The sequence below is a fragment of the Talpa europaea genome (assembly GCF_964194135.1).
Source record: "Talpa europaea genome assembly, chromosome: 2".
In the NCBI taxonomy this organism is placed as follows: domain Eukaryota; kingdom Metazoa; phylum Chordata; class Mammalia; order Eulipotyphla; family Talpidae; genus Talpa; species Talpa europaea.
Window position 1 is genome coordinate 142,461,930 of NC_140068.1, and position 71,896 is coordinate 142,533,825.

General features: G+C 45.7%; 2 protein-coding genes across 2 annotated transcripts; both read left to right on the forward strand.

The window, feature by feature from the left end:
• Positions 1-13,192: 13,192 nt before the first annotated feature.
• On the forward strand, positions 13,193-22,118 carry LOC311188419 (E3 ubiquitin-protein ligase TRIM38-like; the record flags this gene model as incomplete). Its single annotated transcript, XM_084259519.1, has 6 exons — positions 13,193-13,600; positions 14,470-14,565; positions 18,021-18,251; positions 19,212-19,234; positions 19,330-19,442; positions 21,598-22,118. 6 exons carry the CDS (start codon positions 13,193-13,195, stop codon positions 22,116-22,118), a joined length of 1,392 nt encoding a protein of 463 aa, XP_084115645.1.
• Positions 22,119-35,193: 13,075 nt separating this feature from the next.
• On the forward strand, positions 35,194-45,581 carry LOC311188420 (E3 ubiquitin-protein ligase TRIM38-like; the record flags this gene model as incomplete). Its single annotated transcript, XM_084259520.1, has 5 exons — positions 35,194-35,601; positions 38,672-38,902; positions 40,143-40,165; positions 40,258-40,370; positions 45,060-45,581. 5 exons carry the CDS (start codon positions 35,194-35,196, stop codon positions 45,578-45,580), a joined length of 1,296 nt encoding a protein of 431 aa, XP_084115646.1. The 3' UTR covers position 45,581.
• Positions 45,582-71,896: the final 26,315 nt, after the last annotated feature.

The window sequence follows — 71,896 nt, forward strand, 5'->3', positions numbered from 1 at the left end:
TTATTATAATTAGTTCCCCCCCCCCCATCTCCTATTTGGATCCTCTACATTACTCCTATAAGTGAAACCGTCTGATACTTTTTCTTTCTGACTTATTTCATTCAGCATGATCCCTATAGAAATGTGGAAGACCCAGTATGACTAACTAGTCTAGGTGGCTTTAGATGTCATCTTGAATTCCTTAGCTAGACAAGTGAAAGAAAGAAGTCAGTTAGAGCAATTACCAGGGGGAACAAAGATATTTTTTCCTCCAAGAGGAAGAGAGACATGGATTAGTCTTGGAAAAAAATTTTCTCAAGAGAAGTTTAGGTCTAAACATCAAAAAGCAAACTTATCTTTGTTGAAATAGACCAGGTCAATTACTTTTTTTTTTTTTTTGAATACCAGGGGCTCCCTTTTAAAATTAAACACATTTAACCATAGAATAAAAGTATTACCATCCAGCATGTAACTTTAAAGCATACATGCTTCAAATTAACCACATTTTGAATTAGTTTTTGTTTACCAAAAATTCTAGGTCAGGATCTCAAAATTTGGAATTTTCTCTATTAGAATTTATATAGACACCATTTATAATTAACAGTAACCCTCAGGAGACAAGGCACAAAGGCAAACACACAGACACAGAAATCTCTTTCATTTACAATTTTGGCCATATATATTAATTTTTAGAAATAATTATTTTACCAATATTTGTGAAGACACTGAGAATAATTATTACTTCAAATTTATTTATTTATTTATTTATTTTCTAGTTTTCTTAAAGATTTATTTATTTATTTATACTAGCACTGGGTACAATCGGAAGCACAGGAGGGTGAGAGAATTCACCAGAGCCAGAGCGGGGAACAAAACAGGCAGATGGAGGAAATACACTGCTGAGGGGAGAAGCTGGCGAGACAGGAGAGGTCTGTCACGCCATGTGAGACCCTTGCTGGTGGCCAAGGATCCAACAGGCGCTGCAGAGGCTGCGGCCCAGCGCTCAACTGCTACGCCACTGGGGAGGCCCTATTACTTCAATTTTAAATATTCATTTTTCACTAACTCCTTCAGATAAGAAAACATTTTTTAAATTTATATTTCTAAGAATGCTCCTTAGTTTCCAAAGAAAGTGGGACAGAACATTCCTTATCACTTTTCTAAGGCCACATTTTTCCTTGAGTTCTTAGAAGATATTTTGGATGGGTGGACAGCTTTACCAGAGCTATACCCACTTCCAAGACAAAGATAAACTAATTTTTCAAACAACTTAAGTTTTCTAAGTTTGACATACCCAAGTGGAAGTCAAAATCCTTACATGTTAGAATAAATGTTCCATTTTAACCATTTTAAAAAACCTTCAGGGCCTAATACTTGAACCATTTTAACGACAAGCATGGAAGATTCAAATTGTTTCCCAAAGTCCTTGTTTCTGTTTGACTTCACTTGAGACTAGGCTTATTTCTGAGAAAGACTTACTTGTGGACCATGAGGAGGATAGGAGAAAAGATAGATTAACATCTTACTTTGCAATTTGCCTGTTCTTAGACTTATCAAAAATCTGAAGTTAGGAATTTAGTTCAGAGAAACCTGCTTTTCCACTCTATAGATTTTGCTTACCAAATTAATTTATTTTAATAAGAAATATATATTTTTTAATCTCTGATTATTTACAGGCCAATAAGCAGTTTAGAAAATTTTCCAACCAACAAGTAAGCTTCCATTACAGCTTACTAGAAAGTCCAAAGTAATTCTGACAAAATCAACTGAGCCTATTCTCAGAAGGTTCACTTAAAAAGTGTGATCAGGAGCAGAGGCCAGTGAATCTAGAGGAGGAAGAAAAGGATTCTGAAAAGCAGAGAACATTCTATGCAGCTTACTCCACATCCATTTTTTTTTATTATAGTGACTGGGTGATACTGAATTAGTTTTCTGACTAGACATGCAAAAAGCATACTCAGTTCCCTCCCTTCTACTCTTTTGTAATTCTGGATAAATAACCCAGTCCTCTGCCAAAGAGCTGGACGGTGGTCTTTCAGACATGAATCTGCTGCCCCCCTCTATTTGTTGACAAATTAAACTACTTTTCTTCACCTCAAACTGTGTAGAAATATTTTACTTATTGTTTCCTTTAGTTTAAACTGCATATACATAGTGAGCACTGTGTATATAAAAACACAGACAACATAGACCAACATAGACAGTTCATCTACAACAAAGGAACTCAAATTGGATTAAAGATAGGAATTTAAGATCTGAAACTATAAAATATATTGAAGAAAAAGTAGCAAAACACTCCATAATACTGGTTTTAGAATTGTCTGTTAGGATTTTCTCCAATGGCAAGAGAAGCAAAAGCAAGTATAAAAAATGGGATTACATCAAACTAAAACACTTCTACCCAATAAAAGAAACTACCAGTAAAACAAAAAGTACCTTACTGAGAGAAAATATTTGCATACAATACACTTGACAAAGAGCTGATATCCAGAATACATAAAGAACTCGTGCAACTCAAGGGAAGGAAAACAGTGAAATAAAAAATAGGTAAAATAACTAAGTAGACACTTGTCCAAGGAAGATAAACACATGGCCAAAAGGCACATGACAAAATACTTATCATGTCTTATCATCAGGGAAATACAAATCAAAACCACAATGAGATACTGGCTCACACCCTTGAGAATGGCCCATATCAAAAAGACCAGACAAATGTTGGTAGAGAAAAAGGAACCCTTGTGCACTGTTGGTGAGAATGTAGACTGGCCCAGTCTATTAAAAACAGACCTACCATGTGACTCAGCAATTCTACTTCTAGGTATCTACCTGAATACAAAACATTAATTTGAATGGATACACACACACACACACACACACACACACTCTCCTATGTTCACCGCAGTCATATTTATAATATCTAAGTCATGGAAACAGCTTAAGTACCCAAGTACAGAGGAATGGATCAGAAAAATTGTGTATATATGTGTGTGTACACAATGGAATATTACTCAGCCACAAAAATATGAATTCTTGTCATTTGTGACAATAAGGACATAAGAAGAAAGATACATGCTGGGTAGTCTTGTAATGGAACCTCCCTGTTACAGTCTTACATATATGTGTGGAATATAGAAAAACAAAACAAAAAGTCAGTCAAAACCAAATCAGTAATAAACCCTTGGTATCTGACTGAAAAACTGAGGCACCTAGCAAGGGAAGGTGGTAGGGTGGGGGTGGTCTGAGGCTGGGACCCAAGGACACATGGTAGAAGACTATTGTTGGCACTGGTAGTGAGTGGGTGTGGTGTGAAAACATACATCTGTAAAGGTTTAAACTTATAAACTCAAAGCAGATACAATGAGGTAAACCCATTTTATCTCAAAAACCACAATAACATAACTTGAAAGAAAAAAAGGTTGCTAGTATAAGATTTCTAAGAAATCTAGAAATCTGTAAAGTTGGGATACAGAGTATATAGAGACTTTATTAGGACACAGAGAGGATAGTTACACAGAAATACTTTTACAAAAATTTTCTAGAAAGTGGAGTTGAGGTTATTTGCAGAGGGAAGAAGTTGTGGGAGGGATTCATTAGTAGAAATTTGAAGAGAATTAAAGTGGTTTGCAATGGTCACTTTGATGATGAGCAAAGTGAGTTGCCAGATGAGAGGATGCCTCACATCAGCAGTGGCACCATATTGCCCTCTTGTGGGTACTTACTGCATTTGCAGCCAGTCACTTGGGAGTGTGAAAACAGAAATGGGGAGTTGAATTCATCTGATCATGATGGATTTCCATATGGCTGCATGAAGAATCAGAAACACATAGGGTTTAGGATATGAATATGGAAGTATTACTGAATGGCAGAAAGCTTAATAAGAGTGATAAAAGGATGAATGAATTTGAAGAAAGTAGGAAAAAATCCTTGGATTAGAGTCCGTAATAATTCTAATTTCAATGATTTTTCTAGCTTCTTTTTCTTGTTAGAGCTATTTATCTCTATGAGAAAAAAGACAATCTTTCAATAATAAAGAAGCACATTTTACATATAAGGAATACAGTGTTATAGAGTAAAAACCATGATTTTGTTTTAGTGCCTAATTATGTTGTGATATTGATTGTAGTCATTGTGGTCATAACCTTTGCTATCTATCTTTCACCAAGTCATTATCTATCTATCTATCTATCTATCTATCTATCTATCTATCTATCTACCTACCTATCTATCTATCTATCATCTATCATCACCTTTTTTATCTAGTTAAAGATATCTGCCTCAAGAGAGTATAAAAGGCTTAAAGTTAAATTTCTCAAGCATTTTTTCATTTTTAATGCATAGCATAAATAGTAATGATTCCAAGAGTGTAAATTATTTTTAGTATCATTAAATGATGACATTCTTGCTTATTATACTGTCTTATTCTGAACTAAAAGCACCAAGGTTACACAGTGAATAATTCAGCTTTTCCTTATGGTTTATTATGCATTTTTATTACTTATTAAAATCTTATATACATTAATTATGGTTTGATTCTGGGAGATTCTGTTCAAAATGCTCACTGTCTATTATTCAACTTCTATCACTTTAATACCAGATGGTGTTCAAATTATTTCACTCTTCTCATTTTTTTCAATATTTCTTTCACTTCTTTTTTCCCAGATTCGTTTTACGGCCTGTGTTTGAAGATCAAAAACAAGCTTCTACCCTCCACCCCGCTCCTCACTCTTGGTTCTGATCTTATTAACAAGGCTTCCGCTAATCAGTTTCTGGGATGCAAAGTTACATATCAGCGACAGCTTCCCAGGTAATCCTGGCCTTGCCTTGAATGTATACTCATCGCCTCAGGGAATTAAGCATCCTGCTGTTACTGAACTTGAGAGGAAACTTTGCAGGATCTGTGGTTTGCATCCTAAATTGACTGACCGGGCCAAATGGCATTTGTACTAGAAATGTTACAGGACAGGGAGAGGGGCACCCCAAAATCCCCAAAACTGCTCGCTCTGAATAGGTTTTACCATCCACTGCATCAAGACAAAACATATTCTAGTGCCTAAGACCTTCAATGGAAAGGAACTTTAATACACTTAGCGTGCAATACAGAAAAGAAGGAGAATGGGGAATAGAGTTTCCAAATCAAGTACCCAAAGTTACCCATCCCCTCGTGGGTAACTTTTTTAGTTTACAGTATAAGGTTTGGCCCAAAGCAGGGCCTCTGAGGCCCAAAGGACTGCCACAAGTCTATGGCACCTTCCAGTTTGTATCCATAGAAAAGGGTCAGAAACAGCCAGAGAAGTCTGGAAGTGAGTCTCATGGCAAGTTAGGGTTAAGTATGCAGTTTTGTTATAGGGCAGGGAGAGGGGCAGCCCAAACCCTGCAAACCTGCCTACTCTAAATGGGTTCTGCCATCCGCCGCATCAACACAAAACATATGAGACTTTAATGGGAAGGAACTTTAATACAAATAGGAAACAATACAGGAAAGGCAAAGAATATAGTTTCTAAATCAAGAACCCAGAGTTACCCGTCCCCTCGTGGGTAAAACTCCATCCAAATGAGATTGGCCCAGAGAAAGGCCCCAAAGCCTGCCACAAGTCTAAAGCACCTTCCAGTGGGGACCCACAGAAAAGGGTCAGAAACAACCAGACAAGCCCGGAAGGAAAAGAGCAAAATCAACATCAAGATAAAAGCTGCCATTGTCACCTCCCCACGGGACTCTCACCCACATCTGTGTCACCCCATCCACAACCAAAAGACAAGCACAGTTTCTTCAGGTGTCTCTAGGCTCCATGCGCCTCCTCCAGGTCTCCTTCTGGCTCCATCCTGCTTCCTTCCTTCCTCAGTCTCCTCTGCAGCTTCTTCTCTACCTGCTCAGCTCCACCCTCCCTTGGGTGGGGCAGGAAACCTGGAACCTCCCCTTTGCATGGGCACCCCCAATTACAAAAAGGCCAAACTGTGGCCAGAATGGTGTTTAAGCAGCTGTTCAAGCCTAGCAGACCCACAGACAGGGGGCGGAATAATGTCACCTGGACATTTTTTGGAACTTATGCTGTAAACTAAAAAATGCTGCTGCATGTCTTATAAATTGATATACATATGATGGCGGAATGTAAAGCAAACTCAGAGTGAAGCAATCAGAGCAGATCAGACAATTAAGTACCATCCTTTATTTTTTTGCATAGAAGAACTGGGGTGTAGGTCAGAGGTGTTGGGGGGGATTCACCACTGTGGGGAGCAGACAGGGGCACCTACCTCAGAATCGGGGGCTGCTTAAACAGGGTGCGCTGCACTTTGTAGTCTCCACAACACGCAGAGGGAGGAGAACAAGCAAGGGCACCCACAGCATCTATGGGAAAGGAAAGCTCCAGGGAGTGTCTACTGGGGGCTCTTTCCTCCTGACCTTCTCCCCTGACTCTTGCAAACCTCCCCCTCCCGCCCTCCGGGAGCCCCGCCCCTGCCCTGCTGGCCCCGCCCCTGTCAGCCCCCACCCTGCAGCCCCGGAGGCGGGTCTGGAAAAGGAAGAAACCGAGTCTGACTGGGGGAGTGAGGAGAAGGGAATGAGGGTGTCCTTGTGGGGTGGGGGCGGGTCTGCCCGGGGAGCAGAGGAGGGGGAGACAGAATCAGGGTCCTGGGGGCCAGGCTGATGCTGAGCCAGAGAACACCCCTCCCCCTGCAGCTTCCTCTGCAGTGACTGTGGTGATGCTGGTGGAAGATGAAAAAGTAGCGTGATGCAAACCTGGATGTTCACCCGTCAGACTTTAAAAAAAAAATGTTAACATTTCAGTTTCCTTCAGATCATTTAGAGAAATCAAAGAGGACAAGTTAAACTTAAGGAGGAACACCCCCTCCCACCTCTTAGTAAAGCCTTACTTCTGAAATGGGGTCATTGAATTTCCGGATTAGTGGGTTTAGAGCTTTTGCTACAGAATGTATGTCCATAAAACAGGGGCGAGCCGCGCAACACCAGGATCTGCCCCAATCTGGGCACTCTGGACCACAAGTCCCCACAAGCCTTGAACTACAAATCCCAGCATGCCTTGACCTACAAGTCCCAGCATGCCTTGAACTACAAGTCCAGGCATGCCTTGAAATACAGTCCAGGCATGCCTTGAACTACAAGTCCCAGCATGCCTTGAACTACAAGTCCAGGCATGCCTTGAAATACAGTCCAGGCATGACTTGAACTACAAGTCCCAGCATGCCGCGAAGGTTGTTAGCTTGGGGGCCATGTTTGTTCTAGAACTAAGTGAGCGCTCGTCCAGCGGCGATCCGGCTTCTGTGAGTGCCAAGTACCGACCTGTGAGCATGACGGATAGTACTTGATCACGTGTTGGTCAATGAGCACACACACACACACACACACACACACACACTCACACTCTCTCTCCCCTCCCTTCTCTCTCTCTCTCTTTCTCTCTCTCCCCCCTCCCTTCTCTCTCTCCCTCTCTTTTCTCTTTTCTCTCTCCCCCTTTCCTTTCCCTCCCTTTTCTTTTTCTTTCCCTCTCCCTTTCTCTCTCTCCCCCTCTCCCTTTCTCTCTCCGCCTCTCCTTTGTCTGTCTGTCTGTCTGTCTCTCACCGCTTTGGGCGGGGGCGGACCCACCCCCTGGTCACTCTCTCCCCTGGGGGCGCCCTGGGTGGTTTCCGGGAAAGCTTTGACTGTTTCCAGCTGTTATTTCTCCTCATGTTCTTTCTGCTCCTTCCCCTGTTCCTCCTCCTGCACACACGGCCCGTGGTGCAGCTCACAGACGCCCTGGGCATTGCTTGGTTTTGTTCTCTGTCGGTTTCATTGTCCAGAGTTCCTGTCGCTGTGCCTACTGCTTCCTCATTGGTTTTCTCCAACGTAAATTCAATCATTAATTCCACTCTATGTACGTTTATGCCAAAGTTTCCTTCTCTAGGGTCTTTTAAGTTGCTTTTAGGTGTCGCTGAACTTTGGAAGTTATGAAATGCAGTTAAAATAACAATCTACAGTTTCTATTTTCTCCTTATACAACTGTATCAGTCCTGATAAATTTTGATTGATTCTTTATTATGGGTCACAATCTCTTGTTTCTTTGCATATGTGGATGCTTTTTCCCAGGAATTGAATTTTTTACAGAGATCTATTTTGTGGAACATAAAATCTACTTCTACAAAGTGTCCCAGTGTAAGTTATAGTGTATTCTGTACAACAGTTACCACTATTTAAATTCCAAAACATTTTCATCTCCTCACACACAGGCCTCATATCCTTAAGCAGTAACTCCCCTCCCCCTACTTTCATACTCCCCTCGGGACTCACCTATTATCTCTCTTTCTGAATTTGCCTGTTTTAGGCAGTTAACAAAAATGATCATACAACAGGTGACATCTGCGTCTGGCTTCTGTCCATTAATATAGTGTTCTCAGGATTCATCAATGTTGGTGCATGAATTGATATTTTGTACATTTTTACAGATGAATATAGTCATCTAGATTTGAAATTGCAAGATGTGAATCCTGAAAGGATGATCTTCCCTGTGGGAATTTCACACATTTTAGGTGTCATTTCATCACTGGATGTACATTTGGGTTTCCACTTTGGGGCTAATTGGAATAATGCCACTGTGAACACTTATGCACAAATTTTTGTGGAGTATGTTTCAGTTTTGGAATATATATAGTTAGGAGATCACTTCTCTGTCTTTTGGCTTACATCAAGTGTGGAATATATCCTTAGGAATAGAGTTGCTGAATCATGTGATAACTCTTCAACTTCTGAAGAAACTGTCTGTTTCCCAAAGAAGCTGCGCCATTTACATGCCCACCAGCCATGTATGTGTTTCCTATTTCTCTACTTGTCATTGTGGGTATTTTGAAGCTTACCTATCCTATGACTGTTAAGTGCTATCCTGTTGTGGTATTGTTTTGCATTTTTCTAATGACTGGTGATGTCAGCACCTTTCCATGTGTTTATTGTCCATTTTATATCATTTTGGGGATAATGTCTATTCAGATCCATGGCCTCTTTTAAGTTGGATTATTTGTCTCTGTTGTTGATTTGTAGGAACTCACTATGTACTAGTGATAATTCTAGGTAAGTCCCTTATCAGATACATGATTTTCAAAAATTGCCTGTTATTCTCTGAGTTGTTTTCACATTCCTGATGAAGAACCATAAGTTCAAGTATCTGTTATCCTCCCCATCTTTTTTTTTTTTTTTCGTTGTTGGTCTTTGTCCTTGAAGTTTTCTTACAACAGGTTTTAATTATTTCAGTTTTTACATTTAGATCTTTGTATATTTTGAATAAGTTTTGTACTGATTTGAGGCAGGCATTCAAATTTATTCTTTTGCTTGTGGGTATGTATTTTCTCCACAGTCATTTCATGGGAGGATTCTTTGAACATTGGATTGTCTTGACACCTGTCAAAATTTGTTAAGTATAAACGTATGGGTTTATTTCTGGACTATTACAAATCATTGATCTATATGTTTGTCTTCATGCAAGTACTTTTTCGTACTTTTGACCATTGCAGTCATGTAGATTTGAAGTTGCAAGATGTGAATCCTGCAATATTGATCTTTGTCAAGGTTGTTTTGGCTGTTCTGGATTCCTTGATTTTCAGATGAATTTTAGGATAAGCTGGCCAATTTTACAAAGCAAAAACAAAAACAAACACACCAAAGTAACAACAACAGCAAAACAGAACTACAGCTTGTATCTATAAGGAGTGCCCTGAATCTGTATGGTTCTTAGAGAAGTATTGTCAACGTCAAGTATTAATCTGCAATTTATGAACATTGAACGTCTTCTCATGTATGTGGTCAGTTTATTTGAAAGATGTTCAGTTTACGGTCCACTGGACTGTTCATTTAAATCTCTACATTTTGTGACAGAAGATTCCTGCTCAGTATTCTGTCACTTTTTTCTATTGCTACAAATGAAGGGTATTATTTCTACTGTGTCCCACTTCCTTTTGATTCAAGCTGAGCACAAAGCACATGAGCAAAGCCACAACATTCCTCCCAGTGTCCAGACTCTGATCCCCATGTAATTTTAATTTCTGAGTTTTGCAGTCCAAGTTAACTTCTTTATTGTAACTGCAAGAAATCACAGTGTAGAGGGACCCGCCATGAATATGGAACTGTGCTGAGTGGCGAAGGTGGTGACCAGTTCCAGGCCAACAATTTTTTTTTTAATTTATATATATTTTACATCATTGTTCATTTTTAAACAATGTTTGCTTCCCTCCCCCCCAAGTGTAGTCCCCATAGAATTCCCTTCCCCAATGCACCCGTGCACCATCACCACAGTCCCCTGTGCTCCTCCCTTCCTCCTTCTGATCCCTCTCCCTCCTCCTCCCCTGCAGTATGTCTCTGGTTTATAATCGTCTGTTTTTGCTTTGTTGAGTTTTGTGTTGTTATTTTTTCCCCTGATGTCTTATGTGGTTTCCCTATATTCCTCCTATAAGTGAAACTATCCTATATTTTTCTTTTTCCTTCTGACTTATTTCACTGAGCATAATTCCTTCAGCCTCCATCCATGTTGCTGCAAATGGCATGAATTTATCTTTTTTGATTGCTGAGTAATATTCCATTGTGTATCTATACCACATCTTCTTGATCCAGTCATCTATTTTTGGGCATTTGGGTTGTTTCCAGGTTTTACTTATTATAAATAGTGCTGCAATAAATATAGGGGTACAGGTATTCTTTTGAATTAATGTTTTTGTGTCCTTTGGGTAGATCCCAAGGAGTGGAATTGCTGGGTCATATGGCAGCTCTATTTTTAGTAGACTGAGGAACCTCCAGACAGCTTTCCATAGTGGTTGGGACAGTTTGCACTCCCACCAGCAATGTGGGAGGGTTCTTTTTTTACCACTTCCTCACCAACTTTTGTTGTTGCTAGTTTTTTTGATATGTGCCATCCTTACTGGTGTTAGGTAGTATCTCATTGTGGTTTTGATTTCCATATCCCTGATTGTAAGGGATGTTTAATATTTTTTTATATGCTTGTTGGTCATTTGCATTTCCTCTTTGGAGAACTGTCTTTTAAGTTCTTCTGGCCATTTCTTGACTAGATTGTTTACTTTGTTCTTGTTGAGTCGTGTGAGTTCTTTGAATATCTTTATGGTCAGTCCCTTATCAGTTGGATGGAGTGCCAAGATTTTTTCCCAGTCAGTGGGGTGTCTCATTTTAGTTTAGTGGGGTGTCTCTTTTTAGTTACAGAAGCTTTTCAGTTTGATGTAATCCCAGGTGTTTATCTTTTCCTTGACTTTCTTTGCTTTGGATGATGAGCCTTTAAAGTTGTTACCAAGATGTATGTCTTGTAGTGTTTTGCCTATATTTTCTTCTATATATTTTATGGTTTCAGGTATGATTTCCAATCTTTTATCCATTCTGAGTTGATTTTTGTGCATGGTGAGAGGTAGTGTAGGCCAACATTTTTAAAGGAAGTGCTAACGTGTGTGTGTGTGTGTGTGTGTGTGTGTGTGTGTGAGAGAGAGAGAGAGAGAGAGAGAGAGAGAGAGAGAGTGGCAGAGAGGGTGCCCTGGAATGTGAAAATGGTCAGGACTTGCTTTCCATCACTTTCCCCCGCCTCTTCTTCTTTCACAGACTCCATGTCCCACCTCATGTGATTTTCACCCACCTTCAGTGAAGGCCGAGGGCAATGAGGGTCAGAGGAGGGCGGTCATCTCCCCAGGAGCACTGCAACCCTGGCAGAGAGAAGCCTGATACACCCTTTGTGGAAATAATATGCCATGGAGTCAAATAGAGCAGTAATTCTCTAAATCTGAAGAGAGTTGTCATGATTATTGCATTAGAGAGAAATAACCCAGCCAGTAACTTAATTGATGCCAGTTTTTCATTCTGAACACTGTCACTTCAAAGAAAAGGTCACTAACATTTCCCCTGATTCCATTCTCGCCCCACCGCCTCCCTGTGGGAAGAAGGCAGGACTAGATTCTCTGAGCACCTAGCTGCAGGGCAGGGGTAGGCCTCTTTGCTCCTGTCTTTCCTCCCTGTCTGGCTCTCAGATCATCACTGTTGGACACTAGGGGTGTCTAGTACCCAGTGTCCCACATGTCCCCACCTTCCCCACTGCTTCCCACTTTCCCCATATCTGGATCCTGCAAACTCCCTGGGTTCTCCCACAGAGAACTTCCCCTGCTAGACAGTTCCTAAGACTGCTATTTCCCAGGTGTCCTCGGCTCTGCTCCCAGTACCAACTCTTACTTTCTAGCACTTTTGGATTCTTTCTCTCAGGTCACCTAGGAATGACAGAAGGGACACTGTTCTGGTTTCCTTGGTTTGTTTTTATCCTATTGCCATTTCCCACTGAATCTTTATTAAATTATTGCCTTTTTATGTTTTATGTGTGGGAGTTGGGAGAATTGGGGGAGGGAGGTGGGGGGAAGTAGAGTCAAATGTGTTTGTCTCGTTTGAATCCTTCGTAGATTACCCAATTCCTAAGTGGTATTACTACTTAATAAGGAAGTGATTTGGCACTAATTATCATTCTTTTTAAAAAAATTTATTTAATTATGCATACAAGATCTGGGGTCCAGGCCAGAAGTGTATGTGTGTGGGGGAGAGCAGATTCACCAGAGACAGAGTGGGGAACAGAGCAGGCAGACAGACTGAAATACACTGCTGAGGGGAGCAGCGGGCAAGTCAGGAGAGGTCTGCTGCGCCATTTAGGGTGGTTCCCTGGCCAGCCGGGGATCAAATTCGTGATGCACTGGCTGTGGATAGCTTCATAGGTTATGTCTTGACCCCTTGAGCTGCCAGGGAGGCCCTAATTATCATTCTTGATGTTTGATAGATGGGGAAAGAGATTCACTCTCCCTGACTTAGTTCTCCCTCTCGGCCTGCAATTTTTATGGGAAAGCTTACCTTGCTTCTATCTCTCTTCACTTCCTATGATAGAATGCTCTCTCTCTGGGGTGCCATGTAGCCAGTCCACAGGCAGATATGAAGCAAATGAAACAGAGTTAGTGGGAAGTAGAATTAGAAAATTTAAATTTTCTCACTTTATGTAAGTTAAATTTTAGTAGCCAGTTATGATAGGGATCACCATTTCTACAACCCAGCAACAGGGTTTGCCTCTTCGAAATCCAAACCATTTCTTCTCCAGAAAGATTTGAAGGCCTTTGGAGGCTGAATAACCAAGTTGCTGTGTAGTTCCATCACTGGAAAATTCTGAGAGCTTCATCTCTGCTTCCAAACTGATATTGTAGCCTTTGAAGAAAAGCCATGGCCTTAGCTACCACTATCAAGAAGATGAGGGAGGAAGCCATGTGCTCCATCTGTTTGGAGATGATGACAGAGCCCTTGAGCATCGACTGTGGGCACAGCTTCTGCTGCCAGTGCATAGAGGGCACACTTGAGAACCTACAAGTGACATCATCCCTGAGGGAGCCCCAATGTCCCCTGTGCCGGGCACCATTTCAAAGGGAAAGTCTCCGATCCAACAAGCAACTGGAAAACCTCATTCAGACCGTTAAGGAGATAGACAGTGAGAGGCTGTGTGAGGAGCATGGGGAGCAGCTCCGCCTGTTCTGTGAGGATGATATGAGGCTCCTCTGCTGGCGCTGTGAGCGCTCCCCCCAGCACAGCGGACACAGCATGGCTCTTGTGGAGGACGTATGTCCAGGCTACAAGGTGAGTGGGTGGGCTGAGGGCTTGAGCAAGTACCTGCTCTCATGTTGAACTCTCAGACATGAGATTTTCTTCACTTAAATCAGAGATTATGATCTTGAAATATGACTTTCATTGTGTCATTTTTCTGACAAATGGTTTACGATGAGTCCCCAAAATATAAATTCTTAACTGTACTAACATTTAGTGGATGATCAAAGTCTTGTCCTTATTCACTCTTGCTGTGATGACCCTGTGTAGAATACAGTGTGCCCAATCCACACCGGCCTGTTTTATCTTCGCTTGTGTGTATTATTCGAGAAAACACAATGTTCAGGGCCATGTGACAGAATCTGAAAATAGGGAAAGACACACCACCTTTTAGGGATCCTGGAGTCAACAGGGTAAAGAAATCAGCAAAACAAGAGAGTCTGGAGTGCCCTTGCTTGGGTGGTGACTAGGATCCCAGCCAGTGGGAAGAGAGTCTGCAAGGACACATAACTCACCATATGCAGAAATTTAGAGAAAGTCATCTGTGTATGTTATTATCTTTGCCACATGCATCATTTCCCTGGCAGAACTGTGGTTTTGGGTCAGCTGACTCTGGGTCAGCAGATGAGCTTGGAATCACAGCTCAGCCACCCGCCAGCGATGGGCCCCAGTGCATGTCACTCAACCCCTTCCTAAGCCTCCATCTTGGCCGCACAGAAATGATGGTAAAAGTCCTAACAGTGGTCCAGGCTTACTGCACAGACCTTCCTCAGGGTGTTTCTCTGAAAGCATAAGGATTGAACAACACTTAAGGTCAGTCTAACCATCCTGGAGGGTTAGACTCAAGTGCTTGAAGAAGTTTTGTCAGATTGATTATAATTGTTTCACCGTATTATTATCAGGAAAAGCTCCAGAAAGCTGTGACAAAACTGAGGGAACAAGATGACCAATGTCAGGGTCTGAAGTTGATCACGAAGAAACAAATAAGAAAATGGCAGGTAAGAAATTGAGTTTATTGATTTCAAACTATTGTGAATCCTAAAGCCTAGGCAGAGGGGAGGATGTTTTCACACAGCACATGCTGGTTCCTTCTTACTGCACCAGACTGAATAAATGACATCCAAGGAAGAAACATTCTATGATAATTTATCTCCTTTCTTTTTCAACCTTTCAATAGTAATTCCCTGGGATTCCTGATACTTCAGTCCAGAGAAGCAGAATTTTGACCTTTCTTACCTAGAACCATCCTTGACTAAATTGGAAATTGGAAATTCCTCATAGTTTATATAAGTTCATGGTTAAAAGAATTCAACCTCATCACTTTGGCACATTTACCACAATACAGGGTCCATATTCATCCTTCGAGGTTCAAAAACCTTTGTGAGCTCTGTATACATGGGCAGTCCAGGTGACGTTATACTATCATCTTTATGAGACTGATGATGGGATAGAGCTGTAATAAGAGCAATTTTTTTTTTTAATTTACACTGTGTTTCCGCTAAGACTTTCCAGGTCTGACCAGTCTCCTGCACCAGAGGCCTATGCCTTCCAGATATACTGATGTGATCCCTCATGGGCACTCAGCCTGCAGACTGGTTAGTTGTTATGTCTCCCTCAGGGTCTCTTCCAAGCCATTGTCCTGGTCCTTTGTGTGTGGATGTTAAATTTAAGCTCTCAAGGACAGTCATACTTCCTGCCTTTCTGGAATCTCAGGTTGTGAGAACTTCCATCATTGCAAATTTGTAGGGAAACCATGTCAATGCCAAAGTCTAGCTGTCCTGTATGTGTCTCCTACACATATCAGCTTCCCTTCTCCACAACATCACAGTCACTGAAGCACCCCATGAACTGAGGAAGCCCCAGTGGAAGTTGCAACTCTGTGTTTTCCAAATGAAAATTGAGTCCCACAAGAGAGATCATGTGGTTTCTGTCAGTCTTATACATAAGGAGGCTCAAGTGGACACAAGCTTTGTGGATGAATATTTCTGGTGTCTGTGATCAAATTCAGCCTCAGACCTCCCTCTGTTGATAGTCATGGACTCGCCTACTTCGGTTAATGTCTAGTCGTGGTGATGTTTATCACAAACTTTTGCTTCACAAAATTCCCCAGGATAGAGACATTTTCGTACATTCCAAATTTTTTTTTTTTTTTTTTTTTTAATAAGCAAGAAACCAAAAACAAACTTTATTGCAAAAGCAAGAGGATGGACCAGTGACTGCTCCCAGTGCCCAGGGACTGTTTTCCCTGGGTTCTGCGTGACGTACAAGTTGTCTTCCCACTACGCTGTGATTTGCTCAAGTTTGTTTTTTCCTCTACTGTCTGTTCCATAACACCACTAAATAAATGGCAGTCCATGTACTAAAGGATTAATAAATCCTCATTTAAATGGAATGAAGAGAAACTATATTTTATGCATCATATGAAAATACATTTTTCCACCCATATCAATACCATAATAACCTTGATGTCAACAACAAAATCTATTATTGATGCAGTTTCTGAAGACTCAGGGTCTGGGGCAGCCTCAGGCCTGGAGGAGGGGCTATGCCTGGAAACTGGCTCCTTGCAGAAGGGCCTGAGCTTAACTTCTTCTTTGACACAGTCTTGGATGTGTTCTGTGTGCCCCTGGAGATCAGCTCTTGGTGACCATCTGCTGGATTTACAATATACTGCACAGAGCTGGGCTAGGTACTTAGTCTGTGAGCCTCAGTTCCTCCTCTGTATAAAGGGTTGAGGGTGTTGCAGGTTACTGCGAGCATCACCTGAGAGCATATCTATACAGTGCTTGGCAGAGTGACCGGTCAATGCATATGCCATTACTGAAAAATGTTTATTTTTAATGTTAAGTATGATTATATATTTCATGATAATAATAGTGTTGGAGATTGGACTAGGGTATTTGAGAGGTGGCAGGGCCTGTGTGCATTCCTCTGGTGCTCTCTCATCCCATCTTCTTGTTTTTCAACTTGTTGACACATATTAAATGATGAATTTATTGACTTCCATGATCTGTCTTCCTTCTTTTCTTTTTCCATACCTGCTTCATTCTTTATTTACTTTTCCCTCCATCTCTCTTCTCTCCCTTTCCAGTTATTATCTTTAAAATGAGTTTATTTTGTCACTTGCTATTCTTGGCCAGCTAACTAACTAAAGCTTATTGTATTGAGATCTTCTTGCCAGAGCCATATTAAATGCACTATGTCGCTAAACTTAGACCAGCCTGTTTCTGCTGTCTTTGAGAAGGTCTGCGATACCATGAACAAGAAAGGTATGAGGTCAAAGGGTTCTTGTTCAGAGCAAAGGCAGCCGCTTCACACAGAGCTTCCCAGAAGGAAGGCAGAGCCTGACTGGAAGATCTGAGGACCCCGGCATAATCTTCGTACATTCCAAATTAAAGTGGGTTCACTAGCATTTCACCAGGGCCCTCTACTGTGGACCATGGGGAGGAGCAGCAGCCCTCCTTCCCTAATGACATTATCGGGTGGCCTGTGCCTCCTTATCTTGTGATTTGGCTGCTGGAGAAGGAAATTATTGAGTTGACTGTAGAGAACTGGGGCAGCCTCTCCCACATCTGAGTCCTGCCCCCTGGGCCTCAGTCTGCAGCAGGAACATGCACGTTCCTCCACCTCAGATGACTCATGGCAAAAAATATCACAGTATCCCCAAACACTTTACTTTTTATAAGTGTCTGTGATCTTTATTTTTTATTTTTTTTTTTTTAATAGAGGCATTTTATTTATTTATTTGTTTGTTTGTTTGTTTATACAAGCACTGGGTACAGTCAGAAGCGCGGGAGGGTGAGAGAATTCACCAGAGCCAGAGCGGGGAGCAGAGCAGGCAGAAGGACCGAAGTACACTGCTGAGGGGAGCAGCGGGCGGCAGGAGAGGTCTGCGCGCCATGTGGGACCCTCCTCAGGTGGCCGGGGAGCAGCCGGGGATCGAACCGGCACCGCAGAGGTCGCCGGCAGCTTCGCAACCCAGCGCTCAACCACTGCGCCACCGGGGAGGCCCATGTGATCTTTAAAATAAACATGAAATTTAGCATTTTCAGCATCCACTGTTCATCTCATTGGCATCATCTTCATATTGGGGTGTCCCTAACTCTACTCTCCATTTGCAGAACTTGTTCATTTTTCCAACATGACACTTGATCACCACTAAACAGTATCTCCATTGTCCCCTCTCTCCCTTCTCCCACTTCATACCCACATTTCCACTTTCTGTTTTCAAACTTAATGAGGTACCTTTATAAAAGCAATCAAAATTGTCCGTTTTTCTAACTTACTTCACTGACCATGTATCTTCAAGGCTCATCCATGTTGTAACAGAGTTCCATACAATTTTAAGGATGAGAGTTTCCCATTTTAGAGATGTACCTCATTTTTTCCTCATTTCATCCACAAATGAAGTTTGTTCTGTTTGCACCTTTTGAGCATATCTTCTTCATTCTAGGAGAAGATAAAGCTCCAGAGAAAGAAAATCCAGTCTGACTTTGAGAATCTGCACAACTTCCTCCGTGTTGAGGAGAAATGTTATCTGTGGAGACTGGAGAAAGAAAAAGAGCAGATTCTGAAGATTCTGCAGGACAGTGAGGCGAGTCTGGAAAAGCAGAGCCAGGAACTCAAGAGCCACATCCGGGAACTAGAGAAGAAATGTCAAGGCCCAGCCCAGGATTTGCTGCAGGTGAGGCTGTGCCCTGGGAGAACACAGAAGAGGCTTCTGCACCCGAGTGTTACGGGGACAGTGGAGAGAAGCAGGGGAAGATGGCAAGGTCTTCCAGCTTCTCTGGGAAGTGGGGAATTATTGTGGGGATTTAAAGTAGCATTTCTTTATCAATATTTGAAGAGAGGCCTCCAGTAGGCTATACGGTAACTACATATGAATCAAAAAATATACTCCTTCTGCTTTTATAGGCCAATTGGTTCCATATTGTCCAATATGAATTGTAGGGTATCATTTGCTGCCATTTGTGTCTGTTCCATGTACACTGAACCCTGTGTGCTGGTCTGTTTCCTGGACAATTCTCCAGGTGACTTGAGTGTAAAGGGGGACAGCCAACATGACTATCAGCATTTTCCCTGATTTATTTGTATATGACAAGACCCAAAGAACTCTTCCTGGACCTTCTTTCAGCTTCATGACAAATGCCTGGAGCTAGTTCTTCTAGGTTCTATAGAAGTGAAGGTCACACTCTGAGGGTAAGAATGTAGCATGACAGCTCTAACATTATGTGACACCTGCTGCCACCACCTACATGGCCCATCTCAGGGGCTCTACCTGTGTTCACCTCTAAGGCCCTCTGTGAAGAGTGATGAGCTCCTCAGAAGGATTTTATGTCACTGATGCAAATCTTGTAAGGGAGTATGGGAAGCTCCTGGCCTTTCCCCTAAGTAGCCCACAGGCTGCTGTGATTAGAGGCACAGGTCACAGGAAGGAAGTTACCAACTCAGAGGGTCATACACTGTGTACGTACATGCTGCTACCTTAGGGCACAGAAGGTATCAGTCTACCTGATTTCTAGCAATGTCAATGGCTGGGTCATTCTATTCTTGGAGGAATGTTTGTAGAGATTAGCCCCATGTACCATACCCCGTGAAATAGTGATGTACCCGCGCTTACCCTTGTGTCCTTGTTTCTCTGTAGGATGTGAAAGACACCTTGAGTGGGTAAGTGCCGTAGGAGCACCGGTGGGCAGGGTGAGGGTCCTTAGGGCCAAATGGACCATCCCACTGAAGATGTCTCTGTCCTCTGCTGATTCTAGGAGTGTGGCTGTGGAGCTGGAAGTGCCAGAGGCCGTCTCTCTGGAGCTTCACACTGTGTGTAATGTTCCTGAGCTATACTTGGATGTGAAGAAAATGCTAAAGAGCTACCAAGGTATGAAAAGCCAAGAACTCTTTAGATGTTATACTTGAAAGATACCGTCGTGGTAACCCCGCTCACTACCTGCCCCTGGAGACACTCACAGCCAGAGAGATTGTTGAGTTGTTGTGGAGTTGTCTACTCCCCCGGGTCAGGAGGCTCCAGCGCTTACATGGGACACAGCCTGCTGGGGATCTGTACAGGCCCTTCACACTCCCTGTCTCCGGTTCATCAGCTGCACCAGTCCAGGCTCTCTCCTCATTTTTCCTAATCACTGAGAATATTAACAGTTTTCAGTTCTTTGGTTTCATCATGAAAGTAAAGAGCATCAACACATAAAGTATTTACAACAGTGTCTGGTATATAATGTTTATTGTTAACTTCTCAGTCATCTCTGACCACAGTGCAAGAAAGGTAGGTGAAGATACTTTATTGTGATGCAAATATTTTAGGGCCTTGACCCAGACAATATGGTGAATGTTAGAATCATAAGGAAAATCATGTTTTGCTAATTGCAAATCTCATGTTTCCTCCCTGGATTCCTTTAATCAGGGCTTGCTGTATTTCCATCATCTCTGATCTACAATTACAAAATTCAAATGCTTTGAGAACTAAATATTTTACATAACTCACTTGTCCACAAAATTAAACCTAATTGGATATGATTTGGTGAATATTTTAGTTACCTGCTGCTAAAAAATATTTAGTGGCTTAAAGCAAAAACCACATTTTTCAGTATCGTGTGTCAGAAATCTGTGCCCAGCTCAGGTGGGGTCACACAATGCAGTTATGGGCTCACCTGGTGGATCAGTTGGGGAATCTTCTTCCAGTTGTTGGCAGAATTTATTTCTTCATGGTTATAAGGCCCTGACTTCTTACCAGCTGTTTCCTGGAAGTGCCCTCAGCTTCTGGAAGTCACTACTCATCAATTTGTGACCAGCTGTCGTGTGTTACCCAGTTACGCAGCAGGTGATTAACTGACGCGGGAACCTCCTTAGCTCTCTTCATTTTTATTTTTTTTTAAGATTTATTTATTTATGCGTAGAAGAACTGGTGTGTAGGCCAGAGGTGCTGGGAATGAGTGGATTCACCAGAGATAGAGTGGGGAGCAGAACAGTCAGATTGACTGAAATACATCGCTGAGGGGAGCAGTGGGCAAGACAGGAGGGGTCTGCTGTGCCATGTGGGTAGCTCCCTGGCTGGCCGCCAGTATCACACTCATGCTGCAGAAGCTGCAGATAGCCTCATAGTGCTGTGCTTAACCCTTGCACCACCAAGGAGGCACCTTAGCTCTCTTCATTTCAATATACTCTACTGGCCAATATCAACTTCAGTTTGTCACATATTTTTCTATTCAACTTGATTCTAGTTATATACTTTTTGTGCTATCAGTGTTGAGTTTATTTTCTTTCACTAATCCCCATGGAACCTTATCTGAAACAAGACAGAAGAGCTTTACTTACAAGCCATGGAGCTGGCGTGTGTCTTGACACCTGGGGAACTAACTGGGACTTCAGCCACAAGCTATGACGTGACTTTATCATTTTCTTTTCTGATCTTCAGGTGGGTGGTTATTAGTAAAGGGAAGGACTTGTCTACTCTTATCTCCATGATTCCCACCTGGGAGAGGAAGGGCTTTAGAGAGGACAGTAACCATGTCCACCCTGGGGAGTTCTGGTCCTTGGTTTCTCTGAGTGACTAAGATGGTGATGATGAGGATGATGAAAATAATGATGACATTTACTTTTATTATCACATATTTATCACTTAACTTTTACCAGGAATTTCACCAAACACTAATCTTATATTAGCTCATTCTAATATCTTTCTCATGATTCTTTGTGACAATATGATGATTTCTGCTTTATATTTAGAAAGTTTAATTTTTTAAATTTTTTTCCTCTAATAATCTCTGTTCTTTATTTTTTATTATTTAAATTTTATTTTTATATTCCCCTTACAATTACAACCCCCTTATTTTGACCCCAGGCTCTCCTTTCCCTGCCCTCCACCCCCATAGAGTATCTATATTTAGAAAGTTTTAGAGAATGACTCACACAGCTAGTAGTAAGAAAAAGTTTGTAATTGAGCATAGCCTAGGTTTATTTAAAAATAAGACATAACACACATTTCTTGTTTTGGTTTTGATTGTTTGTTTTATTTTTTTTAGTCAGCGTGACTCTGGATGCAGATACAGCTCATGTTGGCCTAACTGTGTCTAAGGATCGAAGACAAGTGGCTTGTGGAGATGCCCAGATGAAGCTTAGCACTTCCAGAAGATTTAGTGTGTTACCCTGTGTCCTGGGCTGTGAGGGCTTCACCTCTGGAAGGCATTACTTTGAGGTGGATGTGGGAGAAGGAACTCAGTGGGACGTAGGAGTTTGTCTGGAAAATGTGTGCCGGGCATCTGCGAGGAATCTCAAGTTTCAGTCTGAAGTCTGGGCCATCAGGCTCTGCAAAGGGAACCACTATGCAGCCCTGACCTCTCCCCCAACTTCCCTTTCTCTGAGAAAGAGGCCCCTGGTTGTGGGGGTTTTCCTGGACTGTGAGGCCGGACTTGTGTCCTTTTACAACATGCCGACTGGCTCCCACATCTTTACCTTCCCGAAGGCCTCCTTTTCTGAAACTCTCCGACCCCTTTTCCAGGTTTATCCGTGTTCTCCTCTATTCCTGCCTCTACCAGATGAGTAAACAGGAATTGCCTCTTTCTTGAGATGGACATGCTGGGTCTGATGAAGATACTAGATAGAGATAAAAATAGTTTTGCTACCATCCAATGCAGAGCCTGATTTATGTCTGACTTCTGATTTTCTTTAAAAAGGGACAAGTGACAGCATCTGTCTAGGCCTCAGTTTCCTCAAATGTAATATTGTCTACTCCCAAGTTGCTGTGATATGTGCGCAGGCACAAAGCCCAAGGCATATGAAATAAGACATGGGCTTTTGTTTTTGGTTAATTTATACCAAGAGTGCAACATACTTCCAGAGATACGACCTGCTAAAGAGGAATCTTGTCCCTGTGATCATTTAATCTTTGTAGGATCCTGGGTAATTTATTACCTTCTTTGGGCCTCCATTTCCCCAGAAACATATGCAACCTATTTTAGAAATGACAAATTAATGGTTAGCCCTCGCAACTCATTCTGGTCACCTGGAGAAGTTTTAAATATGTTGATGCTTGAATTGTTCCATACATTTTATTTTTTAAATTTTTTAAAGATTTATTTATTTATGCATACAAGAGCTGGGGTACAGGCCAGCGGTGCAGGGGCAGGGTCGTGGTGAGAGGATTCACCAGAGACAGAGTGGGGAACAGAACAGGCAGACTGAATGAAATTCACTGCTGAGGGGAGCATCACGGAAGACAGGAGAGGTCTGCTGCGCCATGTGGGTTGCTCCCTGGCGGGCTGGGGATCGAACTCATGCTGCAGAGTCTGCGGATTGCTTCATAGTGCTGTACTTAACCCGTTGTGCCACCAGGAAGGTCCTGTTCCGTACATTTTAAAAGCGATACAGTAGGGGCAGAGAGGGGCGCCCAGGCAGAGGGCTGACACCTGGTGGTGGTTCTGCAGTGACAGAAGGGGCCTCTTTTCCCACTTGGGTTGATCAGGGGTCATTTCTTTCTCCTTACCCAGGTCCACTCAGACCCCCAGAAGAGCACCCATACCTTTCTCTGAGCACCCCTTTCACTTCTGTAATGGGTCCTGTAGGCATTCAAGGTGCCACCCTGCTAGGGTCTCACTCCTGGAGCCTCGGTGGTGGGAGGTGCCTGTACCACGTGTGTCCTCAGGCTGGAGCAGGCTGGGCTGCAGGATTGTGTGGCTGCCCTTGACCTCAGCCTCCCGTGTATATCCGTGGGACTCTTGGTCAGAGGATAAAGTCCAGGTCCGCGCACACACTGGCGGGACTGTTTTCTGTGAGGATGCAGAGGCACTGGAGTTACAGTCTCTCCGCCACTGTCAGCGCCTACTTCTGGAAAGAGGTGACCACCTGAAGGTGAGGTCATAGGCATATTTCTGACAAAGATGACTTTCATCTTTGTCTTAGTCTCTAAGAATAATCCGTGTCACCTCTTTGGTGATTCTCACATCAGATGATGGGTTATTTATGTGATGCACGCAGACAGGACAGGCCACGGAGGAGGGAGACCAGGTCAGGCTGACTCCCAGCCCGCGCGGGAAGTGGGAGCTCCAGGGAGCCCCGCCCCGCGCCCCGCGGGCTGGCCTGACCCCGCCCCAGGAGCCCCGCCCCCCAACCACGCCCCAATCCTGGCCCCGCCCCAGGAGCCCCGCCCCCTTCAGCCTCCGGGCGCCCGGGGCGCGCTGCTTAAGGCGTCGTTTTCTGGCGCCTCCTACCGGCGGCTCCTCGGCGCGGGCCCAGGTCCTCTCCCCCGGCGCCCCCGCCCCCCTCGCCTGCGGCTGCGGCTGCGCCCGAGGGTCTCGGGCCGGTCTCCCCCGCGCGGCCCGCCTTCCCCTGACAGCGGCGGCTGAGGAGACTCCGGGGGAAGCGTCGGTGTAAGATGACGGCGACAGGGCTGGGCCGGCGCGGGGAGAGGAGGTGAGGCTCACGCAGGAGCACCCGGGGGGCGGGCGGGGAGCGGGCGGGCATAGGGGGTGCGGCGGGAAGTCTGGGGTTCGGGGCGGTGTGGTGCGGAGCCGGAGGACCCGCCCTCCCGCCTGGGGAGTGTCGCGGGCGCGTTTCCCTGGGGGGATTTCTAGGGGAAGGTCCCGACAGTGGAGACCGGCTGCTCAACCCCCAGTTATTAAAGTCAGTGCCTGGTCACCTTTGCTGCGGATTCTTCGTTGTCCCCCTCACCGCGTGGGGCAGCCTTCCTTCTGAAATGGGTTCGGTGAAATGCGTGGATGAGAAGGGTGACAGTTTCTGCTATTTAGGAAAAAAATTCATCCACCAGTTCTTCATATACCCTTTCTGCCCCTTCCCTGATCTTTCCTCCCCTTTCCACACTTGCAGGAGCAGAACGAGCATATATAGTAGGAGACACGAAGCTGTTGCGCAGCCGCTGACACGTGTTCATTTTTGTTTTGTTTTGTTTTGTTTTTTGTGGGATCCTCGCCGGCGGCCGGGAACGAACCGAGGCTGCGGGCAGCCTCTCAGCCCAGCGCTCAACTGCTGCGCCACCAGGGGAGGCACCATTTTTGTTTGTTTTTATTCTGTTGTTCTGGTTTTGTATAGTTTCTGTGTCTGGACCGTCTATTTCCTAATAGTTTGTTTTGCAGGGTTGCATCAGTCATTCATCCTGTTGTACCTTTAATATGCGCTAGTCTCCATTTCTAGAAATTCAATTTGGTTTAGGTATCTGTGTAACATCTGAACATATGAAGGCAGTAATAATAACTGCCTTAGTAGCCTTTACTCAAGTTCTGCATCTTTCCTGGGTAAATTTTGATTGATTGATTCATTCATCATGAGTCAATGGCTTCTTTGCACAGGTGGATATTTTTTCTAACTAGTAAATGTTTTTATTAAGGCACATTTCATGTCATAAAATCCACCTTTTGTAAGTGTGGTCATAGTGTGTTCAAAAATTTGTACAGATGTCACTTTAAATTTCAGAACATTTTCAGTTCTTCTAAACAAGTCTCATATCATTAATTAGTAACTATTCATCTCACACATACTGTCAGTCTTTGGCAAGGACACTAATCTACCTTCTCTCTATGTATTTACCTATTTCAGACATTTAACAAAAAAGTATCATACATGAAGTGACTTTGTGTGTCCAGCTTCTTTCAATTGTAGGTGTTTTCAAGGTTCATTAATACAGGTGCATAAATGGTATTTTGTTCACATATATTTGAATAATATGCCATTATATGGACTTTATACTGTATTTGTCCTTTCATCAGTGGATGGGCATTTGGGTTGTCTCCACTTGGGGGCTAGTTTGAATAGGACCACTGTGAACTGTTTTGCACAAGTTTTTGTCTGAGTATTATGTTTTCTGTTTTCTTGGGTACATACATGGGAGTAGAATTTCTGCAAGTGACAAATCTTACGTTCAATTTTTTTTTTAAAGATTTATTTATTTATACAAGCACTGGGTACAGTCAGAAGCGCGGGAGGGTGAGGAACTCACCAGAGCCAGAGCGGGGAGCAGAGCAGGCAGAAGGACCGAAGTACACTGCTGAGGGAAGCAGCGGGCGGCAGGAGAGGTCTGCTTTCCATGTGAGACCCTCCTCTGGTGGCCGGGGAGCAGCCGGGGATCCAACCAGCGCTGCAGAGGCTGCGGGCAGCTTCGCAACCCAGCGCTCAACCACTACGCCACCGGGGAGGCCCACGTTCAATTTTTTTTAAGAACTGTGCAGCTGTTTTCCAAAGAAGTTGCACCATTTTATATCCACATAGGCAGTGTTAGAGGTTCCACTTTCACCACTTGTTATTGTCAGTATTTTTCAATTACAGCTATCTTGGTGGATGCAGCATGGTGTCTCTTTGTGGTTTTGTTTTGCCTTTTCCAAAACTGGTGATGTTGCACATTTTTCATGTATGTATTGTCTCTTTTTGGAGTCATTTCTATTAAGATCCTTCTGTTAGGGGGAAAAGTATGTCCTAAAGCTAATTGCGTACAGGCTTTGTGGACTCCACCCCCCACTCCAGACCAAAGCCAAAAAACACTGGGAGAGACAAATCCCATCACCACCAAAGGGAAGTTGCTGGAACCTGAGGGTGAGGTTGTAAGATATTGGAGGACTAGGCATAGCAAGACAGCAGGCATTTTAAGGAAGACGATCATTTTGAAGAGCACAGCTGTGCCCAAGTTTCCTTTCAGGGTAAAACCACAAGAACCACAAGGCAAGGGTAAACAAAACTTAGCTGTTGCCAAAGAGAAGTACCCAATCAGGTTGAGCTTGGTCCCTGTTATGAAAGGTCCCCTCATCCTGTCAGCTTTGTATAAAAAACAGCTTGTCATCCTTGGAGGGGTTCCTTCTCTCAACCTGATGAGGCTGCTGAGTCAGTACACCAGGCAGAGTCGGACCCTAGCTTAAGCTGGCAATAAAGCCTTTTTGCTTTTGCATCTCTGGCTCCGTGTAGTCTTTGGAAACCCCAGATGGAGTTGAGGCGCCAACTCCTAACGGTTAAGCAGCCAGGTTTGGTATAAAGCCAGACACTTGGGCTTTGCGGGGGTAGGGGGGGGGCCTTTTTGGCTCTCCGCCAGCTCTCAGCATTCAGCCAGCTCTCGGAGTGCCTTTGGGTTTTCTGGTCGGCGGATCCGGTAGGACGCATTAAACACTTTATTTCCCCATTTTCTCCCTGAGTTGTACATTTCTTCATTTCCCCTTCCCTTGTAAATAAACCTTTTTATTAACCTTTTGTGTGTGCCTGCAGTGGAGTATTAATAAGTCCCTTTTAAGTGCGCGGGTAAGGACCCACAGCCAGGCAACCCGTTTTTATATCGGGGCTGCTCAGTAACACTTCCTCCATTTTAAGTTGGATTCTTTGTCTTTGTTGTTGGAATATAGGAACTTTCTTTCTTTCATTTAAAGATTTATTTATTTATTTATACAAGCACTGGGTACAGTCAGAAGCGCGGGAGGGTGAGAGAACTCACCAGAGCCAGAGCGGGGAGCAGAACAGGCAGAAGGACCGAAGGACAATGCTGAGGGGAGCAGCGGGCGGCAGGAGAGGTCTGCGCGCCATGTGGGACCCTCACTGGCTGGCTGGGGATCGAACCTGCGCTACAGAGGCTGTGGACAGCTTCACAGAGCTGTGCTCAACCCCCTGCTCCACTGGGGAGGCCCTCTTCACATTCTTGATGGAGTCTTATGAAGCTCAATAATCTTCAGTTTTGTTGCTATCCACCAAGAATTTTTAATTGTGGGCCTCCCCAGTTCTTGTATAAATAAATAAATAAATCTTTAAAAAAAAGTGTTAAAAAAAGAATTTTTAACTGTTTCAATTCTTTAATTTACATCTTTGATTCATTGTCAGTTCTGTATATGCTGTGAGGCAGGGATCCACATTCATTCTTTTGCTTATAAATATGTAGTTGTCCCACTGTCTTTTGGCAAGGTGATTTTTTCTATGCACATTGAAGTGTTGTCATACTAGTCAAAATTAATTAACCATAACTATATGGGTTTATTTCTGGACTTTATGAAATTTCATTGGTCTATATATATATCCTTATGCTAGTACTTCATAGTGTTGATTATTGTAGTGATTTAGTATATGTTGAAATTGCAATTTGTGAGCCCAGCAACTTTGATCTTCTTTTTTCAAGATGGCTTTGGCTATTGTGGATCCCTTTCATTTCCCTCCAGCGCTTATATTTCCAGATGAATTTTAGGATAAAGTTACCAATGTTTGTAAAAAGAAAGCAAACACCAAAGAACAATTACAAAAACAGATGAATCTGTACAATTTGGGAAATATTGCCAGCATAGTAAAATTAAATCTAACCGTATCTGAACACAGAATGTCTTTTCCATATATTTAGGTGAGCTTAATTTATTTCAAAGGTATTTTGCAGATTTCAACATACCAGTCTTATGCTGTTTTGTTAATTTAATTCTTTAACATTTTACTATTTTTGATGCTATTGTAAATGATAATTTCCTTCTTTTCATCTTCAGATTGTTCATTGCTGGTCTTTACATATACAACTGAATTTTACTTATTGGTCTTATATTCTGCAATCATGTTGAACTCCTTGATTAGTGCTAAAGTTTTTTTGTATGTGGATTTCTTAAAATTTTCAATATACCCAAAGCTACAGCGATAGTGACTAAAGACATGGAAGTCTTTGTTAAAGCTGATCAATTGTACCCAGATGCAAAGGCTATCATTTCCATTAAGTATTTTACTGACTGTGTTATTGTCCTGTTAACACTGTCAAACAAAGAAGGTGTATTTTGCTAAGTTAGATAAAAATTAAGTTGTCTTTTCTTTATGTGATAGTATTCCCATTAAAAACATCCTCTAGAACTGTCAGTATTTCACTATTTCACTAAAGTATGCCTAAATTTAAGAAAAATGTTCTGAATTACTTTCACCTTGAATAATTTGAATTTATCTTTTTTATTGCTGTTTCTGCACTAAAACATTTTATTTTTTACAGTAAAGCATTTTTAATGAAATGCTTTAGCTATTAGATTTATTTATTTATTTATTTATTTATTAGATAATGAAGTTTGAGGCCGTAGAGCTTCTTCTTCTTCTTTTTTTTTTTAAGATTTATTTATTTATACAAGCACTGGATACAGTCAGAAGGGCTGGAGGGTGAGAGAATTCACCAGAGACAGCGGGGAACAGAACAGGCAGAGTGATGAAATACACTGCTGAGGGGGGCAGTGAGGGCGGCAGAAGAGGTCTTCGCGCCATGTGGGACCCTTGCCCTGCAGCCGGGGACCGGACCGGACCAAACCGAACCGAACCGGTGCTGCAGAGGCTGAGGGCAGCTTCGCAGCCCAGCTCCAAACCTCTGCTCCACCGGGGAGTCCCAGCTATTAGATTTAAAGCTAGCTATACATATTTATACTTGTTACACTAAAAACAATGCAGAGTAATTAACCCCTTGGCTTGGATGCTTTGTGTCCATTAGTTATCATATGTAAGCCTTCAAGATAAGTAAGAAAAAAATTAAGTCACATTGATTCTGAATGGTAACAAATGAGTTTCTCAATATTTTAATGTTAATATTTAAAGTAAGAGGTATAGGAGATATTTTTTGATTTTGAGAGATGATGTTTCATGGATTCCAGCTAAATGCAGGAACAAAATCCTGTTAATTGCCTTTATTGGTTTAGATAATCACCTTTAATATCAGGAATGCATTTAATGTTCAAGCAGCTCAGGTCTGGAATACACACGAAGACCTGTTACACTTATGACAAAACAGAATTTTTCTCTACATTGAGGTCAGTTTTTTTGGATCAAATTTCTAAATTTTTTAAAAAGATATTCAGTATGCAAAATTGTGTTATCTGTAAACCAGTTTTTACTTTTTCTTTCAAATCTGTAAGTCCTTCATTTCCCTTTCTTACTTAATCTCCCTGACTATAGAATCTTCAGTATGGTGTTGACTAATCTTTTACCATGGAGTTTTCATATATGAGCTTTTCATATATGTTCTTTTTTTTTTTTCAAGATTTATTTATTTATACAAGTACTGGGTACAGTCAAAAGTGCGGGAGGGTGAGAGAATTCACCAGAGCCAGAGCAGGGAGCAGAACAGGCAGAAGGACGGAAGAACACTGCTGAGGGGAGCAGCGGGCGGCAGGAGAGGTCTGTGTCCCATGTGGAACCCTTGCCTTATCAGGTGGAAGAAAGTGACCTTGTATCCTTTTTTGCTGTATGTCTTTTGATGAAAAGATGTTGGATTTTGAGAAATGCTTTTTGTCTATTGAGATGTCATTTGGTCTTGGTTTTATTGATACAGTGTATTTCATTGATTAATTTAGAAATATTGAGCCTCTCTTGCATTCCTGAGATAAATTCAACTTGTTCATGGTCTAGAAACCATTTTCTAATGTCACTGGTTTCAGTTTTAATATTTTGTTGAGTAATTTAGTGCCACTATTAACCAGGGATATTGGTCTCTCATTTTCTGTGATATATTTAATTATCAGAGTAATAGCGACTTTGTAGAATGAGTTGGAAAGTAATCCCTCTTCTACTCTATAAAAAGCTTGGAAAGATTAGTGCCAGTTCTTTTTTAAACATTTGATAGAATTCACCAGTGAAGACATCTGTCCCTGAGGCATTTCTCTGTGGAAAGGATTAGATTGCTAATTCATACTTTTTAGTTGTCATAGCTTGACATCTTTTGTTTCTCCTTGGAAATTATTGGTCGTTGGTGTCATTTAAATTATCTATTTTATCTGGGTTATCTAATTTGCTAGCGTATAATTACTCATAATTTTTTATGTCTTTTATATCTTAAGGTTGGTAGTAATGTCCCCTTTCATTCCTTAGTTGAGTAATTTGTGCCTTTTCTTATTTTCTTGGTTAGTGTAGCTGAAAGTTTTTTCATTTTGGTTAGTCTAGTCAATAAGCAAGGTTTTATCTTCTGTTCTTTATTTTGTTAATAACTTTACTTCCTTCTACTTGCTTTGGTTTTTAATTAGCTCTTTTTCTAGTCTCATAAGATAGAAGCTTAAGGTCTCCCTGGTGGCACAGGGGTTAAAGTCTCAACACTACCAAGCTATCTCCAGCCACTGCAGCTAGATTTTGATCCCCAGCCAGGGGGCAGACCCACATGGCACAGCAGACCTCTCCTGTCGCTCCCACTTCTCCCCTCAGCAGTGTATTTCTGTAGACCTGCCTGTTCTGTTCCCCACTCTGTCTCCCCCCCCACACCTCCAGCTTAGACCCCAGTTATGTATACATAAATAAATAAATAAATAAATAAATAAATCTAAAAAATGGATAGAATATTAAGGTATTGGGATCTTTTTACTTTATTAATGTGGCATTTACATCTGTCAGTCTCCTAGGCACTGCTGTTGCATCACATGAGTGTTGGTGTGTTGGCTTTCATTTTCATTCATCTCAAACTGTTTTCTGCTCTCTAATACAATCTGTGGATTATTTGGGAGTATGCTGTTTAAGTTGCACTTTCATCTTGTCTTCTGAGAGTCCCATTATACATAACGTGTATATGTGATGGTGCCCCACGTGTCTCTGGAACTCTGTCTCTCTTCATTCATTCTTTTTGTTCTTTTCAAGACAGAGTCTTGGGCTATCACTCTCTCCCTTCTTTCTACTGCCTTAAATCAGGGCATTATTCCTACTGTCCCTCTCGCCCCCTTCTGGAACAAGCTCAGTGGGAAACATGAGTAATGTCACGGTTTCCTTCCTGTGTCCTGGACCCTGACCCTGTGTTACTTTCATTTCCGAGTTTAGCAGTCAGAGTTCACTTCCTTGCTGTGGCTGCAGGAAGTGGCAAGTGCAGAGGCACTGACACGGAGTATGAGGCTGTGCTGAGTGGCTGGTAGTGAACGAAGCCAGGCCAAGGTTTGTCTCTGTGTGTGTGTGTGTGTGTGTGTGTGTGTGTGTGTGTGTGAGAGAGAGAGAGAGAGAGAGAGAGAGAGAGAGAGAGAGAGAGAGAGAGAGAGAGAGAAAGAGATGGGGTGGCAGTGGGTGAGCCCCTGACACTCTGAAAATGGTCAGGATTTTGCTTTCTAGCTCTTGCCCTGGCTGCTTTCTCTTTCACAGACTCCATGCTGCATCTCAGAAGGTCCAGGGTGTGAGGTGAGTGAAGGTCCTGTGCCCTGGGTGCCAGAGGCGGGAGGCCCTTCTCTTTGAGAGTGCAGAACACCTGGGAGAGAGGAGCCTTATCCTTTGGGAGAAATCACCTCCCTTGGAATAGAATCTCAAGGAGAAGTTCTCTGTGGCTGGAGAAAGCTGTTCTCATTACCGGAGGGAAACAGCCTAATCAGCAACTTCAGTTGAATCCCAGGTCTCAATACAGAGACTGCAAAGGACAGGTCACTGGAGTTTCTTCGGACTGCAGGCTCTGGCCACACAGACCAGCAGTGAGAGAGGTGGGGTCAGGGCTAGTTTGCAGAAGCTGCTGCAGCATGGCCAGAAGGGAGGGTCTTTGCTTCTGGTCTCTTCCCCTCCCTCTCTGCCTGCCAGGTCCACACTGACCTTCTCCTGGGAGACAAGTCCTGGCTTGAAGAAGAGACAGTGGCCTTGGTGGATCTCTGGGGGTCTGCTTCCAGGCCAACCCCCTTTTTTCCAAGTTCTTTCCAGATCTCTTTACCTCAGCACAGAGAGCCTGACGGCACACACTGATTTCTTCCTGTTGCCTGGTGGATTTCTGTTACCATCCTGGTAGAACTGCCATGAAATTTTATTAGCTGGTGTGTTTTGTTCTTTGGTGTGGGAATGGGTATAGAGAAAGTGTGGGGTGGGGGGGTTAGTAGAGTCAAATGTGATGGTCTCAGTAGAATCCTTCAAGGATCCACCAATTCCTGAGTGTTATTAACAAAGAGTAAACTGGGCACCAATTGTTCTTTTTTTTTATTTTTTTTTATTTTTTTTATAATAAATTTTATTGTTATATTCCCCATACAATTGCAGCCCCCCCATTCTGACCCCAATCCCTCCCCTCCCACCCCCGCCCCCCTAAAAGTGTCTCTGGTTCATAGTTTTTTGTTGATTTTGATTTTCACTTTCTTATAGTTATTCATTTTCCTGGTCCCTTATTTAAGTTTTCTAGATTCCTGCTATGAGTGAGACCATCCGGTATTTTTCTTTTTCTTTTTGGCTTATTTCGCTGAGCATGATCCCTTCCAGCGCCATCCATGTTGCTGCAAGTTGCATGTGTTTATCTTTTTTTTTTTGAATGCTGAGTAATATTCCATGGTGTATATGTACCACATCTTCTTGATCCAGTCATCTATTTTTGGGCATTTGGGTTGTTTCCAAAGCTTAGCTATTGTAAACAGTGCTGCTATAAACATAGGGGTGCAGGTGTTCTTTGGAATTGATGTTTCTGTGTCCTTTGGGTAAATACCTAGGAGTGGAATTGCTGGATCATATGGAAGCTCTATGTTTAGTAGGTCCAGAAATCTCCACACAGCTTTCCACAGTGGTTGGACCAGTTTGCACTCCCACCAACAGTGCAGAAGAGTTCCTTTTTCTCCACACCCTCGCCAGCATTTGTTGTTGCTAGTTTTTTTAATATGTGCCATTCTCACTGGTGTAAGATGGTATCTCATGGTAGTTTTGATTTGCATTTCCCTGATGGCAAGTGATGTTGAACATTTTTTCATATGCCTGTTGGCCATTTGCATTTCCTCTTCAGAGAAGTTTCTTTTTAGCTCCTCTGCCCATTTTTTGACTGGATTCTTTTCTTTGTTTTTGTTGAGTCTCATCAGCTCTTTGCAGATTTTTGTGATCAGTCCTTTATCATTAGTGTTGGGTGCAAAAATGTTCTCCCAGTTGGTGGGGTTTCTCTTTGTTTTTGTTATTGTCTCTTTTGCTGTGCAGAAGCTCTTTAATTTGATGTAGTCCCAGCTGTTTATCTTTGCCTTCACTATCACTGCTTTGGGTGATGTGTCTGTAAAGATGTCTTTGATGTGCAAATCACGTAGTGTTTCGCCTCTATTTCCTTCTATATATTTTATGGTTTCAGGTCTTATGTCTAGTTCTTTAATCCATTTTGAGTTGATTTTTGTGTATGGTGTGAGGTAGTGGTCAAGCTTCATTCTTTTGCATGTAGCGACCCTGTTTTCCCAGCACCATTTATTGAACAAACTTTCTTTGCTCCAATGCATAGTCTTTGCTCCTTTGTCAAAGATTAGTTGACCATAAATCTGTGGGTTTATTTCTGGATTTTCTATTTGATTCCATTGGTCTGTATGTCTGTTCTTGTTCCAATACCATGCAGTTTTGATGATTATGGCTTTGTAGTATAGTTTGAAGTCTGGGAGTGTAATGCCTCCATTCCCTTCTTTTTTTTTCAGGAGAGCTTTGGCTATTCGGGGTTTTTTGTGATTCCATATGAATTTCATCAATAATTGTTCTATTTCTTTGAAGAATGACATTGAAATTTTGATTGGAATAGCATTGAATCTGTATATTGCTTTTGGAAGGATGGACATTTTAATAATGTTTATTCTTCCAATCCACGAGCAGGGGATGTCTCTCCATTTCTTTGTGTCTTCTTCTGTTTCTTTTAACAGTGTTTTATAGTTTTCTTTGTATAGGTCCTTTACCTCTTTTGTTAGATTTATTCCCAAATATTTGATTTTTTTTGTTTCAATAACAAAAGGGATGGTTTTTTTGATTTCTTCTTCTTCAGATTTATTGTTTGTGTATAGGAAGGCTACTGACTTTTGCGTGTTGATTTTGTATCCTGCCACTTTACTGAACTGATTGATGAGTTGAATTAGCTTTTCTGTGGAGTTTTTGGGGTTCTCTATGTATAATATCATATCGTCTGCAAATAGTGATAGTTTGACTTCTTCTTTTCCTATTTGGATTCCTTGGATGTCTTTCTCTTGTCTTATTGCCCTGGCTAGGACTTCCAGTATTATATTGAAAAGCAGTGGTGAGAGTGGACATCCTTGTCTTGTTCCAGATCTTAATGGAATTGCTTTCAGCTTTTCACCATTGAGAATGATACTGGCTGTTGGCTTGTCATAGATGGCCTTTATGATGTTGAGGTATGTTCCTTGTATCCCAAGAATTTCAAGGGCCTTTATCATGAATGGGTGTTGCACTTTGTCGAAAGCTTTCTCAGCATCTATTGATATTATCATATGGTTTTTATATTTCTTTTTGTTGATGTGTTGGATAACGTTGATTGATTTTCGGATGTTAAACCATCCTTGGGCACCAATTGTTCTTGATCCTCATTGGACATGGAAAGAATTTTGCTCTCCCTCACTGAGTTCTCTCTGTGTTGATCCAACTTATGTGAGTTAAACCTGTCTTGCTTCTGTGTCTCTCTTAATACTTGGTTCAAAAAGACTTTCAGTGATGGAATATTCTAGACTGGGGGCACCAGGTAGCCATAGGCATATCTAGATATTAAGCAATCGGCACAGGTAGTGGGACCGAGAAACTCAATACTCCTTTCAATTTTCATTAATTTAAGTTTTGGCGGCCATATGTGATAGTTATCACAGTGACATGGTATCATGTTCCAAATGCAAATCCATTGCTTTTCTAGACAGATTTCCAGACCTGTGGAGGGACAGAAGCCCAGCTTACTTCTATGTCCTTCACTGTGGAAAATTCTGTCTACTTCATCTCTGCCTCTAACCTGATATTGGAGCTTTTCAAGAAGGGCCATGGCCTCAGCCACAGCTACCCAGAAGATGAGGGAGGAAGCCACGTGCTCCATCTGCTTGGAGCTCATGATGGAGCCCGTGAGCATCAACTGTGGGCACAGCTTCTGCCGCCAGTGCATAGAAAGCATCCTTGAGAACCCACAAGTGACATCATCCCCAAGGGAGTCCCATTGTCCCCTGTGCCGGGCACCATTTCAAAGGGAGAGTCTCCGATCCATCAAGCAGCTGGAAAACCTCATTCAGACTGTCAGGGAGATAGACAGTGAGAGGCAATGTGATGAACATGGGGAGAAGCTCCGCCTGTTCTGTGAGGACGATGGGGAGCTCATCTGCTGGCTCTGTGAGCGCTCCCCCCAGCACAGAGGACACAGCACGGCTCTTGTGGATGACGCAGGCCCAGAATACAAGGTGAGTGGGCAGGATGAGGGCTTGAGCAAGTACTTGCTCTCGTGTTGAACTCACAGGCCTGAGGTTTTTTACTCTGAAACCAGAGATTATGATCTTGAAACAAGACTTTCATCATGTCATTTTTCTGACAAATGGCTTACAATGATCCCCCAAGAAATAAATCATAACCATCCTGACATTTAGTGGATGTTCAAATTGCTGTAATGATCCCCTGCTGTAGAATACAGTGTGCCCAATCCACACCAGCCTGTTTTAACTTTACATGTTTGTATAATTGGAGAAACCACAATGTGTGGGGCCATGTGACAGAATCTGAAAACACGGACAGATACACCACCTTTTAGGGATCTTGCAGTCAGTAGGGTAAAGGAATCAGCAAAACAAGAATGCTGGTGTCCCCTTGATTTGGGTGGTGAGTAGGGCCCAGTTTTTGCTCAATGATATATGGGAGAGCATCTGGAAGACTTATATAGAAGCTTGGAGACAGTTCTCATGTAGATGGTTATTATCTTGTTCCTTGTGTAGCATTTCCCTGGCAGAACTGTGGTTTTAGGTCAAGTGACTCTGGGTCATCAGCTGAGCTGGGAATCACAACTCAGCCACCTACCAGCGATGGCCGCTGGTGCATGTTACTTAACCCCTTCCTAAACCTCATATTCTACAGCACAGAAATGACAGTACAAATCCTCCCAACTGGGCAGGTTTACCATGGGATCAGATATGTTACTGCACAGACAGTCTCTGGGTGTTTGTTCTGTAAGTGTAAGGATTCAACAATATTTAATATTATTGTAATAGTGATGGAGGGTGGGGATTCCACTTAGGAGCCTATTAAAGATTTCTCAAGTTGACTATATTTTTTTCACCCAAAATTGATCAGGGAAAGCTCCAGAAAGTTGTAAAATTCCTGCGGTTTTTAGAAGCCCGATGTCAGGGTGCGAAGTTGACCATAACAGCACAAATAAGCAAGTGGGAGGTAAGAATTTGAGTTGATTTATCTCATACGATTTTCCATCCTAGAGCTTAGACAGAGGGGATGGTTGGGCAAATCACAATAATGGCTTATTCTCACTAAACCAGAAAAAGAGGGGAAATGCCAGAGAGGATCCCTCTTTGTTTTTCTTTCCCTAGTGTCTATGTCTATGTGTGTTTATCTTCCATTTTTTCAACTCAGAATAATTGACTAGGATGCCCAATAGATTAGTCTAGAGAAGCAGAATTTTTATCTTTTTCCAATGGTACCATTTTAGACTGGGTTTCAAGTTGTAAATACCTTGAAGTTTACTTTTTTTAAAAAAAAGATTGAATTATTTATTTATGCAAGCACTGGGTATAGTCAGAAGCGTGGGAGGGTGAGAGAATTCACCAGAGCCAGAGCGGGGAACAGAACAGGCAGATGTACTGAAATACACTGCTGAAGGGAGCAGCGGCGGCAAGAGAGGTCTGCATACCATGTGGGACCCTCGCCGGTGGCCGGGGATTGAACTGGCGCTGCACAGGCTGTGGGCAGCTTCGCAGCCTAGGGCACAACCACTGCGCCACCAGGGGAGGCCCTGAAGTTTACTTTTTTATACAACTTGCTGGTGGACTACCATATCACATACAACACGTAACCATATCACACTGGCACACTTAGCACAGTGCAGGGTCTGGCATTCAAATTTTCAAGTTCTAAAACTATCCTTTGTGAGCACTGAAAAAGGGTCACTCCAGGTGAGATTATGCCACTCAACTCATGAGGTTGGTGATGAGGATGGAGCTGCAGCAAGATCATACGCAGATCCACTGCAGACTGTGGGTCTCTAAATCTGTTTCCGTACCTGAGCAGGATCAGAGCCCACACCTTCATGGACAAACTGATGGAATCCATCACTTTACAGTTAATTCTGCAGACCAGTGAGTCATTCTGCCTCTCCCAGGGCTCTCTTCCAGCCTCTGTCCTGATCTTTTGTGTGTGGATGTTAAACTTGAGCTTTCAAAGGACAGCCATACTTCCCTCATTTCTTGGATCTCAGGTAGTGAAGGGGACTTCCATTGTTGCAAACATTTAGAGAAACCATGTCAATGCAACAGTTTGAGGTGTCCCTCACAAAATTTCCATTTCATCCTAATCAATGACCCTTTTCCCACAACATCACAATCGTAAAATACTGCATGAATTTAGAAAGCACCAAAGGAAATTGCTCCTCTCTGTCTCCCAAATGAAAAGTGGGTCCCACAAGAGAGATCTCTTGGTTCCTGTCAGTCTTACACATAAGGGTGTTTCTGGTGTCTCTCACTGAAACCTGCTGCCTCGACCTCTCTCTGCTGAGTGCCATGTTGTCATAATGTCCAGTCGTGGTTATTACAAGTTTTGCTTGACAAAAATTGCTCAGGGACAGATATTCTTTCTTTATTCCAAATGAAAACTCAGCATCTGACCTCGGCCCTAGTTTCATAATGACTATTGCTAGCATTCTGTAGTTCCTTCTCTTGTGTTGTGGCTGAAGATGGAAAATAATCACACAACTAGAGCTTGATGACAGTCCCTCCCACACCTACTGCCTGTGCCAGGTATGACGGAGCAGGAACGTGGGACATTTTCCCACCGCAAGTGCTCATGGGAAAACAATGTCACAATAGCTAAGTAAATTCTTTTTTTTATGTGTGTGTGTTTTAAAATAAACATAAAATTTATACTTTACATTAACTACTTTCTCATTGTTGTCCAGTCATGGCCATTCTCCCTCTGCAGAGTTGTGAGATCCTTCTAGCCTGAAATCTCGCCCCACTAAGCAATAACTCCCCACTGCCCACTCCTTGTAACTGGAACCATCATTCTTCTTTCTGTGTCTAAATTTGATTAGGCTCCTTCTATAAGGATAATCATAAAATTATCCTCCTTTTGTTTCTGACTGACTTCACTGATCATGTCCTCGACAATCACCAACATTGTAGCATATATCAGAATTTCTCCCCTTCTCAGATTTCAATAGCTTTCCGTGATATGTATGTACCATGTCCTGTTCTCATTTCATTTAAATGACATTTGGTTTATTTCTAGATTTTGAGCACACTTTCTTGCTTCTAGGAGAAGATGGAGCTTCAGAGACAAAAAATCCAGTCTGATTTCAAGAATCTCTACAAGTTTCTCCGTGAAGAGGAGAAGGCATTTCTGTGGAGACTGGAGAAGGAAAAAGAACAGACTCTGAGGAGTCTGCAGGATGATAAAGCCAGTCTGGAAAAGCAGAGCCTTGAAATCAAGAACCGCATCCTGGAGTTAGAGAAGAAATGTCAGCTGTCAGCCCAGGATTTGCTGCAGGTGAGGCTGTGCAGGGGCAGATGTCCAGGAGGTGTCTGTTGCTGAGCCCCTGAGAGCAGCCCCAGAGGTAGCGGGAGATGAGCAAGGCCTACCTGTTCACTACAGGGTGATACATTGCTGTGGGGAACATAAAGTAGTGTTTCTTTTAAGTACACATCAGTATCTGCAAGGTGGCTTCCAGTAATCTATAGGGTGCCTTTATGTGAATCAAAAATAGGCTCCTATTGGGCATATATGATGGGTTCCTGTCCACTGGAACCATGGAATTATTTTTACTACCCTCTCCTGTCCCATGGGCACAGAACCTTGTCAGACTGTCTCCTGAAACACTCCACGTGACTGTGGGTATAAAAGTGGGGCAGCAAAAACGTATGCTAAATTTCTTTGTTTACTTATAGATCACATGTTCCAGGAGCTCTCCATGGCCTTCTTTCAGCTGTAGGAGAGATACAGTCCATTAAGAAAATGCCTGGAGGGCCTCCCCGGTGGCACAGCGGTTGAGTGCTGGGTTGCGAAGCTGCCCATAGCCTCTGCAGCGCCAGTTCGATCCCCGACTGCTCCCCGGCCACCGGAGGAGGGTCCCACATGGCGCGCAGACCTCTCCTGCCGCCCACTGCTCCCCTCAGCAGTGTACTTTGGTCCCTCTGCCTGCTCTGCTCCCCACTCTGGCTCTGGTGAATTCTCTCACCCTCCTGCGCTTCTGACTGTACCCAGTGCTTGTATAAATAAATAAATAAATAAATATAAATCTTTAAAAAAAAAAAAGAAAATGCCTGGAGCAGTTTTCTAGCTCCCAATTGGAGCTGTGGTTAAACTGTGAGGCTGAGAATGTCACAGCCCTGCTCCGCTAACATGGGGCTCCTGCTGCCACCACCTTAGTGTCTCATCGCAGCAGCTCTGCGTGGGCTTCCCACTGAGGACCAGAAGCAAGCTCTAATATGGAGTCCTCTGAATGAAATTAGTCTCTGAAAGCAGGTCTTGCCAGAGGCACATAGGAAGTTCCTAGCCGTTCTCTCCCAGCAGTCCACAGGCTGATGTGATCACAGGCAACAGCAAGAAAGTTAACAGCATCACAGGGTGATAAACTTAATGCCATGCTGCCCATCCTAGGGCACTGGATGGGTATCTTACCTGGGATGTCTGAGCCTGGGTCACTCTCTTCACATCTTTGGAAGGAGTGTTTATAAAGGTAGCCCCATGTGCCAAGCCCAAGCTCATGTTTGTCTTTGTTTGTCCCTAGGATGTGAAAAACACCTTGAATAGGTAAGTGCTGTACGAGTATAGTGAGGAAGAGGTGGGAGTAAGTAAAGCTTCATGGAATGTCCACCAAAGTCTCTGTCTTCTGTTGATTCTAGGAGTTCAGGTGTGACACTGGATTTACCAGAGGCCATCTCTATGGAGCCTAACACTGTGTGCAATGTTTCTGAGCTTTACTTAAATGTGAAGAAAATGTTAAAGAGCTACCAAGGTATGGAAAGCATGGGGATCCCCTAAATACTAAGGATGAAGACCAGTGTCAGATATATAATGTTTATTGCTAATAGTGCAGTCAAGTCTGAGAATAATGGAAGAGAGGTAGGTGAGAATACTTGGCTGAGATGCAGATATTTTTAGGGCCTTGACCCAGCCAGCATGGTGAATGTTAGAATCATAAGGAAAACCATGTTTTATCAATTGCAAATCTGATTTCCTCCCCATAGTTTCATTTTTTTTTTTTTTTTTTTTTTATGGTTCAGGGATCATTTCTGACATTTCAATGTTCTTTTTTTTTTTTTTTTTTTATAAATTTTATTGTTATATTCCCCATACAATTGCAGCCCCCCATTCTGACCCCAATCCCTCCCCTCCCGCCCCCGCCCCCCTAAAAGTGTCTCTGGTTCATAGTTTTTTGTTGATTTTGATTTTCACTTTCTTATAGTTATTCATTTTCCTGGTCCCTTATTTAAGTTTTCTAGATTCCTGCTATGAGTGAGACCATCCGGTATTTTTCTTTTTCTTTTTGGCTTATTTCGCTGAGCATGATCCCTTCCAGCGCCATCCATGTTGCAGCAAATTGCATGTGTTTATCTTTTTTGAATGCTGAGTAATATTCCATGGTATATATGTACCACATCTTCTTGATCCAGTCATCTATTTTTGGGCATTTGGGTTGTTTCCAAAGCTTAGCTATTGTAAACAGTGCTGCTATAAACATAGGGGTGCAGGTGTTCTTTGGAATTGATGTTTCTGTGTCCTTTGGGTAAATACCTAGGAGTGGAATTGCTGGGTCATATGGAAGCTCTATGTTTAGTAGGTCCAGAAATCTCCACACAGCTTTCCACAGTGGTTGGACCAGTTTGCACTCCCACCAACAGTGCAGAAGAGTTCCTTTTTCTCCACACCCTCGCCAACATTTGTTGTTGCTAGTTTTTTTAATATGTGCCATTCTCACTGGTGTAAGATGGTATCTCATGGTAGTTTTGATTTGCATTTCCCTGATGACAAGTGATGTTGAACATTTTTTCATATGCCTGTTGGCCATTTGCATTTCCTCTTCAGAGAAGTTTCTTTTAAGCTCTTCTGCCCATTTTTTGACTGGATTATTTTCTTTGTTGTTGTTGAGTCTCATCAGCTCTTTGCAGATTTTTGTGATCAGTCCTTTATCATTAGTGTTGGGTGCAAAAATGTTCTCCCAGTTGGTGGGGTTTCTCTTTGTTTTTGTTATTGTCTCTTTTGCTGTGCAAAAGCTCTTTAATTTGATATAGTCCCAGCTGTTTATCTTTGCCTTCACTATCACAGCTTTGGGTGATGTGTCTGTAAAGATGTCTTTGATGTGCAAATCACGTAGTGTTTCGCCTATATTTCCTTCTATATATTTTATGGTTTCAGGTCTTATGTCTAGTTCTTTAATCCATTTTGAGTTGATTTTTGTGTATGGTGTGAGGTGGTGGTCAAGCTTCATTCTTTTGCATGTAGCGACCCAGTTTTCCCAGCACCATTTATTGAACAAACTTTCTTTGCTCCAATGCATAGTCTTTGCTCCTTTGTCAAAGATTAGTTGACCATAAACCTGTGGGTTTATTTCTGGATTTTCTATTCGATTCCATTGGTCTGTATGTCTGTTCTTGTTCCAATACCATGCGGTTTTGATGATTATGGCTTTGTAGTATAGTTTGAAGTCTGTCCTCCCCATAGTTTCTTAATCAGTGCTTGCTGTATTTCCATCACCTCTTTTTTTTTTTTTTTAAAGATTTATTTATTTATTTATTTATTTGTTTATTTATATAAGCACTGGGTACAGTCAGAAGCACGGGAGGGTGAGAGATTTCACCAGAGCCAGAGCGGGGAGCAGAACAGGCAGAAGGACTGAAGTACACTTCTGAGGGGAGCAGCGGGTGGCAGGAGAGGTCTGTGCGCCATGCGGGACCCTTCTCCAATGTCCGGGGAGCAGCAGGGGATCGAACCAGTGCTGCAGAGGCTGCGGGCAGCTTCGCAACCCTGCGCTCAACCGCTGTGCCACCAGGGAGGCCCTATTTCCATCACCTCTTATCCACAGTTACAAAATTCAAATGCTTTGACAAATAAATACTTTCCATAATTCACTTTTTCACAAAATCAAATCTAATTGGACATGATTTGGTGACTTCTAGTTATCTACTGCTACAAAAATATTTAGTGGCTTGAAGCAAAAACCACATTTTATCTTTCAGTATCGTTTATCATAAATCTGGGCCCAGCTCAGGTGGGGTCCCACAGTTATGGGCTCGCCTGGTGCTTCAATTGGGGAATAATCTTCCAGTTGTTATCAGATTTCATTTCTTCATGGTTACAGAATTTAGGTCCTGACTTCTTACCAGCTGTTGTCTAGAAGTGCCCTCAGCTTCTGGAAGTCACTGCGCATCACTTTGCCCATGGGCCTCCCAACTTGGCCAATTGTTTCTTCCAAGGGAGCTCAGTAGAGAGAGTCTCTCAAGTAAGGCAGCTAATAAGATGTAGTCACATTGTGAAATATAACCATGGGGTCACATTCCGTTATTTTTGCCAGTGGCCAGAGGTGATTGATCAGAGGCAGTTCTCAAGTTAAGCCCAAAGTCAAATGGATTTTACAACGTGAAAATGAGGCGGCAGAGAACATGCAAGCTGTTCTTAAGTCCTCCTTCCACTGTGACCAGACCTAAATTTCCCTCATGTGACTCTATTTAGCATCTTTGTTAAGCCTTCTTGCTACAGGAAGTGTTGATGAATTTGCTACAGGGACAAGGCTGCTGTAGCCCCTGCTGAGGGTGGGCACATCATTTAGAGTGTGTTATTATTCTGTCTTTGTGATGTGAAAAATAATATGAAATTTAATATTTGGCCCCAGGGTTTTTGGATAAAGGATTGTGGAACATAGAGATTCCCCCAAGTTAGTATAAACCTAAATATCAAAAAAGTATCTCTGAATTTGACTCTATGAAGATGCAATTTTTAAAAATCTATATTCATTACAATTTTGCCTTCTCTTTTACTCCTCGGATGAAACCTGTGAGATGTATGTCTATTTCTTTAAATCTTTTCAAAGCAGTGACTTTCGTTCCTCTCTGGTTGTATTTTCTTATTTCATTGATTATTGTTTAATTTGTATTTTTTCTTATTAAAATTTTTTCCTTTTGTTTCTCTGTTGTTTTACTAATTTAAGTTTCATAGGTAGTGTAGTAGCTTTTAGATGTAAATGTTCTAAATTTTCCTGAAAATTCACCCTTAGTTTCATTATGTAATTTTTTAAATGTAGCTTTTTATTATTGTTCAATTGTATATATATATATATATATATATTCATATTATGATATAGAAACATTTTTATTTCCTAAATTGTTCTATTACTCATTTCTAACCTAATTGTTGTATATTCCTAACCCCTGGAGCGAACTCTTTCTCTACTTTTTTCCATCGACTGAAGCAAACTAGTCAGAGAGAAGGGAGCCTGGTTAATGTGTCCACAGGGGTCAGCCTTCCTGGAAACAGAGCAGTGGGGACAAGGTTGGGAGTGATCTAAGGGGGGTAAAGAGAGCCCCCAGGGCAGGAAGTGTCCCTGCATACTTGGTTTCTCTTACTGCTGCAGTCCAGATGATCAGTTTTTAATCCAGTAACACAGGGGGTGGTTAACTCTGTTGCTAGAATTTCATTACCTCTATTCATTTTTAATATTGCACTGCTGGATACTATCACATATGTTTATCATGGCTTCTATTTTACTTAACTCTAGTCAGATAATTGTCATGTGTATTAGTATTCAGTTGATTTCCTTACGCTACTCCCTAGGGAACATTATATGAAGCAAGACAGAAGAGCTCACACTTACAGCCATGGCGATAGCTGTGTCCTGAGACCTGGGGAAATCCTGGGACCTCAGTAACAAGCTATGACATTAGTTGTGTTATTTTGCTTTCTGATCCCTGGTGTGGGTGCTTGTTAGTGAACACGGGAAGGGCTTGTCTGCTGTAATCTCCACGATTCCTCATTATCCTGCCTGGGAGAGCAAGGGCTTTGGGGAGGACAGTGTCTGTGTCCACTCTGGGTAATTCTGGTTCTTGGATTCTCTGAGAGATGACGATGGTTATGGTGATGAAGTTGATGATACGGGGATATTTATTTATTTATTTATTTTAAAGATTTATTTTATTTATACAAGAGCCAGGGACAGTCCAGATGCGCGGAAGGGTAAGAGGATTCACCAGAGACAGAGTAGGGGAACAGAACAGGCAGACTGACGAAATACACTGCTGAGGGGAGCAGCAGGCGAGACAGGAGAGGGCTGCCTCACCATGTGGGATTCTCACCAGCCGGCCGGGATTGAACCCGCGCTGCAGAGCCTGTGGACAGCTTCACAGTGCTGTGCTCAACCGCCTGCACCACCAGGGAGGCCCGAGGATATTTATTTTTATTATGACTTACTGGTTAATATATTCCAAGTCCTATTCCAAGAACTGAGCATATATTAATACACTCAGATATCCTTGTCACCATTCTTTCTGACAGATGCGATTTCTACTTTATTTTTAAGAAGCTGAGGCTCAGAGAAGGACTCAGAGTTAGTAGAGAACAAAGTTTGCATTTAATCACAGGCTGATTAAATTTAAGGTAAATTGTTGTCAGCGTGAAAATGTCTTTTTTGATTTTTGTTTGTTTTATTTTGCAGTCAGCGTGACCCTGGATCCAGACACAGCTCATGAAGACCTTGTTGTGTCTGAGAATCGGAGACAAGTGACTCGTACAGGCCCCCAGACGAAGGGTAACACTTCTGGGAGATTTAGTGTCTTCCGCTGTGTCCTGGGCTGTGAGGGCTTCAGCGTAGGAAGATATTACTTTGAAGTGGATGTAGGAGAAGGAACTGGGTGCGATTTAGGAGTTTGCCTGCAAAATGTGCCAAGAGGTCTTCTCATGAGGCTGAAGCCTGAATCTGGATTCTGGGCCATCAGGATATGCAAAATAAATGGGTACATGGCCCTTACCTCTCCACCAACATCACTTCCTCTGAGCGAGCAGCCTCGGGTTGTGGGAGTTTTTCTGGATTGTGTGGCCGGACTTGTCTCTTTTTACAACATGGCGACTGGCTCCCACATCTTCACCTTCCCAAAGGCCTCATTCTCTGAAACTCTCCGACCCTTTTTCCGGGTTTATCAGCCATCTCCTTTATTCCTGCCTCCACCAGATGAGTAAAGAAAGGAATGAATAAAGTCTTCTTTGTTTAGCCATCATCATAGGGAATATAATAAAAATCCTGTGAAGTCAGAAATTTCATCTTTTTTTTTTTCACTGTTATTTCCTGTACCTAGAATAGTGCTGATCTCTCAGTGAGTACTCATAAATCTGCATTGAATGAATGGGTATAAGAACTAAAAATGCTATAGATGATCAGCCTTCCCTGGGGAAAAACAAGATAATAGCACTGATCATCCATCGTCCTCTCCAGTCCTCTTCAGTGGGTCATATCTCTGATTTCCAAAGGGCCTATCTGAGCAGCAGAGGTCTGGAGGGCTGAGTGCTCCCATTTTGTTTGAGACCATCTGAAGTCACGTGTGGGGAGGAGAAGCTGCAGTTGTCTCTATCAGCTGCATAAAAGAGCAAGAACATCAAAATAGCAGTGACTCTCACAACCTCTAACGGGTTAACCACTGATAGATAATCTTAGCTATAGTCCTGGATGACTTAAGTGCCGATGCCTGCCAACCTAATGATTCCAGGTGAGTGATAACCAAGTAAAGTATTATTGAAGATTTACAATGGTTTAGAGTGAGAGGCTTCAAGTGGGGAGGACATGAAGAGTAAGAATGAATTTTCATGGGGGTCTCCGTACTGGAAAAGAAGTTGATTTATTCCAGACCGTGATAGTGCTGGGTATCTTGATATAATTTAAAATCTCAAATGATGTATTCATTGCTGGCAGGATTGTTGACAGACCTCATTAGGATTCCGATCTGATCAAACGCCTTTGCCGATTCACAGCTGCATCTTTGTCACACCTAAATTATCCGACCTGAGTTGCCTGAGACAGCACCATGCTGTCGTCAGCCTGATCTCAGGCAGCATTAATGATGACCACAAAGTCACCAAACTAAATGTTTGTTGACACTGAAATCTTCTGACACCCTCTCATGAGGAAGGGGAATTGAAGTAAGAGTTGCTTTTGGATGTTAGAAGCATGGCTGGATCTCTTGCCACAACCCAGAGGAAGACACAGAACAGCTCCAGGTATCTCTGATACTCCCAGCATGGAAGGTCACCAGTCATGTTGCTAGAGCCTGGGGTATAACTGTTGATAGGAAGTAAAGTGTTGAAGAATAGGCTTATGAATTCTACTGAGTGGAAGGCAATTGAGAAAAACCAGATTTAGAAAAGCTCCTTCTCCTGCTGCCAAATTGTGGACATATTTGTATACTGTCCCTCATCCCCTCCCAACCAGGAAACACAGAAGTTACCACCAGAGAATGTAGACCCTTGTCTATACCGCAGGGTTCTACAAAACAAACCTGACTAAAACTGTTGTCTGCCATTATTTTCCCCATGTATTTGCCTCCCCATAATTTCCCATTTACAAAGTCATTTTCCTCTGTTGTCAGTTATAAAACACCAAGAACAAAAGAAACTATTGTTCCTTAGTTAAGATTCTATTAGCCCAAGCTGTAACTGCCCCTTCGAGCTACTCATGTGAAGTCTCCATGTGAATGTAGAAGGCATGTGTGTTCAGGAAAATCGCCACTTCTTTATTCTCTCACTACCACCACACACACTTCAGAAGAACTTAGAAACACTGTTTGACCGCTGGTCACAATGTGAACCTTTTAAAAGAACCCTTGGAAACATGAAGTCTAAGAGAAATTGCAGCCACCATTGGACACACTGGCCACTGGCGTGCAGGAGCTGCAGACGAGGGCTTGAGGGTCAGGGCTCTGGACAGAGAGGCACAGGAAAGCTGATGTAAAAGTAAAAGAATCACTGAAATCTGTGATAAAATTTATCACAGAAAAATAGAAGTGAGAAAAAGGAAATTAGAAGAATAAAATGCCTTCAGTGAGTTTGTAGCTGATGACAAATTATTCTAATGATTGGGGATAACTCAATACCAATTTTTATTAGAATAGTGGAATGACATTTCAAGACAAACAACTCAGGTGGGTAATTCTTTTCAAGAAATTTCATTATATCAATGCAGCTTCTGGACAATATAGAGGTTACTTTTCCATAATGCAGTAAACTTTTGACTCTTGGAATAATACTAACATTCTCTTCTATGTGTTTAATCATTATGCGCATGTAATTTCAAATGTAGATTTCCTTTTGGGGTGAACAAGTATGTATTTCCTTTAGTCCATCAGTGTATCAATGTAAATCCATGCAGTGAACTCGGAAAAAAATCTTGCATTGTTTTGCACGATATTTTGGAAAGGAGGGAATTTTCAGGTCTCTCATGTTGAATGAAAAAATGGTTGAATCTGAATGGAGGGAATGAGAACTGTTGAAAGGAGGATTCTTAGGTAGGAGAAAAACTGCCTCAGGGTACATCAAACTCAAAAGAATTTTTACCTCCTAAAAGATTAAAGCCAACGAGACCTTTCACCGACTTATCAAAAGTCCAAGCATTTATAACTGCAAAAGTTTAAAATGTTTACTGATGCAAGCAAACCCCCAAAGATTGTCATTGTACTTCATTTTAGGACAAATGGGCACTTTCTACACAACAACAGCAAATCACTCAGATGTCAGGATTTTTTCCTAATAAGAACTGAAGATTTGAGGTTGTTTTACTTGTGAAAATTAATCATGGAAATAAAATAGATTAAGTAGTTCTCAGTGGTCATGTCTTCATATTAATTAAGCTCATGTAAATGTGACAGTGGAACTTGTGGAAAGAAAATGAAGTCAATTGCAGAGTCAGGTAAAGGGTCTAGATTTTCTTTTTTTAATTTAATTTTTAAATTTTTAAACGTTTGTTTTCTTGCATTGTTGTTCATTTTTGTACAATATTTGATTTCTCAGGTGTAATCCTCATAATTCTTCCACCATCACATCACCCTGGGAACCATCACCATAGTCCATTATGCTCTTCTCTCCTTTTTTTTAATTAATTAATTTATTTATACAAGCACTGGGTACAGTCAGAAGCGCGGGAGGGTGAGAGAATTCACCAGAGCCAGAGGGGAGAGCAGAGCAGGCAGAAGGACCGAAGTACACTGCTGAGGGGAGCAGCGGGCGGCAGGAGAGGTCTGCGCGCCATGTGGGTCCCTCTCCCGGTTGAACTGGTGCTGCAGAGGCTGTGGGCAGCTTCATAGCCCAGCGCTCAACCGCTGTGCCACCGGAGAGGCCCTCTTCCCTCCTGTTTTGACCCTTCTTTCTCCCTCTTCCCTGCTGTATTTCTCGGATCTATAATTTGCCTGCTAGTTTTGCCTCTTTTTTTTCCCTGACCCTTTGTTTGGTTCCCCTACATTCCTCTTACAAGTGATATCATCCAGTATTGTGGATCCAATATTTTTCCTTCTGACTTTTTTCACTGAGCGTAATTCCTTCCAACTCCACTCATGTTGCTGCAAGTGGCATGAGTTTATCTTTTTTGATTGCTGAGTAATATTGCATTGTGTATATAGACCACATCTTCTTGATCCACTCATCTGTTTTGGGACATTTCCTCCGGTAGCCGGGGAGAAGCCGGGGATCGAACCGGCGCTGCAGAGGCCGCGGACAGCTTTGCAACGCAGCGCTCAACCGCTGAGCCACCGGGGAGGCCCTTGGCTGGGTTTTTGTTGTTGTTCAGTCATGTGAGCTTTTTGTAGATCTTTGATATCAGTCCCCTATTGGTTTTATGGAGTGTGAATATTTTCTCCCAATCAGTAGAGTGTCTCTTCATTTTTATTATTGCCTCTTTTGCTGTACAGAAGCTTTTTAGTTTGATGTTGGCCCAACTGTTTATCTTTTTTTAAAAAAGATTTATTTATGCATACAAGAACTGGGGCGTAAGCCAGAGGTGCAGGGGGTGGGGTGGAAGGATTCACCAGAGAGAGTGGGGAACAGAACAGGCAGATGTACTGAAATATACTGCTGAGAGGAGCAGTGGGCAAGGCAGGATTGGTCTACTGCGCCATCTGGGTAGCTCCCTGGCCAGCCGGGGATCGAACTGGTGCTACAGTGGTTGGCGATCGCTTGATAGCACTGTCTTTAACCCCTGTGCCAGCAGGGAGGCCCCCAACTGTTTATCTTTTCCTTCATTTTCTTTGCTTCTGGAAATGAGTCCTCAAAGACGTTTCTGAGGTGTATGTCATGGAGTGTTTTGCCTATGTTTTCTGTATGTTTTCTGGTTTCAGGTCTTATATTCAAGTCTTTTATCCATTTGGAGTTGGTTTTTGTACCTGGTGTGAAGTAGTAGTCTAGTTTCATTCTTTTTTTTAATTAATTTTTTTATTTTTTTACATCATTGTTCATTTTTAAACAGTATTTGCTTCCCCACACCCCCTTATGCTCGTGAAGTAAGCCAGAGGAAAAAGAAAAATATTGATGGTTTCACTTACAGCAGGAATATAGGGGAACCAAATAAGACAACAGTGTAAAAAATAATAACGGTACAAAACACAACAAAGCAAAAATGGGCAATTATAAATCAGAGACATAGTTTCATTATTTTACATGTTGTTATCCAATTTTCCAGGTTTGGGAATTTTATACAGCCCCAGGTGATTCTGATGTGCAACCAAGGTCAAAATTTTCTGCACTGATTAAAGTAGCCCCTTCTCCCTTCTCTCTATGCTCTGGTGCTCTTTAATTTTACTTATTATCTACATGTTTATTTTATGCCTTTCCCTACTAGAATATAATTTCAAGACAAGGACTTTAGTAGAGTTTTTAGAACAGATCCTGACACATAGTAAGTGCTCAATACATTACTATGGCCACATAGTAGGTGCTCAATAAATTTCTGTCGAATGAATGAATACACTTGCAGGTGAAGTTTTTATGGAAATAATAGTAAGTTGAGAACTGCTTGGGAAATGTAATAAGTCTCTTTTAATTATGTGGGATTTACACAAAACAGAATGAGAGCTGGCTTTGTAATTCTGGTGAGTATAGGAGCCTTACATCGGGGCTACCATACAGAGAGATTAGAGGGTTTAGCAATAGCCATGGCCACTGTTCTCCCTTGGCCTCTGTGGCTGTGTCCAGTGGCCTAGGACCTGAAGGCATCTTAACTGTAACATTCTTTATCAGGGGTCTTCTGGTGATATCAGCAGAGGTATCAGTAAATATTTTAGGACTTGCCTCCACATTTTCTGGTCTGCCACCTCAGTTGAGTCACATCTGATTAAACATGAGGATCATTCCCAGGGAGTGTCAAGCAGCCCATACCCTCAAATTTTGATGGGGTGTGGGTATTCAAACAATAGTTTGAATAAGCTGCAGGCAAGAAAGGCAGCGATGTATCTGGCTTTTCACATATTCTAGGGAGCCTTGTGGGCAGTAGACATAAATTAGACGTTATCAAGTATGAGTTGGTCTAGAGCATGGAGAGTAGGGGGAGGTTCTCACAATCACCCAGAAGATTTATCAGGCAATTCAGAGGACTTATGGTAGAGGTGAAGAGGTGTTTGTCTAAATCCGGGTTCCCCTTTGAGCCTTGAATTACCTGCCAGGATCATCTGAACACAGTGAGGGTGTGGGCCACTTGTGTGTTTGCTATAAAGAGCTTCATTCATCATCTCTTCTCCCCAGTGGTCTCTGGTGTTAGAGCTTCCTTTTTTTTTTTTTAAGATTAGCTTGTTTATGCATACAAGAACTGGGGTACAGGCCAGAGGTGTGGGGTGTGAGAGGATTCACCAAAGACAGAGTGGGGAACAGAACAGGCAGACTGACTGAAATACACTGCTGAGGGGAGCAGCAGGTGAGTCAGGAGAGGTCTGCTGTACCATGTGGGTAACTCCCTGGCTGGCCAGGGGATTGAACTCATGCTACTGTGGCTGCAGACAGCTTCCCAGTGCTGTGCTTAACCCCTTGCGCCACCAGGGAGGCCCTGGTGTTAGAGCTTCTTGCTTCCTGTTGCTTTGGCTCTAAGCCTCCCGGGAGTCTCCTCACCAGGCCTGCAGAGTTGAGACTGGAGAATGCGGTTAGGAAGCTGGGCAGTATGAGCGAAGGCCCACTTCGTTCTCATTCACATGGACCTGGGCTTGGGCAGGAAGCAGAACAAGTGACCTGTGTTTCCAGCTAGGAGGCCACCTCGAATGAGGCCAATGCTGAGGACAGCTGCCTGAAGAGTAGTCTGGCAGCGAGGCTGAAAAGTGGGTCCGCCCAGACTCAGGTCAGACTAGGGTGCCCATGCCAGCTGCCTGGAGGGGCGGGGCTTCCCCAAGGGCACTGTACCAGGCTGGGGAAGCAGAGTTGTGGAGAACTCCCCCTTCCAAGGCCAAGAGGTAAGTTGGATAGATGCAGATGGGATCCGTGATCCTTGAGAAGGGGGCAAAGTGTTCGTTCACCATCCCCTTCAGTCCTCTGTTCACCAATCTGTAGTGTCTCTTTTGAGAAAGAAACCACATTCACCTAACTTTTATTACAGTATGTTGTTACAATTGGTCTATTTTATTTTTAGTCATTGTGGTTAATGTGTTACTATGTCTCCAGCATAAATTAGACACTATCATAGGGATGTGTGTTTAGGGTTCAGAACTATCCACAGTTCAGGTGTCCCCTGGGGGTCTTGGAATGTATCCCCACAGCGAAGGGGCCACTGTAATTGGATAAAACATCCACAGAGTGTTTGGCCCCCGTGACGGAGTTAAGTACACACTAGAGTGTACTTGCTCTTTCTCCTAGCCACGTGATCCTTTCTCCTCAACCTGGCTGCATAAGATAGCAGCTGCCTCCACTGGGTACTAGAAATGCCAAGGTGTGAGTCTTAAAGGCAAGGAACAGAATCATTTACACCTTACAAAAACCCTGAGGTCGACATTCATATCTTCTTTGTGCATATAAATAAACCGAGGCACAGAGAGTTTGAGTAACTGCTGCCACACAGGAAGCAGCAGATTTGGGATTTTGAGTCAGGAGAGCTGGCGCTATGACAGCATTTCACTGCCCGCCATTCAGGCTGCCTAGGTCAACAGGGCAGGTGCCCGGGTGAAAGGGGGTGGGCCTGCTGAGGGGACAGAGCTGCTTCAGGGGCCCAACATTCAGTCAACACCTGGACTCTCGATTCTGTAGGGTGGTCTGAGGCCAGGACAGACAAATAGGGTGTGTGCTCAGGACAGGAGCAGCTGAGGGGCTGGGAACCCATGTGCTCACATTCCTGAGGCAGATGCAGCCTTCTGCCTAGAGTATAGTCTGAAGCCCACACTGTGACAATTGCCCCATCCCTGGAGGCCATTTTCCACAGTTCCAAATCAATCCCTTGACCCCTCCCTTCCCATTCCGGAAAAAGAGGGGCCTGCTGGCGATGTAGTGAAGTGTTCTGGGAGCTGCGTTTGTGGCACCCACTGGGTCCCAGTGTGGGTAGGAAAGGGCCTCACTAGGGGGCATGGACATCTAGGCCTCCTATTTTAGAGGTCTGGTAGGAAGGCTGGCAGGCTGAGATTGTAGTGGGGGCAGGATTTCCCAGTGAGATGCCCATCTGGGACTTAGAGGGAGGGAGGCCGGGGTCCAAGTAGGGGTCCAGGAGACCAGGAGAGCAACCACTCAAGATGGCAATAGTTACAGCACCGTCAGGGTGCCAGCCCCGATCAGACATGGCTTGGGCCTTATAACAGGCACAGCTCAGCAGGGAACAGACACTGGAACCAGGGGTCACCTCAGCCCCCCTCACCTTCCTAGCTTCTGTGGCCCCAGGTGTTTCCACACTACTTCTGCCTCTGCCATCACTTACCGTCTCCTGAGTGTCCTCACTGGGCTTCTGTCTGGGTTTGTCCGTCCAACTTGCCCCAATTTATAAGGACACCAGTCATGTTGGATTAGGGGCCTCCTATGGCTTTATTTTAATTTGATTACATCTGAAAAGACCCTGTTTCTGAGATTCTGCAAGTTAGGACTTCAACATCTCTCTCCCTTTTGGGGGTGGGCACAATTTAACCCATAACACATGCTTTCGTTCCTCTTTTCTTAAAACGCTCTTTCCACTACCTCTCACTCTTCCTTGCAGACAATGCAAACTTTTTAAGCTTTAAGAAAGAAGATTTCAATGAAAACACTGTAAGGATCTGTGGGGCAAAGAGCAGCAGGTCCTGTCTGGGGAGGAACAAGGAGGCCCAAGAAATCCCAGCCCCAGGGGCACAGCAGAGCCACTAACTATCAAAAAATTTAAAAACTGCCAGGAAGGAGGGTGGCCCAGGCCCCAGCTGCCTGCCCTGCAGGGCGCGAGGAAACCTTGGCACCCACCCCACCCTCCCACCCACAGGGACAGCCCGCTAGTGGGGTAGGGAGACTGTTCCCAAGCCACTGCCCTTTCGGTGACGCCCGGCCGCCCTGGAAGCGGAGCGCGGAGTCGAGCGGCCGCCAGGGGGCGCCCCTGTGCGGGCAGCCGCGCCCGGCCGCGCCCCGCCCCGCGCCCGCCGGGTCCCGCGCCCACGCCGGGCTCGCCGGGGCCGCCGCGGCTGCTCGGGCCTGACGGGACGCGGAGGTCGAGCCCGACGAGCCCGCGTGTCCGCCCGCGGCCGCTCCCCTCGCGGCCCCGGGCTGCGCCAGCGGCGGCGGCAGAGTCCCCCCGCGGCCCGGCTGCCCCAGCCCCGGCCTCTGCGGCGCCCCCGGCGTCGGGACGCGCGCCCCGGGCCCGCGCTGCGGCTCCGCGCGTTCCTGCTCGGGCTGCGCCGGCTCCTCGCGCGGGGCCGCCGGCGCTTCTCCCGCCCGCGGAGCACGGACAGCTCAGGGGCCAGGGCGCCGGGACTTGGGGGTGGTTTCCAGTCCTGTGGCTGGACCCCGACGGCGCGCGGGCACCGGGCGCATAATGGGGTTCGCCTCGGCTGGAGAGAACCCCGCCCCGATCGGGCTGGGGCTGGTCCCAGCGGATGCCCCGGCAGGCCCAAGCCAAGGTCTTCGGGGTTGGGGAGCCTTCTGGGACCCCGGCCCCCAGCACCACCGCAGACGCCCGGAGACTCCCTGGTCGGTGCCTGGAAGTGTGGCCTGCGGGGTCCCCGCAGTTGACAGCGTGTCCTGGGCGGGCTGCCGCGAGGCCGCCCTGCGCTTCTTCCCCTGGTTCATCCGTGAAGACATGGGAGCGGGGACTGCCCTGAGGAAAGCCCATGGCCTGTTCCCTGGGCGCCTGCGAGGGGGGCCCTGTTGGGAGACAGGTCGTCACGCAGCGCCAAGGACTGCAAAGGAGATCCTTGCAAAGGCTCAGATGGACTCCAACTCCAAGCCTGGCGTCCTTAGAAGAGGCGCGGAGGGAAGACTGCAGGCGGGGCGGGCTGGGAGGGATGAAGCCCCAGGCGGGGCAGCAGGAGCCCTGGGGAGCAGAAACAGGCAAGGAAGGGGTTCTCCCTTGAAGTGCCGCGGCACCTTCATGCCAGGCTTCTGGCCTCCACAGCAGCGGGACACGTTTCTGTGGCTCTGAGCCACCTGTAAGGTAAACACCAGGCTTGTTCTGCTGGACGAGGGTCCCTCTAGCCCAGATCCTCTTTGTCCCCAGGTAGGATGGTTCTAGAACTTGGGGAGAGGCTGAGGTGACAGGTGAGACAACAGCCTTACCCCAGATACCACCAGAAGACCCAGGCAAGGCTGATTTCTCGCTTTTCTCAGTAACACCAAGTCTCAGCAGCGTCTTGGAGAGGAGAATTGGAATTGACTGGGGTGGGAGGCGGGAGGGGGACTAACATGTATTGAAGCATTTTTCAGACCTCAGGGAAAACCCCAGCATGTCCATAAACTGAATATGGTTACAGTACCCTAGAAGGCGAGGCTGCTGTTTGAAGGTTACTCGTAGCAAACCTCTGAAATGAAGGGATCATTCCCTGTTTGTTTTTTATCTGGTTCACCTCTCTGACAAAATCTATTATCTAGGGGGTCCCTGGTGGCCTAGGGCTTAAGTCTCACCCTTGTCGCTTCTAAGGCCCTGGTGAGTTTAAGTCTCAGCGCTCACACCGTTATGGCCTGAGTTCAATCCCCGGCCAGGGAGCTAACCCACATATGGTGCAGCAGACCTCTCCTGTCTCCCCCTGCTCCCCTCAGGAGTGTATTTCGCTAGATCCACCTATTCTGCTCCCCACTCTGTCTCTGGTGAATCTTCTCATTCCCAACCCCTCTGGCCTACACCCCAGTTCTTCTACACCAAAAAAAAAAAAAATCTGTTATCTAAAAGAGGGCACCTCTTTTAACCACCAATATTTTCCACGGAATACCTGCCACCCAGCTTGATAAAGGGAAATTAGACCTAAACCCCAGCAGCACGTGTCTAATATTTTGTTAATTGTGGATGAGATTAAAAAGATCTGAGTGACGCGTCCATTCTTCCCAGAAGCCCCTCCCATCACTGCTTTTGCAGTGTGACACCTGTTTGCTCCTATAGTGCTGGAATGAGGGAGCCCTCTGGAGAGAGGACTCTTAGCTGCATCTGCTTGTATCTTTGATCCCAGGACCCTAAGAGCTCGGAGCCACCCCATCCCTCAGCTTCGGTTACTGATCCTCCAGTTCTCCTGGTTGGTGTCTGGCATTTCTCTTTGAATTCCAGCTAAAGGCTTCCCCCGACTCTTACCTTCCCTTTCTCCCTTAACATCCAGGACTTCTAGGATGACTCCGTCCAGACCATTTCCTCTCTCCCATCTCCACCCTGTCCCTCCCGAGCTCCACTCAGCCCCCCTGCTGAATGTGGACCCTGCAGGGCTTCCGGATGTCCTGGCCGCCCGCTCTCTGACACTGTGGTCCTGGCATCTGCCTGGATCCCTCAAGCGCATGGTGTCCCACCCTAAACAGAGCCCAGAGGTGTCGCTAACACTGCTAGGAACAAAACAAACTAAAGAGGCAAAGAGGTTCTTTGCAAGATTAATGTTAAAAAGCAGTATCTTTCTAAAAACAACTTCTAGTTTTTTATATTTATTTTCTTACCTCGTTCATTTTTGGACAGTATTTGATTTCTCCCCTTGGGTGTGGTCCCCATGGTTCTCCCACCACTACAGCACCGTGATCCATCCCCACAGTCCCTGGTGCTCTTCCCTTCCCTGTTCTGATCTCTCTTCCTCCCTCTTCCCTGCTGTGTGCCTCAGAGCTATGGTTTGCCTGCAAGTTCCGTCTTTTTCCTGACCCTTTGTTCAGTTTCCCTATATTGCACCTATAAGTGAAGCCATTTGATGTTTTTCTTTTTCATTCTGACTTATTTCACTGAGCATGATCCCTTCCAGCTCCATCCATGTTGCCACAAATGACATGAGTTTATATTTTTGATTGCTGAGTAGTATTCCATTGTGTATATAGGCCACATCTTCTCAATCCAGTCATCTATTTTAGAGCTCTTGGGTTGTTTCCATATCTTAGCTATTGCAAATAGTGCTGCAGTAAACATAGGAGCGCGGTTTCCTTTCAAATTAGTGTTTCTGTGTACTTTGGTTAGATTCCTAGGAATGGAATTTCTGAGTTACATGGTTTCTATGATAAAACCATTTGGTTTCTTTTTTTTTAAAAAGATTTATTTTATTTATTTATGCATACAGGGACTGGGGAAACAGCCAGAGATCCTGGGGGTGAGAGGATTCACCAGAGACAGAGGGGGGGGAGCAGAACAGGCAGACTGACTGAAGTACACTGCTGAGGGGAGCAGCAGGTGAGACAGGAGAGGTCTGCTGCGCCACGTGGGTCAGCACCCTGCTGGAATTGAACTTGGGCTGCAGTGATTGCGGATAGCTTCGTAGTGCTGACACTTAACCCCTTGCGCCACCAGGGAGGCCCCAGCCATTTGGTTTCTATATGAAGTTTAGAGAAATCAGATTGGAAGTACAGGTGTGTGTGTGAAATTCCTTTTTCAGCACCTACTTTTTAAAGTTCTTTGTCTAGAAATGGATGTCTGACAGATTTTGGGGGGGCAGCTGACTCACCTGTCATCTCAGTGACTCGCCAGCTCCCCTGACCTCAGACAGTCTAAGGAGCTCCAGCTGAGCGCGCTGCTGTCTGCGGGCGGCCATCGTCTAGTCGGTCACTAGTGTCCCTGTGCTCCTGTGGCTACTGAGTGTTGGGACTGAGTGTGACAGGAACTGTGTGTTTCAGGCATTAACCTGGCCTCCGGCCTCAGAGATCGCTTTTGGGACGGGATGAAGCTGCTTTTGGAAAGACTTTCCAGGTGTTCATGGGAGGAGGGCTTTGTGGGGAGTGGGAACAGCACCTGGACAAGTGGAAACAGCACAGGCCAAGAAAAGAGAACAGCACTGTCAGAGACAGCCAGGCCAGGAGAGGCTGGGTGCGGAGGTTAACAAGGGAAAGGAGAAACCTATTAGAGTCTCTCTAACATCTTTGTTGCCTTAACTTAATTTTAAAACTTGTTTTGGCTGCCTCTTGAGCACATACAAGTTTTAAAATAAAGTTTCCCTAATTAGAATATAAATCCCTGGTGACAGAGCATGATGCATATTTTCTCCCCAACAGATCCTCTTCTGTGATTGCCAGGCCTCCATGCCTGAGGTGCAGCTCGTGTGGAAGCAGGGTGGGTAACAGTGCCTTGCTCTAAGGACCCTAAGCTTCCTGCCCCTGGTCCAGATCACAAAGGCTTCTGCTTCTAGGCCTCCGGCAGAGGTGACAAGGGCACCGAGGCTGGAGGGGCAGGCCTAGTCCCCTCACCCTGGGTGACCCCTTGCTTTTGATGTGAGCAATCCCTCTGCGTCAGGCTGTTGTGTTAACTCTTTGACAGTTTGCTTCAAAGTTCATAATTTTTCAAACACTGGATTTGGGGGGAACCCACATGTTCTCAGGAACAATTCAGTTTTGTGTTCTCAGGAACAATTTTTGTTCTCAGGAACAATTTCAGTTTTATTTGGAGAGGATGAGCAAAAACTTCATACAGATATTGCTAGGTCTGGGCCTCTGGGTCAGAGCTGCTTTGGTTTTGGTTTCCCAACTGATTTGAAGCCTCAAGCCCCATGAGCATTAGGTTTCACCAAAAACCACTCAAAATTCAAAAGAGCATATTTTAGAGAGGGGAGGGCCATAATCACCCTGAGTCACTGTTCCATTCTAGAAAACAACAAGGTGGATAAAGCTTTATTGATGTTTTCAATCTCACTGATTTTACAGCTTGTTAGTAGTTCAGGATACATGTTTCCGATTTATAGTTGTTTAAGAGCTTCAGGCCTAAAGAGTTCGAATATGGGCCCTCATGGTGGGCTCAGGGGTTAAAGTCACAGCACTATGAAGCTATCGCCAGCCACTGTAACATGAGTTCGATCCCTGGCCCGGGAGGTGACCCACATGGGGCAGCAGACCTCTCCTTGTCTCACCTGCTGCTCCCCTCAGCAGTGTATTTCAGTAGATCTGCGTGTTCTGCTCCCTACTGTGTCTCTGGTGAATCTTCTCACCCCCCCCATCTCTGGGCTGCACCCCAGTTCTTCTATGCCTAAATAAATAAATAATTAAAAAACACAGTATGTAGGCAAGATTATCCACAGGATTGGCTGGAGCCTTATGTTTTCACAGCTCCATAGTATTCCATGTAATGCCAAGTAATTTCTCCATTCTATTCTATTTGCACACTAGATGATTTCAGTAATATTTTGTCCATGCTGGAATAACACTATGGAGAATTTTATATTTCACTTTCTACATTGAGCACTGTAGCATTTTATGTATCTATGAGATATAATGGACTTTTCCTGGGGTTTTCATTTAGATTGTTTCCAATCACTTGTTACTGTAAATAATCAGGGACCATTTTCACGAACAAAGATTTTTGTGTTCCAAGTCGTTTCCCAAACACTGAACTACTACTTCAATTATTACGTATCTTCTCAATTCACAGCTCCCTGCAGAAGGGGGTAGGAATTGAGGCTCTCAGGGATGAGAGTCCGGAATGGCTGGCCATTTCACCCCATGCAGCGCGTCCTGCAAGGCTTCCCCACACATGAACCCCGCCCCACCCCCACCCCCGCTGCCCCCCAGTTCCAGTGTCAGCTCCTCGCTCCCTCCCGCCTCCCTGCTGGGCCTTCCCGGGACCCCTCCGTGCTCGCCCTCGCGTCCCCCTGCTCGTCGGGCCCAGCTGCCCCTCGGCCCCGGGGTCCTTCCTTCCCCGTCAGCGCCCCGGGTGGGGTCCGGCGCCCGCGGGCCCCACTGTCTATGGCTTGGCAGCATCGCCCCGCCCCGCCGCCAGCGCCTCTCCCCGGGCAGCGTCTCCTTCCGTAGCCCCGTCCGTCCAGGTCCCGCACCCACCGGCCCCTGACGCCCCCGCCCGGCGTCCCCCACACCGCGGGCCCCGCGCCCCACGCCAGGCCCAGGGCTCGGCCGGGTGGAAACGTCTGGGGCGGCGGGAAAGCGCCGAGGAAGGAGACGCGGCCGCGCCGAGCCGGGAGCGCAGCGCCCCCTGGTGGCGCCGGAGGGTGGCGCGGCCCGAGAGGAGACGACGGCCCGCGGGGTCCCGGCGGGGAAGGGCCGAGGGGCGGGGGCGCCGAGCGAGGAGGGGGCCCGACTCCGCTGCCCACGGGCGCGAGGCGCGGCGGCTCAGAGGCCCCGAGGTGGACCCCGCGCCACTGCCCGGAGCCGCCTGGACGCCGCGGGCGGCCACGTGACCGCGAGGGCGCCGCGGGGCAGGGAGGACACGGGCGCGGCTGACAGACAATCAAGGCGGTGCAGGGGGCGTCACAGCGCCTGCCCGCGCCGGAACCAGCTCAGGCCCGGCGGGACCCCAGCTTGACGCCGACGGACAGGCCTCGGGGACCCGCGGTCCGGGTCGCGGGGGCGGGGGGGGGAGTCTCGCGTGATCGCGGGCCGCAGCCGCGAGTCTGGCGGGGCCGTGGGCGGCCTCTCGCGGGACTCGCCCCCAGGGTCGCGGGCTCGCCCAGATGACGGTGTCCGGGCCGCGAGTTCGCGGGTGTCGCGTCTCGCGTGTCCTCGGGCCCAGGGCGCCCAGCCCCGACCACGCGCTGCGCCGCGCAGGCGCTCAACCCCCCGGGGCGCGGGGCTCGCCGAGATGGCGGACGCCCACTGCCGAGAGCGCAGGCGGGAGTCTCGCGTCCACTCCGGCCACAGGCGGCCGCGTCCAGCTCGCACGTCCCGCGAACGGACCCGAGATCTCGCGGGAACTCGCCGCCCCGGCGCTCGGGGGCCGCCCACGCGCCTGCGCAGAGGCCGCGGCGAGCGGGGTGCAGCGGGGGCGACGCCGCGCGTGGTGTCGGGCCGAGGCCTCCCGAGCCGGCCGCGCTTCTCCCCGAGCTTCATGCCCCGCGGGCCTGGAGCCCGCGCCAGACCCGGCGCCCTGGCCTGAGCGTGGGTCCCGGCGGCGGCCGCCCTCCCCGGGGGACGTCCCGCGGGCCGAGTGGTGCGATTCCCCCGAGTCCGTCCGAGGCTTCTGAGCGGCCGGGCGCGCCGGGTTCTCGGGTCGGTGCCGCCCTGGGCAGAGGACACGCGGGGGCGCATGGCCTGCCCGATGCAGGCCCCAGAATGTGCCCCTCGCAGACGCTGAAATAGCTTGTAAAGAACCTAAAGTGAGACTTCGTGTTGACTTCATTGCATCCAGGTTATAGGAAAAAGAAAACACTCTGGAAGATGAAAAACTTTAGAGAAAATAGTTTATACGAGTTTACACATCCGGGTCCTCCTAATCCCTAGGGGTCCTGAAGCAGTGAGTTCACCGGGAGGTCAGTCTTAATTACTTAGGGGTCATGAAGAGGTCAGTGAGTTCACAGAGAGGTCAAATCTAATTACTTGGGGTCATGCTGAGGTCATTGGGTTCATGAAGGGGTCAGTGAGCTCTGAGTGGATTTTCCTAGTCACTGGGGTCATGCAGAGGTCAGCGAGGTCACAGAAAGGTCAAGCCTAATTACTTGGGGTCATGCAGAGGTCAGAGAGTTCACTGAGAGGGCACTCCTAATTGATAGCCTTATTGGCCTTATTTGTTCTCCAGGGCAATCCATTTTTCCCTGTGGAAGATTTAAAATAATGAAAAACTTCAGAGGAATGTCAAATACATTATCTCTAGAATACCCTTTTTTGTGATATGTATTTGTAGTGGCAGGATGGGCACTGAGCAGGTTTTCTGATCTGGCAGAGGGGTACAGGAGAGTCTTGGAGGCCTGGGTGGCTTTCTCGGGCTTTTATGGAGCTTTACATGCAGTGTGGCAAACAGGTACATGGCAGGTGGGGGTGGTAGCAGGAGGCTATGAGGCCTCCAAGGCCCGGCCCCCAAGTCTTCACTCTGGGCTACTCTGGCCTTCTTTCTCCCCTCCTCTCTCCTGCCCCTCTCTGTTGCTTCTGCTTCTCTTGGTGACGATCTCAATACCCCTCCCATGGCCCACAGAATAAGACAGTTTGTAACAATGTAACAACTGCAGGTGCCCCACCAGGCAGGGCAAACCTAAGAGGGAAGGGCAGAAAAGTCTGAAAACCATTTACCCTACAGTAGTGTTTATATTTTTTAACAGGAAAACCATTTCAATGCTATTTCTTAGAAATCTAACAATGACAAAAATTATACTTTGAATTTATTTAGATAGGTCGTTAAAATTTTTTTAACATCAGTGACACTATAAATATATCAGGAAGAGTTTGTCTTAAATCCTATTAAGCTAATGTGCTAGATTGTTTAAAAAACAAAAATTAGTATTTGTAAAAATACTAGTAGGAAAATTATAGGTATCAAACAGATTAAATAGTAGATAAGAACTTCAAGTTCTTGTGTTATTTTAAAAGAAAGTAATATATAACGATTTTTTGAGACTAGAGACCTAGCAAATATGTATTTTTTACAACCATATGTAAGTTGGTATCGTCTTTTTGATGTTAATGATGTCTTAAAACCTCTCCTACTTAACACTTCATGTATTTCGTTATTTGCAACATATACTGCATTTTCTCATTATACACTAGAGAAATTATTTTAAAAAACACTCAACTGTTTCATGACAATAGGCAACATCTCAGTCTTCATTTCTTTACTACTTCTATTAATTTAATCTACTTTTTACAGAATCAACTAATGGTTGTATAATTTGGACCATTTTCTCCTTTATTTTTGATTTTTAAATTATTTAACAATATGAAACATCAGTCATCATTGATCAGACACCTCCACCCTTACTCCCAGCCACCCTCTACACTCACTCTGTTCCCCTCTGATAACCTCAGTTTTGTTGACATGCACTGGCTTATTTTTATTTTGTTGTATTCATTAATGTGTTTTGTCTCCTTATTAATCCCCTTGAGTTCCTTCCATTTGTGGCAAATGGCAAAATCTCATCTACTTTTTATAGTTGAATAGTACTCTACTGTGTGTATACATCACATCTTCTTTGTCCACAAATCTGTCAGTGAGTTTCCATATTTTACTACTGTAAATAATGCTACAACAAACACTGTGGTGCAAATAACTCTTGCAAGTTAATAAATTCACATTTGTTAATAGATACCCAGGAGTGGGATTGCTGTATCATGTGATTTTACCTTTTTTTTTTTTTTTGAGAACGGTACATACTTGGTCACACCAAGTTACATTCCCTCCAACAGTGCATGAGGTTCCTTTTTCTCTACATTCTTGTCTACTCATTGTTACTAGTCTTTTTTTTTTTTTTATGTAAGTCAGTGTCACAAGTGTGAGATGACATCTGATTGTGGTTCTGATTTGCATTTCCCTAATAAGGGACGATGAGAATTTACTCAAATTCCTGGTGGCTATCTGTGTGTCCTTTCTGGAGAAGTATCTATTCAGATCATCTGTCCATTAAAAAATTTATTGTTGAGTTGTAAGACTTATGTACATACCTTGAATATTAACTATCAAATGTATGCTGTAGAAATATCCTCTCCCATTCAATAGGCTGTATTTATTTTGCATGTGTTGCTATTTCTTTTGCTGTGTAAAAAGGTTTTTAATGTGATATAGTCCCAATTCATGGTGTTTTCACACCCTGCCTCATCTCTAAAAATTTCTGCTTGTTGATTTGATCAGACAGTCCCAAATCAAGGACAAAGCAGTAGCTTTACACATCACTGATAACTAGTAAATGAACAGAGGGTAGTTTGCCACTTACTTTCCTATTTACCTTTAATCCTTGTGGGACCACATAACACTGGGCATAGGGGTGGGTCCTGGAAATGGGGCATCTAGGTGGATCCCATCCCCGGTATCATGCCCAGAAGTTGGGGGTATGGGCCCATTCTTGTGTGTGGTGCTCTCTTTCAGATATGGGGGCAAGAGCTCTGTCTGCTACTTTTAGGTCTGTGTCATTTACCTTGGATCTCTCTCCCACCCCTTCATTCATCCACTGGATAAAGTAGAAAGTATCCATAAGATACTGAGGATAACAGAACTATAAGAATATTCCCAGATCTTGGAAATGTTGTATAGACCATCTGTCAATCACTGGTACTACTGCGTACATTAGAAAAAAAAACCTATTGTGATAACTCAGATATTTTCAGACTCACTGTTAACCTAACCAAAATGAGAATTAGATGAGAATTAGATCATTAGGAACGCCATATATATACTAATTTAAAACAGTGGTCTCCTAGGAATGAGCAAAAGACTCTGTTGGGGATGTCTGTAATATTTACAATTTGTTCATTATCATATGCGTTAAGTTGAAAGGAAAGAAATCTTACTGCCATTTAATATATGCCTTACTGGTAGTATATACTTCTTATTAAATAAATTTACATATTTTGTTTTTGGATGAAAGTGAAGAAAAATTTTAGTAAAGTAGTGGGACAAGATTAAAATGTTTTAGATCTCTCTGATCAAAGATCCATCTCCAGGTGTAAAGCAGATACCTTGGATAGGAGCAAGATGTCCCAGCTGTGCACAGCTTAAATGGTAACCAAATATGAAACTTTGTTTTTAAATCACTCACTTTGGGATGATTTGCTGTACTGGAAAAGACAATGCATAAAAATGGTTTTATAGAAGAAACAGTGTTACTTAGGTGAAAGTGCAAAGTTCATTATAGTTCAAGTTAATATGTTTAAAGAATCATAAAAATCATGTTGTTAATCAAAAATGGTAATCAATATGATGCCTTGTAATTTCCAAACTACCTGTAAAGGGTGAAATTGCTTACCAAGTATGTGATGATCTGAGTTAGTGATCCTACTTAATTTTTTATCCCCAATGAACAGATCACTGTTACCATAACATTAGTGTAGCTAAAGTGAACTTCTCTGCTCCATGACTTTAGACTTGGCCATATTACTCACTTTGGACACTTAAAATGTGCTTGTGTGGCTGGACTTGTCCTATTATCTATCGTCGCATACTCTGTTCCCAGATGAAATCCTAAAGTGAGACATCCTGAAGTCAGGTCCTTCTGATGGCAAAGGACTAGCCTTGAGCTGCGAGGTTCTCTTTATCTGGAGAAGCAGAACTGCTTGGGAAGAACATGCTCATCTTGGTAATGCAGCCAGGCTAGAAAACAGAAAATAGTTAGACCTGGTTGATAGTTAAGCTGTGAGAAGTAAGAATGCAGGGCTATTTTGGGGATGCATTTAAACCTTTGGGGACCCCCTGCTTTCAAAAATGAGTTACACAACAGTGTGCATGTACGTAATGCCACCAAACTGCGCACTTAATAGTTAACATATGCCTTCCTATGTATAAATAATGAACTAGAAGAAATTAACAAAGCCACCCCATTTACAATCTCACACACACAAAAATAATCACCTGGGAGTAAGCCTAACAAAGGAGGTGAAACACCTTTATAAGGAAAACTGTAAAACATTGTTAAAAGAAACAGAAAACATAAAGAAATGGAGAGTTATACCCAGCTCATGGGTTGGAAGGATCAACATTGTCAAAATGGCCATACAACCCAAACCAAATTATAGATTCATTGCAACCCCAATAAAAATCCCAATGGCATTCTTCAAAGAAATAGAACAAAGATTGCTGAAGTTCATATGGAAACACAAAAGACCCCAAAGAGTCAAAGCTTTCCTGATTTTTTAAAAAGGTGGGAAATGAAGGTATCACACTTCTGACTTCAAAGTGCTCTAGAAAGCCACAGCATCCGCCCAGAGGAGACGTGGGTGCAACCAGAATCCAACAAGGCCACAGTGGTCCACCTGTCTTCTGTATTTTTAGCATCAGCCACTCGCCCAAGATGGGGCTTCCCCCCACCCCAGCCCGCAGCGGCCAGGCTCCACCTCCCCACGGCTGGAGGGGCTCACTGGCCGCTGAGACCACCCAGGGTGCCCGGCCACAGCGGGCAGCGCAGCGGGAGGCCTGTCCGGGGTGCCATGCTGGGGCAGGCTCCCCAGGCCTCTCCACCGCGGCCTCCTCTGCCGGGGGCTGTGCACAAACCTGCCCAGTGGCGAGCCAGCCCGCTGAGGGGGCTTCTGGCGTGGGTGTCGCCTCCCGCTGCCGGCGCAGCCTGGATGCTGCCTGGAGACGTCCTGGCCACCACCTGCCAGGCCCTGGCAAAATTGCTCTTGGTTGTTCGCAGGGAGAGGAGCTATTCGTTGCATTAGTGGGGGATCTAACAACTTCCCTGGTCTCTCCCAGCTAGATGGCAGTGGCCCACGCACTCCCAGTCCAGTTGTGACAACCACAGATGTCTGCAAACTTTGTCAACCATCCCCTGGTCTAAATGAAGGGGGTGTCCCTCTTTGGGGGGGACCAAGTATATGCATGGGGGTCCTAAAGAACAATGCATGAGCCAAGCACACTGGTGTGAATGTGTGTGTGCACGCCTGCCCGGCAGGCCTGCAGCACTCCAGGCTAGAAACATTGTTTAAAACTGCAGTGGCCAATCCCCATAGGGCTTCCATTAAAAATTGTCTAGGACACAAAAACACTAATTTGAAAGGAAACCCTGCTCCTGTGTTTCTGGCAGCACTATTAACAATAGCCATGATAAGGAAACACCCTAGATGCTCCAAGAGATGAATGGATCAAACTGTGGTCTATATCCACAGTGGAATACTACTCAGCTGTCAAAACAGATAAACACATGCCATTTATAGCAACATGGATGGAGCTGAAGGGATGATGCTCAGTGAGGTAAGTCAGAAGGAAATACATAAATATCAGATGGTTTCATTTATAGGTGGAATACAGGGAACTAAATAAAGGGTCAGGGAAAAGACAAAACTTGCAGGCAAACCATAGGTCTGAGGCACACAGCAGTGGAGGGGGAGGGAGTTAAAACAGGGGAGGGAAAATCACAGGGGACTGTGGTGATGGTTCATGGTGCTGTGGGGGGAGTGGTTATGGGGACTAAGCCTGAGGGGAGAACTCAAACAGTCTGCAAAAATGAACAATGGTGTAAGAACATAAAAATAATACAGTAGAGGGGCTCGATAGAATTAATAGCAAGTGATGCGAAGAACCTAAGAAATTGAATGTAAAATAGAGAAAACAAAACAACATAGAGAAGACAGAATTTTTAAACACTAGTATGCGAGAGCGTTGACAACCTTCCTGGCGCTTGATCGCAGGGAAGCGCAACTTCCACTGTTTCCGTCCTCAGCACAGCTCCGTAAACGACAGTGACAACAGCTGCGCCCAAAGGACATTGTCCAGAAGTTGCGGCTGCCGCGTGCGCGGAGCCTGGCGGGGCCGACGCCCGGCGCCTGCGGAGGGCGGGGAGCGCCCCGGGGCGCACGTTCATTCAACACTAAGGTCAAAAACACGTTCGTAAAAAATAAATAAATAAATAAATAAATAAATAAATAAATAAATAAATAAATAAATAAATAAATAATAAAAAAAGAAAAACACGTTCGTGCCTCACGAGGAGCCGTCAGGACACGGAAGGCGACCGCAGGGGCAGGAAGGGGAGCAGGTTTCTGTGTCGGGCAGGCGGGGGGAAGCCGCGTCCTGGGCCCGCGTGGGTTCCCCGAGCGCTCACGGAGCTGCACACGCGGGGCGGCCTCCAGGCCCGGGCAGGCCGGGGCGGGGGCGGCCAGGAGCCCCGCGGGCCGCCCAGCCCCCGGCCAGGCTTCACTCGGGGCTGCTCCGGCTTCTGCCCCCGGGTCTCTCCCGCCCGCCGCGCTCTGCCTGGGGGACCCGCAGTCCCGCTCCCGCGGCCGCAGAAGCAAACGCCGCCGTGGAACCCGCGCAGCCCCTCGGGCAGGGCCCCCTGACGGGCGCGGGCCGGACAGCCTGACCCCCTTCACCCCGCGCCGCCGCCCCACAACAGGGGGACGGACTTGCACGCCCTGCGCCTGACGGGGCTCCCCGCAGGACGGACCCGCGCCCGCAGCCGCAGCGAGGAAACGCGGGGCCCGCAGGGACGGCCCGGCGAGGGGAGCCCCGCGGCGGGAGCCCCGCAGCCCGGACCCCGGAGACAGAGACCGTCACCCCCAGACACCGCCAGGAGGGACCCCGGGGCGCGCCACGCGAGCAGCAGGCGGGGCCCAAGGGAAGGCGCCGGAGGGGCTCCCGGGGGGCCCCGCGCTGAGCCCCGCGGACCCGCCCGCGCGCAGACGGGGCTGGACACGAGGACAGACACCGGGTCATCGGGAGGGGGCGCCCGAGTGCCCGGGGGTGAACCCCGCCAGCGGGGCCCCCAGCGGGGCCGCCTGCCTGCCTAGGGGAGCCGGGCACCCCCCTTCCCTCTGGGCTCCCCCCCTTCCCTCTGGGCTCGCACCCCCTTCTGGGCCTGTCCCACTTCCTTCTGGGCTCCCCCCCTTTGGGCTCCCCCCTTACCATATTTTCTGCCTCTCCCGGCGCAGGGTCCTCTGCGCGCCGCTGCGCCCGCCCGTCACCCCCTTCTCCAGGCTCCGGCGCCCCCCCCCGCCCTGCGCCCGCTGCCGCCGTCAGGCCTGGGACGGGGCCCCGGGTCTGGCTTTCAGGCCGGCAGGGGACGCCGCGGCGCGGGATGAGGCCGGGCCGTGTTTGTCTCCTGGGGTGAGGGGGGGATAGGGAGGGGGCGGGCGGCCTCCGGCCCACGAGGAACCTCTTCCCGGGCCTCTCCCGCCTCTCCGCGGCCTCCTCCCCCGCCGCGGCCATTGCCCCGCCCCCGCCCCCGCGGCTCCACACGCGCCGGTGGCTCCGCCCAGGCCCAGCTGCCCGCGCGGCCCACGCGCACCCCGGGCCCGCCCCGGTGGTGGTTGAGGGAGGAGACGCCCGAGCCGGGGAAATGATCAAGAAATGACACTCTGGGCGCTGCTGTGGCGGCCTCTTGGCTCCGCCTTCCCTCTCCCTCACGTGGAGACGCAGCAGCCCTTTGGCTCAGCCTCTCCGCGCGGCCCGGGGCTCCCCCCACGCCCCACGCCGGAGCTCCCGCCGGGCCTGAGCACGGCTACCGGAATCCGGGACCTTCACCCCAAAACACTCCCTGTGGACGGAGGCCCGCGGGCTGGCGGCTGGCGTGGAGACCCCCACTGGGGCGGGGAGGGCGCCGGGGAGAGCGAGGAGGGGACATGCAGCTTTCAGGGTTCCGGGAGGCGCCCACAGGTCACCGCAGCAGGACTCGGATGCGCGGGCAGCAGGACGCGCCCGGGGCCCAGGGCAACTCCAGAAACGCTGAAAAAGAGAAAGTCGGACAGAGATGCGGGTGGACGGCTCAAGGCTTACCAGTTAGATGGATTATTAGAGATTAAAGTACGAGATGGTAGGAGATGTGTCCCTCAAAAGTTGCATAATCCTGACGGCTTTCCATGCGGAGGTCTGGATGAGGATTTTGCCACCACCCCAGGCGTCACTGTCCGTCTGTCTGTCAGGCGCCCGGTGCTCGCCTGTCTCTTTCCATTGACGTCAGCCCGTTCCCTGCACGGCCCAGCGAATGACCTTCTGGTTCTCACTAGTAGGGGGTGGGGAGTCCCCAAGTGATGAACATCAGCCGTCACGTTTCATCTGAAAACTCCCTTTTAGATTCTGTTTCGTCTTTGATCTGGCCAAGGACGGTCTCCCCTTTGGCGACGGTGGCTTTTGCAAGTGAAACGATCAGGCCTGTCTTGCAAACTTCCCTTATATGCTATACCCCAGGCATTTCACACACATGCCCTTTCTTCCTTCTGAAAAAAATATCACTATCTCAGCACATGTTAAAAAACAAAAACCTCAAGGCAACAAAAGGGTCAGCGGCAGTCCCTCTGATTTAGTGGATGTCTCTGTGTTCATCCCCTTGGCGTGTTTAGGAAATACAAACAATGCCATCCACTGATTCTCAGTTTCACAGGTGAACACACTGTGTTGGTGAGGAAAGGCCGCATCCTGTTACTGTGAATGTCCGTGGCCTGTGTCCGTGGGTGTCTGTGGGCGCAAGAGACGAACGTTCTTGACCCCACTGTGGTCTCCCCAACTTGTTCCCTGTTTTCTCCGTTAAGGACAAGCCACGAACAAAAGGCACTTGCGGCCCATCTAAGTGGCGGCGCCGGCGTCTAGAAACCCTGACCTGTCCTCAGCCCCTCCGGGAAAGCATCTGCCTTCGTCTTCGGGCCTCGGAGGGGAGCAGACAACGTTCATGCCCCTCAAGCCCGTCTTCCTTTCTGTCTCCCCCTGTGATGCCTGGGAAAGGATGATCCCTGTAGCGGCCACATTTCAGTCGTGTCTACACCGCAGTCTACTGGACCCCGCCCTGGGGTGTTCATCCGGGTTGTTCCCAGCCGCGCGCTGCTGTGAGAAGGGGCCGGCGAGGCTTCCACACACCAGCTTCCCTGCGTGTCTCGGGCGTTTCCGCGGGTCACTTCCCCAAACCAGAACCGCTGTTTCCTCTGAAGCACAATAAAAGTCTTTGAAATCCTGAAGGGCGGGGTGACGCGTCTTCTCAGGAACGGAGACGGGACGTGTTTCACCTCGTCCTCGCCCGCGTTTCCTTCCCCCGCCCGTCTCCAGGCTTTGGCCCCAAACTCCGCCCCCCACCCCCGCCCCGCGCCTCCTCCAGGCCGGCCACCCCCCCCGCCCGTCTGCGGGGGCCTGACGGCCTCATGCCCCGCGGGCCCCGTCACTGCTTCTCCACGCGGGCGCCCCGCTCCGTCCCTGCCCACCCCTTCGGCCCCCTCCCCTGACCCACATTCCCTCCCTTCTGCTCCCACCCCCTCCCCTCCCCAAGTCAGCGCGGGCTCCGCCGTCCTGGGCTCTTCCCTGTCCCGGCGCTTTGGCGCGTTGCTCCTACTCGCCACGAGGCGGCGCCCTCTGTCGTTGCTCGGCCCTTCCGCCCTGGAGGCCCTGCCCGTCCCCCTTCGCGCCTGTCACTCCCCGCGTTTCCCTCACCAGCGGCCCCGCCCGTCACTATTACGTGCTCCGCCCCTTTCCCTCCGCCTCGGCCCCGCCCTTTACCACGCCCAACGGCAGTCATTGCTATCCCGCGTTCTTCCTGCATTACCTCTCCAGCCCACAAGACGGCGCACTCCGCTTCTGCCGGCCTTGTTTTGCCACAAGAGCCTCTCCTTCCTCCAGCCACTTCCGTTGTCAGATGGCTCCGCAGGCCGCGATTTTCCCACGTTACCACCCCAGTCCACAAGACGGCGCTCTCCGATCCACCGGCCCTTGCTTTGGGCAAGGAGCCTCTCCTTCCTCCCACCGCACTGGTGTCGCGGGGACTTGTGGGACACGGCGCCAGCTAACACGGAAGTGGCGGAAGGAGAGGCTCCAGGGGCAAAAGGAGGTGCGTATAAACGGAGAGCGCCTTCTTGTGGAGCGGGGTGAAAACGTGGGACAGAAACGCAAGCGGCAGGAGGAAGGAGAGGCTCCTGCGGTAAAACAACGTAGGTAGAAACGGAGAGCGCCGTCTTGTGGGCCGGAGCGGTACTGCAGGAAGAACGCAGAATAATGAAGGCCGAGCCCCTGGATGCAGTGACATGAGGGGCGCGAGGCACAGGGAGGCGTGGGAGAGGGGCCGTGCGCAGAATAATGAGGGCGGGGCTGCTCGCGAATGAAACGCGGAGAGTGACTGAGGCCTGACAGGGAAGGGAAAGCGCCATGAAGGTGACTGCGCAGAAAGACGGCAGAGGGCGCTGCCTGGCAGCGAGTAGCAGCAATGCTCCGGGAGGGGCTGAAGAGGCCAGTTCAAGGCGGGCCAGGGGCAGCTCGCAGGCGGGAGGGAGGGAGCAGCTGCTGGTGTCAGAGCCTTTCAGAGGCAGCTGGGGGAGGGAGAGTCGGTGAGGAGGGGCTGGGAAGTGTGCGCCTGTCCCCTCCTGAGAGGACACCTTCACACCTCCATTCTGCAGAGAATTTTGAATTTAACATATTTTTATTTTAAATAGAAATAGGCATTTTGTATTTCGGAAATGACCTAGAAAGGCTTTGAAAAACAGATAAAAATACTTGTAAAAATGTTGCATGTAAAAATGTTCACCAGCACTTTCTTTACAGTAATAAATGATTGGAAAAAATCTAAACGAAAGCTCCAAGGAATGGTTAATTACAGCATATGCATAAATGAAATGTAGCAATTAGCTACCATACTTATTAAGTTTTTTAATGTCGCAGGAGAATACTTACAATGT